At 37.3% G+C, this 64,462-nt stretch overlaps 3 protein-coding genes and 1 long non-coding RNA gene across 4 annotated transcripts; 1 reads left to right on the top strand and 3 right to left on the bottom strand.

The window, feature by feature from the left end:
* The first annotated feature begins 24,133 nt into the window (after nucleotides 1–24,133).
* On the top strand, nucleotides 24,134–26,456 carry LOC113321208. The gene is made up of 5 exons (XR_003346544.1): nucleotides 24,134–24,409; nucleotides 25,068–25,197; nucleotides 25,289–25,696; nucleotides 25,827–26,009; nucleotides 26,120–26,456. It is a non-coding gene; the product is annotated as an uncharacterized LOC113321208 (long non-coding RNA).
* A 656-nt stretch (nucleotides 26,457–27,112) lies between these two features.
* Nucleotides 27,113–29,235, bottom strand: LOC113325029. Its single transcript, XM_026573269.1, has 4 exons — nucleotides 29,002–29,235; nucleotides 28,159–28,938; nucleotides 27,665–27,734; nucleotides 27,113–27,150 (listed from the first exon to the last, which is right to left on the bottom strand). The coding sequence occupies exons 1-4, from the start codon at nucleotides 29,233–29,235 to the stop codon at nucleotides 27,122–27,124; spliced, it is 1,113 nt and encodes a 370-aa protein (XP_026429054.1). The 3' UTR covers nucleotides 27,113–27,121.
* A 1,640-nt stretch (nucleotides 29,236–30,875) lies between these two features.
* Nucleotides 30,876–35,592, bottom strand: LOC113321207 (ATP-dependent RNA helicase DBP2-like). Its single transcript, XM_026569086.1, has 9 exons — nucleotides 33,593–35,592; nucleotides 33,011–33,103; nucleotides 32,761–32,925; nucleotides 32,571–32,651; nucleotides 32,035–32,109; nucleotides 31,713–31,874; nucleotides 31,493–31,573; nucleotides 31,338–31,394; nucleotides 30,876–31,205 (listed from the first exon to the last, which is right to left on the bottom strand). Exons 1-9 carry the CDS (start codon nucleotides 33,893–33,895, stop codon nucleotides 31,182–31,184), a joined length of 1,041 nt encoding a protein of 346 aa, XP_026424871.1. The 5' UTR covers nucleotides 33,896–35,592; the 3' UTR covers nucleotides 30,876–31,181.
* Nucleotides 34,128–35,608, bottom strand: LOC113321206. The gene is made up of 2 exons (XM_026569085.1): nucleotides 35,121–35,608; nucleotides 34,128–34,997 (listed from the first exon to the last, which is right to left on the bottom strand). Exons 1-2 carry the CDS (start codon nucleotides 35,580–35,582, stop codon nucleotides 34,152–34,154), a joined length of 1,308 nt encoding a protein of 435 aa, XP_026424870.1. The 5' UTR covers nucleotides 35,583–35,608; the 3' UTR covers nucleotides 34,128–34,151.
* Nucleotides 35,609–64,462: the final 28,854 nt, after the last annotated feature.

Raw genomic sequence — 64,462 nt, 5'->3', positions numbered from 1 at the left:
TGTATATATTCAGAAAAAAAAAAAAAAGAATATCAGAAAAATACAAAAAAAAAATCAAGTATTTATCAATTCCATCCTCTCTTGTTCCAAAAATAAAAAGAGAGTAGTCAATGTAAATAAGAGTCATTTTTTTGTTTCATTGTAATAAGCAAGGAGGGTGTATGCCATTGATGTACAACGCGAGTAATTGTGAAATACCTCCAACTCATTCACAATTCTCGTAAAGTCCGGACAGCTAGCTATATTTCGACCTTGGTTCTTAGCCTGAGAAACTATCTCTTGGTGATTAGTAGTCATAACATCCGATCTTTCTTTACACATGTGTAGATACACTTTACACTCTTATCACATGTCTTTTTTTGTTATCAGTGCTAGGATTGTGCCTTTGATAGCTAGATTGACATCTCCATTTTGCTGTGAGCTTAAACTGACTTGCACATGTCACATTTGATGGAATCTGAGCTTATATTTTGACCTAGAACTTTGTAGGTACGTTCTAAGCAAACCTTCACGAGACTTCAACTCGTCCACTAGGGACACTTAGTGGTTTAAAAGACTTAGTGCATACGCTAAATGCATTCGAGAGACCAGCGACAGTGGTATAGTTAGGATTTCCTTAGTTTTGTTTTACTTGAGGACAAGTAAAATTCAGGTTTGGGGGTATTTGATGAGTGCCAAATATTGTATATATTTATCCCTTTTTGTTGGCAATTAACTCATCTTTTGTGCATTAATTCTACATTTTATCCCATATTCTGTATTTTCATTGTTTTCAAGAATAAATATTTTTCTTACTTAATCTTGCATTTTTAGGTAATAAATGAAGCTCGGATCAGTCGCGGAGCGAAAAGAACAGAAAAGTAGTGAAAAGCCGGGAAGAATTACGCAAGGAAGCCGCAAAGAATGGAGCGCACGTCCAAAAAGCTAGGAATGGGCTCAAGAAGGAAGAATTGTTCTTGAAGAAGATATGGGCTTGGCATACCCAAGGCCCAAAACCCTTACCCAAACCCATTTTCTATATCCATACCCGCCTCCATTCCCGACCGTCAGATTGGATCGCATCTGCATCCTACGGTCGCTTCTTTGCCTGCGCATCAAACCTCGATACTTCCGCTTAACACTACAACACCTAACTCCATCTGGTGTCGTTAGTTTTGTTGTATCACTTCATCCGACGGTCGCTCCTCGCTTACCTCCGCATCGCCGTCAGATCTACCTACCATCTTCACATCCTACGGCCCAGATCCCATAACATCTTCACTCGCTGCAACTTCCCAACACCCTAACATCCGAGCCATATACCCCTACCAAACACCCCCTTCTCCTTCTTCCATCGACCTCTCCCCCTCCATGCCTGTTGCAGACCACCACCATCTTCTCCACCTGTTCTGCCTTCGCAATCTCCACCTCACCTGCCTCAACTACCCAAACCAACCACACCCATCCTTCTCCCATCAATCCCCTACCACTCTACCTATCTAATTCACTAATTTCTCTTCTCATCCTTCTCTGAAAACCTAGAAGAAAAATTGATGAATTAGGTTGAGTTAGTAGAGTAATTGGAGCGTGAGAAAGCAGCAGTAGAGTTAGAAGAAGATTGGGTTAGCATGCATGCGATCAATTCCAACGAATTAGGTGAGTTTCACCAAACCCTAGTTCTACTGTTTTGGGGGAAAATTGGGGGAAAACCCTAAATGTGTAATTGGGTATAAATTGATGTCTCTAGTGATGTTAAGGGATATCTCTGGACTAGCCAGTGCATCCCCATGAGGGCTGGACTAGCCAGTTCCTCTTGGGTAGATTTTTCTTCCCTGTTTTGTATTTGTAGATTTAATTTTAATTTTCAATTTTAATTCCAAATTCAGTTTTAGTTTGTCTTGTTTCAATTCATGTTTTGCTATCCATGTTTAATTCCATGATTCATTTAATTTATGTTCTTATGATTTCTGTCTGTTTCTAATTTCAGTTTAGTTTTGTGTTTAATGTAGTTCACTTTTAGTGTCAACTGTTAGTTCACTGTAGTGTTTAAGGTTTAGTTCCTCAAATGTTAAGTTTGTTCATTGTGAAGTGATGGAATGTTAGGCTAGAAGCCTTAGAGCATTGTATTGATTGAGAAGTGGGGAGAAACTAGTGCTCACTAGTGACTGTGAGCAAACTGGTTCTCTTTCCACTCTAGTTGTATGCCTAGGCTCTCTTGTTTTGTCAACTGTTAGCTTCTCAAATGTTAGGATTAGTTTACTGTTTTGTGTGATTGTTAGGCTAAAGCCTTTGGAGCATTGAGTTGATTGAGCAGTGGGGAGAAACTAGTGCTCACTAGTGACTGTGAGCAAGCTGGTTCTCTTCCCACTCTAGATGAATGCCTAAAGCCATTGCCTTGGATTTGTTTTTTTTTCTTTCCTTTTTTTACTTCATTGTCAGCTTATCTCCACACTCTTGCCCTTGGCTTAGGCCTTGGTTTATATCTTTGTTACCTTTGTTTCACTGTCACTTTTCCACCATTACTTCACTGCCATCTCTTCTTTTCTCCTTGCCTTGCTACTCAGCTGCCTTGGCCACTGCCCTGCAACCCTGCTGCTGCTGCTGCTTTCCTTCCTCTTGCTACTGCTGCTGCTACTTCTTCTCCTGTTACTGCTCCCAGCTCCTGTTGCCTTCACTTCTCCAGCCTTGTTGTGCTCCTGCCAGGCCCAGCCTTGTTTGCTGCTACTGCTCCAAACACAGCACAAGCCCAGTTCAGTTCACAGCTAAGCCCAAAGGCCTAGCTAAATCAAAACTCAAGTTCAGTTCACCAAAGGCCTAGTTCTCTGTCAAGGGTACTCAAAGCCCATTGACACTCAAGGCCCAGCTCATCATTAGGTTACCAAGCCCAGTTCTCAGTCATTACAAAGGCCCAGGTCACTTTTAAAAGAAAAAGCCTGATTCAATCAAAGCCTGAACTCAATTAAAGGCCCATTCCAATTCAGGTTTAAGGCAAAAGCCTAATTCAGTCCACCAAAGGCCCAGTTCACTGTCAAGGGTACTCAAAGCCCATTGACATTCAAAGCCCATTGACATTCAAAGCCCATTGACATTCAAAGCCCAGTGCACTTCAAAAGCCAAGCCTAGTGCACTTCAAGACCAACTGAGCCCAAGCTCAGTTCACTTCATTATCAAACAAGCCTATAATCCAAAGGTACCCTAAGCCTAAAGCCCAAAAGGCTTCATAGTTAACCAACAACAACTTAGAAGCCCAAAATAGCTAAACACTACAAAACACACCCAGTCTCTGTGGATCGACCCGTACTTGCACGAGCTACAACCGACGACCGTGCACTTGCGGTAATACTGTAGGCCCGTTTTTATTACGCTTAATTTTCACGCTTTCCCGGGTCCACCATGAAGCTAAAAGTCTAGTCCTCTGATTTTTATTGACTTACAGATGTGTTGTTTCTATTGATTGTTATATGTCTTATAATGTTCCAACACCTGTTATTCTATTATTGGTTGGTTTTCATTGTTAGCAGAATCTCTTGTTAGAGATTGGGTTTATGTACTGAGACTTCTTCTTCTTGTTTTGGTTAATGAAAAACTTCTCTTCTTCTCAATAGCCTGATTGCCATCATGGTATCAGAGCTGAGACTTCTTATTTTCTCTGGTTTCGATTCTCAACTGTAATTGCAATCAATATCAACCAATTTCTTATTTCACCTTTTCAAATTTAATCCAATCTCAATCTATTTCTTCATATCTCTTTTCTTTTTCTTCCAATGGAAAACCCAACTTCAAATTTCATTACCAGAGTACCACTTGGTAGGATTTGGGATATGTATAAAATAAGAGCAAAGACAGCCTACAGTGATACCTGCAAGTGCACAGGGTCAAATTGTAGTAATGTGTGCAAGACAGGGTCATTCCACAGGGACTTGGGGTGTATTGAAGCATTCCTAAGCTAGTTAATCTAAATGCAATGAGTGACAATGACACAATGAAGCAAAGAGAGCAAAACAGGGCCTATACAAGGTGAGTTAAAGGTGACAGTGGCATATACAATGGTATGGTAGTGGCAATGTGGTAGTGATAAATCAAGACAGTTGCAAACCAAGGCCTAAGCCAAGGGCAATGGCAGGGGAGCAAAACTACAGATACAAAACAGAGAAACAACACAACTAGGTTATGAATCCACCTTGTGACCTAGCCAGATAGTGTAATTCTATGTTAAATCCCTGTCCCTAATGGAGCTAGGTGAAGGTTCAAGCCTGCCTATGTTCCTGGTCATACATAAATGGAATGGAAAGATAAAAAGCTTGCTCAACTGTTTACTCCTAGCATTGACTGTTTTTTGACAGCACAATCAATCACAAGCACAGTTGAGCACTAATTTCCTCCATTTCTCAATCAATTCTATTTACATGAATTATAACCTAACATTCCACCACTAACAGTGACTTAAGGCATCATCTCAGCCTAGCTATACACATACACATGTGAGCTCACATAACAGCAACAAAAAAAAACATTTACTAAACAGAGAACTACAAACTAACATGTGAACTAGAATGAAATGTGAATTAAAACATAAAACAAACTGAATTGAAACAAGATAAACTAAAAATGAATTTGGAATTAAAATTGAAAATTAAAATTAAATCTACAAATACAAAACATGGAAGAAAAATCTACCCAAGAGGAACTGGCTAGTCCAGCCTTCATGGGGATACACTGGCTAGTCCAGAGATATCCCTTACAACACACCCACAACCCTCAATTTATAGTCCACAACACTCAATTAGGGTTCTACAAGTTTCCCCCAAATCAGTCAAAATTAGGGTTAGATATTTTACCTAATTTGATGTGATAACTCTCAATTCTTCTCGACCCATGCTTACATTTGTACTCCTCTACCTCTCCATAGCCTTGTTGTCGTTATTTGAAGACATGCAATCACTTTCATCAAAATCACTCGACCTCAGTGGCGTGTGGAATTGATGAAGATGATTGAAAATCATCATACGAGTTAGGTGGTGAGAGTGGGCTGTGGTGGTTAGATAATTTGGTGGCGGTTAGGTGGTAGAGATGGTTGTTGCATGGTGATGGTGGTGGTTCTGCACAGGGTATGGTGGAGAGGAAGAAGGTGAAGGTCGATTGTTTTGGGAAGAAGGGGATGTTTGGTTAGGTCATAGGGTTCGGTCGCTATGGTGTGTAGCGGGACAGAAGAATCTGATGATCAGCGTGTGAAAGACGTCGGATACGAAGATGGTTGGTAGATCTAACGGTGGTATGAGAGATGAATCACTTCGACCGTTGGATTGTGAAATACAACAAAGTCAACGGTGCTAGATGATGTTAGGTACTGTAGTGTAAAGCGGGAGTATCTAATTTTGATGCACAGGCATAGGAGCGACCGTTGGATTCAAATACAATCTAATCTGAAGGATTGGAATTTAAGCGCTGTGGTGTTTGTCAGAGACTTCAGATTTTGATGCTCTATGAATGAGCGACCGTAGGATGATGAGTTGGATCCAATCTGACGGCTGAGAATGGAGGCGGTTTTGATTATAGAAAATGGGTTTGGGTAAGGGTTTTGGGCCTTGGGTATGCCAAGCCCATATCTTCTTTAAGAGCAATTCTTCCTTCTTGAGCCCATTTCTAGTCTTTTGGGCTTATGCGCACCATTCTTCGCGGCTTCCTTGCGTAATTTCTTCCGGATTTTCACTACTTTTCTGCTCTTTTCCGCTCCGCAAGTCATCCAAACTTTATTTGGTACCTAAAAATGCAAAATTAATTAAGAAAAATATTTATTCTTGAAAACAATGAAAATACAGAATATGGGATAAAATGTAGAATTAATGCACAACATACGAGTTAAATGCCGACAAAAAGGGATAAATATATACAATATTTGGCACTCATCACCACTCAATATACTCTTTAGTATTATTACTTTAAAACTACGAGATGACAACTTTCTCTTATGGAAATCACTTATGCTCCTTGTTTTTCGAAGATTCAAGATAATGAAATTCTTAGATGGTTATCATGAGTGTCCTCTTAAGTTTACTAACAGAATTAATGCTAAAAACAACAATGAAAACTCTCTTTATATAGATTGGATGGATGAAGATGCAACAATCATTATGTGGATCAACTCAACCATCTCTGACAGTGTTATTGCTTAATTTGCTGGAGCAACCACTTCACATCAATTATGGACAAGTATTGAAAATAGGTTCGCTCGAGTTTCTGCTACTCATGTTATCCAGTTGAGAACAAAACTAATGGGTATTAAGAAAGGTAAATCCACAGTTACTGCTTATACTAGTGAAATAAAACAAATATGTAATCAATTAGTTGCTTCTGGATGATGCATTTCTGATGATGAGATTGTAGTTGTTACTTTATCTGGTCTTAATTATGATTATGATTCATTTGCTACTTCGATTCGAATTCGTAATCCACCAGTCAATAGCATTGAATTGCATAATCTTATGCTTAGTGAAGAAATTGTTTTAAACAATAGAGCTACTAATACTCATGTTGAATCAAAAAATCGTGCATTCTTCACTAATGGTAGGGGTACTGGCAGAGGTTATAACAATGGTTCCAATTATGGAAGAGGGTTTAACTCTGGTAGAGGATCTGGTAGAGGTTTTAACAATGGTTTCAATTATGGAAGAGGGTTTAACCCTGGTAGAGATTTTGGTCCTAACTATAACAATTATGGAAGAAGTTCTACTGGTCTGTTACCAACACCAACAACTACTTCTGTTGGCTCTTTTACTTCTTCTGTCCCACCACCACCTGACATATACTCTGAAGATAAACCAACTTGTCATATATGTAAGAAGTATGGTCATGAAGCTGATGAATGTTGGAATAGAATGAATTTCTCTTATCAAGGAAAAGGTTCTCCAAGAAATTTTCAGCTATGCTCGCTTCTGCAAATATTCTAGGACATAATACCTTGTATATGGACTCTGGAGCAACTCATCACCTCACATCCAATGCCAGTAATTACTTCTGGATTTCCTAGTGGTACTTTTATTACTGCAGCTAATGGTGAAGGTATGCAATTCTTAAATTCTGGCTCTTCTTTAGTTTCTGTTCCTTCTCATGAATTTGTTCTACATAAAAAATTTCATGTTCCTCTTGCTGCCCAGAATCTTATATTTGTTCATAAATTCACCACAGACAATGACTGTTCTCTAACTTTTACTTCCACTGACTTTACTATAAAGGATTTGAAGTCAGGGAAGACTCTTTTTCAAGGGATCAGTAAGAATGCTCTTTACCCCTTTCAATGCAGTAGCTCCTATCCACCAAATAAAGCTCAATGCAGTTTTTCATATCAGCCAGTAGAATTTCATTCATCAAATAAAGCTCTCTCATGTGTCAAAGATTCACCAGCCATTTGGCATAGGAGATTGGCTCACCCTTCCTTGTCTTTTACAAGAATCTCTAAAGAATTACAACTTACGCACCCTTTGAATAATCCACTCTCTTGCATTGACTGCCAATTAGGCAGAAGTCATAAACAATCCTTTACTCTTTCTAGTTTTATTTCTACTGCACCTTTAATTTTACTTCATATGGATGTTTGGGGACCTTCCCCTATTACTTCAATTAATGACTTTAGATATTATGTGAACATCATTGATGATTATTCTAAATTTTTTTGGGTATATCCTCTTATTCTTAAGTCTGATTTTACCTCTGTTTTCAATTGTTTTAAAATCATATGTTGAAAATATGTTCAATTCTACCATCAAGACTATTAGAACAGATGGTGGGGGTGAATTTGTGAACAAAATTCTTAAAGAAATTCTTTCTAAGTGTGGCATTGTTCATGAAATCACCTGTCCTCATACACCTGAGCAAAATAGTGTAGCTGAATCAAAACACATACATATTATTGACATTACTATAAATTTCTTAATACAATCCTCTATATCTTCTGGTTTCATGCTCTTTCCACAGCTAATTTTGTGATTAATAGACTTCCGACCAAATCTTATACTACCTCTAGTCCTTTTCAAAATCTTTTTAAGAAGAAACCTGATTATTCTTTTCTTAAAACCTTTGGTTGCTTGTGCTTTCCTTGGTTGAAGCCATATACTGACCATAAACTTTAACCTAGAAGCTCTCAAGGTGTCTTCCTAGGGTAAAGTTCTTCTCACAAAGGATATAGATGTCTTGATATTCAATCTAAAAAGATATATGTATCTAGACACGTTGTTTTCATGAAGAGTCCTTTCCCTTCTCTAAAACTCAATCTGTTGATCTATCTTCTTTATCTGGCTCATTGAACTTTCCTTCTACTACTATTGACTCTCCTTCTTCTGTCATCACTGAATCTTCTTCTTTATCTACATCAATTACTTCTACTTATACTTCCACCACAGCTCCTACTTCTGTCCCTGCTTCTCACTCTATGCAAACTAGAGGAAAGAGTGGCATTTTTAAACCTAAAGTTATGTTTACCAATAAACATGTTCTTCCAACATCTTATCTTAGCTCCCTATCTATTCAACCTCCCACGTCTTATTCTCAAGCCTCTAAATTAAAAGTCTGGGTTAAATCCATGGGAAAAGAACATGTCGCTTTAAGAAATGCTGGTGCATGGGATTTGGTATCCCCTGATCCTTCACAGAATCTTGTTGGTTGTAAATGGGTCTACAAGATCAAATATAACCCTGATGGCACTATAGAAAGACATAAATATGGATTAGCTGCTAAAGGGTTTAGTCAATTAGAAGGCATCGATTACGCTGACAGGTTTAGTCCTATTGTGAAGCATGTTACCATCAGAGTTTTTTTATCCTTGGCTGTTAATTTTGATTGGAGAGTTAAGCAATTAGACATCAGTAATGCCTTCTTACATGGTGACCTGAAGGAAGACGTTTTTATGACTCAGCCACCTGGATATGTTGACAAAGATAATCCTGACTTTGTTTGTAAACTCAAGAAATTTTTATATGGCCTTAAACAAGATCCCAGATATTGGTATGAGAAGCTCTCGGATTCACTAATTGCTCTGGATTTTGTGCCTTCTTTAGCTGGTTCCTCTCTATTTGTTCAAAAGATGTGTGATCAGATTACAATTATATTGGTTTATGTAGATGATATTATCATCACTGGTTCTTCTTCTTCTCACTGTGATAAAATAATTGCTCATTTATTATCTTAGTTTCCTGTTAAATACTTGGGTGATTTGCATTACTTCTTGGGATTGGAAGTTAAGAGAAATGAAACTGGTTTATTCTTATTACAGACTAAGTATGCTTTGGATCTGTTGACTAAGAAAAATTTGGTGGGCATTAAGCCCTGTAATACTCCATGTCCTACATCTTTTAAGCTCTTGCTAGATGATGGGGAACCACTATCAGATCCCACTGAATACAGGTCAATAGTCGATTCTTTACAATATCTCACCTGGACAAGGCCTGAGATTTGTTTTGCAGTAAACCAAATCTTTCAGTATATGCACTGTCCTACTTCTGTTCACCCAGTTGCAGCCAAAAGAGTTTTAAGGTACATTAAGGGTTCTCTAGATCATGGTCTTTACTTCACCAATGGATTCAATGCTCTTCAAGGGTTTACAGATGCAGATTGGGATGGTAATCCTTCAGATAGGAAATTTATTAGTGGATACTGCATTTTCTTTGGTGATAATCCAGTCAGTTGGTCATCCAAGAAACAACTAACAGTATTCAGGTCTTCCACTGAGGCAGAGTATAGGTCTCTGTCCTCCACAGCAGCTGAAGTCTTATGGATTTGTCACTTGCTCAAGGATATTCATGTTTTCTTATCAGACTCTCCTACCATATCTTGCGACAACAAAAATTCTATTGCCTTTGCTTCAAAACCTGTTTTGCACAGTCGTATGAAATATTTGGCCTTGGATTTTCACTTTGTTCGTGAGACTGTCCAATCAAAATATTCGCAGGTTACTTATATTGTTTCTATAGACCAAGCTGCAGATATCTTCACCAAAGGCCTTTCTGCTCCTAGGTTTGAGTTACTGAAGTCCAAGCTAAAGGTGTTACCACCATTCACCTTGCGTGAGGGTAGTGAAACTAAAAGTCTAGTCTAGTCCTCTGACTTTTATTGACTTACAGATGTGTTGATTGTTATATGTCCTATAATGTTCCAACACCTGTTATTCTATTATTGATTAGTTTTCATTGTTAGCAGAATCTCTTGTTAGAGATTGGTTTATGTACCGAGATTTCTTCTTCTAGTTTTGGTTAATGAAAAACTTCTCTTCTTCTCAATAGCATGATTGCCATTAAGTACATCATGGAATACAGACAGTAAGTACCTTTCTAACTGGTTATTCTCAATTTGTTACAGTTCCTAAGCTAAGTAAAAGCTTTGGTTTACTGGTGGTATGAAACTTCTCTTCAAGTACTGCCCTCACAGTATAAGGTGAACAGTTGATGTCAGAACATTATTAATTAATTAACAAGTAAGATTGACTTCATTTACTAGAACCAACTGAACAGGGCACTCTTGCATGAGACCCCACAAAGAAGTATTAAAACTTGGAAGCTTGTAAGTTTTAGACGGTTGGCTTACTTCCAAAATGTAACTGGTTGTGATTACTGTGGATTTGCCCTTGTAGTGGAGTTAGGAACTGATGTTTGTTGCACCATTTTTATTACAACTCCAATATTTTTTTATACAATGATTGCTGCACCACTTTTATCACTGAAATGTCTTGTTTGTATAACTGCAGTGCAATTTAATCTTCTATTAAGTAGATAATTAGCATTTATACTTTTGAAGGATAAAATGTTGGAGATCAAGATGGAGAAGTATGGTCAACAGTACATTCAAATAGCTTAACTTTAATTTATTTGTTGCACCCAAATGTGCCTTTCATGGCATTGGTTATGGATGGATGCTTTGAGTATATGTTTCTTTTATGATGACTTGGCCTATTGGTTGTTGGTTAGTGTTTCAGATCCAATTACCTGAAAATTCCTATTATTAGAAGTTAGGGTGTTGTTATTATTATAAGGAGAAATTGCGTGCAATCCTTGTTGTATGCTTCTGTTTCATGCCGAAAGAAGCTTGTAATGGAATGGATTGCAGCTAGTGTTATATGTTGTTTTTCCACCTATTGGTTTATATGATAATTAATCGTAAGACTGCATGATAACAACTAGGCAATGTGACTCTTTTTTAAGTTTTTACTGTATTATTTATAATAGTTTGGTGGTTATGACAGAGGAAGCATGGTAACAGTTTTGTAGTTTATGACAGGGGAAGCCCGAAAATATGGAAGGTGTTGATAAATCATTACTTCCTGGTGTTTATAAAGAAATAGGAACAACTCTGCAACATTTCTGATCCAAATGATTTTAGGTTCGTTAAATTTTTTTCATTCCATTGTTCGTACTTCGTGTTATTTATTTTAATTTATTGACAATATAACTTTCTCCTCATAACCGTATTCATGGTGTTTTGGTTCAGTAATTTTCATTTCTTTGAATAGTGTGCAATTGAACTGGTTCTGTGGTGTAATGGTAGCACAACTGATTCTACATCAGAAGATGCATGTTCGATTCACGTCAGGTTCACTAATTTTAGTACATTAATTTTTTGCGATCAACTTTGGTTGTTGATACTAGATTTTGGGATCAATTTTATTTGTTGACACTATATTTTGGGATCAACTTTGGTTGTTTACTCCATACATAATCTGAGCATTTCTGAATTTTTAATTTTAGTATCAACTTCGGTTGTTGACACCATATTTTGGGATCACCTTTGGTTGTTGACCCCATACATAATCTTAAAATTTCTGGATTTTGAATTTTGGTATCAACTTGAGTTGCTGACACCAGATTTTGGGATCAACTTTGGTTGTTGACACCATACATAATCTGAATATTTTGTGAATTTTTAATTTTGGGGATCAATTTCGGTTGACCACATATTATTGTTATTTTTATTATTTTATAAGTTTCGTTTTGGGATCAATTTCCGTTGTTGATACCGTATCGTGATGTCAACTTCTGTTGTTGACACCATATTTTTTTTTTTTTCTGATTTTTTGTTTTGGGGATCAACTTCGGTTGACCACATATTATTGTTATTTTTATTATTTTATAAGTTTCGTTTTGGGATCAACTTCGGTTGTTGATACCGTATCGCGATGTCAACTTCCGTTGTTGACACCATATTATTTTTTTTTATTTTCTGATTTTTTGTTTTGGGATCAACTTTGTTTGTTGACACCACTGGTGGCGACCATGGTGGTAGCGGCGCTGGTGGGATTGGCGGCGGTGGTGGCGACGGTGATAGTAGCGGTGGCGGTTGGTAGGTGGTGATGGAATGGTAGTTGAATATTGATGGTGGTGGTAGATATGTGGTGGTATCAGTGGCGGTGGAATGATGGTGGTGGTGGAATGATGGTGATGGTGGCGGTGATGAAGTGGTAGAGAAATAAATTTGTAGTATTTTGAAATAAATAAAAAGATTATATAGATGAGATGTAATTCTTATCTTTTCACGTGACCCTATAAAAATATACTGTACTACTCAGAAGGGAGAAAATATTGACTTTTGGTCCCTCTCCCATGGATAAAATGGACCATGACAAATTAGGATTTTTTCTTTTGTATTTTTTTCTTCGGATACAATATTTTTTTTGACGGAAAGAGGGGTTTCGGAAAATCCCTAAATTTTTTTATTAAATGACCTCATTAAAATCGAGGTTTGGATTGTTACATGACAGAAGTGGTAGATAAACATACCCTCCTGATTCATCATTATAAATTGTACACTGATATAACCAATACACAATGAGAAACCTGGAAAAGACTAATCTGAATAATGATAATTTGATTATTCTTCGACCATTTAGAGGTTTCTTCTTCGGTAAAATAAAATCCGTCATAGAAATACTTTCCGCAAATCATTGTAATCACGATCCATTTTGATAGACATTGATCATCTTTGTAGAAATCTTGATCATCGTCTCGTCGTAATTGATCGTATTCAAAGATATGCTTGAATCTCTCATCGAATTCCAATACAAGAGCCCAGAGGCTACAATAAAACGCACTAATGGCGATTGGAATTGAATTATTATAAGGCATGAAATAGCCATACTAAGAACCGTAACATAAAAGCAAATTCTAAACCTAAATAATCACAAAATGATTTTTATTGAAAGCAAGAAAAGTTAACTGTACAATTAAAAATTCAAATTTATTTAGAAAATATGATATATCAGATTCAATCGTAGTAAATCTAGGCTTAAAGAAGAAGAAGATTTTGAAAAAACTAGGTTCCGATAATTTTATGGAAAAGAAACAGAAATAAATACTCCTTTTCTGTCTACCAGAAAATAATACTCCTTGCGGTAACAATCTGTTATTAGGATATTTACTGTTACATTCTATAGAATATTTACTGTTACTAGCCAAATCCAAGAAAAAGATATACTAGTGGAAGATCCCAAAACAAACTAAAAACACTGAAAATAACAACAAAAAAAAAAAAAACAGATTCGTTGATTAAATTAGAGATAGAAGGTAGGAAATTATTTTATTATCAAAGCTAGAGATTCTTTGAAATCTTTTCGTTTTCCCATGGTGATTATTCTTTTTAATTAAACTTTTCACGTAACAAAGGATGTACGCAGAGAGGTCAGAGGTGTTTAATACACCGCTTTATCGGGGGTATCAAACTCTGATCGAGGGAAATCAACATGCATTTTTCATCCTTCTCCCACTCTTTTCTGATGTCGTTTCAATTTCCTAAAAGGAGTAGTTCTTATCACTGGTACAACATGCTCGAACATTGTACTCATGCAAAATCCCAAATCCAAAGCCACGCTATAATCGAGACTGAAGATTCCTTTTCATTTTCTTGTCCAATTAGATAAACAAGCTCATTTAGTGGACCCATAAAGAATGCATGCCTGCTTCAAACGAACAAAAATAACTCATCAGCCAGCCTGGACTCCTAGACTAGACACTGACGTGAATGGTACTTTTTTTTTTTTCTTTTTTTTTGTAAAGAAAATTTAATTTTCATAGAATAGTTTGACAAAATAGTTACATGTCCAAATTGACTATAATCTCGAAGATCATACCTTTTGTAAAAATTGTTGGCATTCAACGAATCCATATTGCCCAAAGTTTTGCTCGAACTCCCTTTCTCATAAATTGAATTCTTAAAAAATCCCTTTTTTGCGCCATCATTTGCAACATTTTTGGTCATGCCTTCTTTCCATCATCCTCCTGGAAGATTATAGATATCTTTTCTGCCTCCACAGAAAGTGCTGGCATTGTTGAGAACTTCATAATCCGGACCTTCCATACTCTCCCTGCTGAAACCATAATTACTATCCATGTCTTCTCTTCTATTATAGTTAGTACAGTCTTCATTTTTTTGAGAGAAACCAGAAGCAGAACTAGTTCTATAGCTAGACCTGTCTATTTTTATCTATTGTTTCAAGCCAGTTCTTCATATTTCTCTCTTCTTTATCAGACCAAGACCAATCATCCCCAAAAAGCAACCTAAGTCTAAACATTCCCATAAGAACATCATTAACTTCTAGAGTATTACATAAATTTACTTCAAAAGATTTAAATTTTTCATAGCTACTACTGAAATTCTTATCTAACAGATACTTCTTCAAATCCACCTTTCCTTCCAACTGAGTAGAGTCACCAGAGGACTCTTTCACCTGCCACTGCGACATTTTTACAATTTATCATTGACAACCACTGCATCACAGATATCAAGGTCTTCTTCATATCTTTGTTATCTACTCCTTTATGTGCACTGATGCACCTTGCTCTAGCAAATCTTCCCGCGTGATATGTTGCAAACATAATTAAGTAATCATTAGTGTCGTTCTTGTTGTTGAACACAGACAAATAAGCTTTTCTTTGTTTTGTTTCTTCAACCCATGTCTTATTAGGAATCTCCGATTTCTTCATTGCTAAAATATGAGTCATTATTTGAAATGTTGTGTGCTTGTCGTTTGGTTTGCTTCCATTGAAAACAGTTTCACACCTGGTTTTCCAAACAAACCACATAACAATAGCACAAATGTTCTCCCAGTTAACATCATCATGTTAGACACATTTTTGTGTCTAAGTTGTCCTCAATTTTCTGCATTGTTGGTACTCAATTTCGTACTTATTTTGGTGTTTTGTGTGTTTGTAGGTATTTTTGGAAATAAACATTTTTTTGGAAAAATCGGCTCGAAAAGCTGTCTAAAGCACCAGGAGGACATGTGTTATTTGCACTCTCACATTTGGATAAGGGGTACTCAATTGCACCTCTTTCGATAAGGGCCACCTTATTTACTATTCACACCCCCAGGGCGTCAATTGCTATTTGCACCCCCCATCTCTGTTAGGGGAAGGTCGTCCCCTTCATTTGAGTTTCCAGTTTGGCGGGAAACTGTGTTCATCAATGGCAGAAGTTAGGGTTCGCGTTTTGGGCAGGGTAGAAAAAGACTCAATGGCCGAGATTGATTGGGAGGACTTGATTGAGCATAACAAGCGTGGTAAGGTTGCTGGAATTGATCAGATTTTCCTATAGAAGGAATTATTGTACTCAATCCTAATAACTACCTTAAGAAATTTACACCAAATATATTTTCAATTTAATCTCCAAATACTCAATTTCCATCTTAAAACCAACTTCTTCAAACTCCTTTTTGCAAATCAATTTACAAACTCGTTTAGCATCCCTTTTGATATTCCTCTTAAACAAGTAAATCCAACCACTTCCAAAGAATTTAGTGTGCATGGATCATATTTTGGTGGAGGAACCAATATCAGTAATGTCCCAGATAAAAAGAAATCGAAAGCTCGACTTAGAAAGACCACAACCAATAAAAAAATTCTCAAACAAGTATACTGCCATCATGGAAATAATTCCGAACGAGTTATGTGGGAATTAAACTTTTTGAATATCTTGAAGAATCTCGAATATCAAGTGCACCTCGTTAACTACAACAAAACGAAATTATGCAAGATTTGATATCCAGAACACAATAATTTAAATCCTCTGGAGAGATCTCATGTTTTAATCCCAACTTATTTTCTTTCCCATAATCCCGTAACAATGTTTGCATTTTTCTTTATTCAAGCCAAACAAGTTATTAAGTGCCACATCATTCATAAGATAGGCCATTAGATGTATTGGATCACACGGTTAACAAATTTTGTTAAAAGATTTTGTCAAAATCGTTTGTCAAGGCATTCCGACCCATTAAACAACAAACCATTTCGTTGAAGTTGGGTGCAAACAAACCTTCTCTATCACACAACATCCCTGGTACAAATACTAATTATGTATGTTCTTAGCTTTAAGTTATGGAGGTTAGATTTTGAACGCGCGATTAGGGGTCAAAAAAAAACAATTGGGGGATATGCATTAACTTATAAACCCTAATCATTCATAAATAGATTAGTATAGTACCTAATCCCACGTACAACAAATGGCATCGTTCGACTCCGAGGAAGATTTAGCAATCACCCAAGCATGGTATGCCTAAACTCGTCCTTCAACTATAGATAACAGCACGCGGGATTCCATGTGGTTGAAGATTTTTAACAAATTTATTCCTGATTATGGTAACCCGAATGGAAAAACTGCTCAAAAAATCGAGCAACGACACGACATCAACCTAAATGCGGTGGTTGAGTATCTAAAAATGAAACACCGGATCGATAAATGCTTTGGTCAATCTCTTTACATCCTCCACTTCATGAAGTTTTATCTTTGCACTAGGGAGTGACAAACAAAATCTTTCGGATCTCGGTGGTTATGATGGCCGAACGAAACCTCACAATCCCATTCATTGTTCTTGTCATTTAAACGGAATACAAGCTTAAAGGGGCAATTATCCTTCCTCGTATGAGTCTTGCATACTCTATTTGTCTTCGTTGGATATACATAATCCTTTCTCTTGTGTCTATTATTCTCCTTTTATTGCCCACTTCTCTCGCAAACCATCTCAAAACGGCTTTTTGAACCTTTGGTATTCCTCATAAACACACACATATTCTTAAGAGCAATCTATTTATCCCAAGAAATTGCTTCCTTTGGATCTTTTATTCCCCACATAAGGACAAAAATGGGAGATTATAAGGTTCATTACAAGCAATCCATTGGTTATATTCAAGATACTAGGTGAAAAGAAATCTTTGGTAACATACCAGAGGCATTTTATAGTATTCTGACGTATCCCGACCGAGCAGTTTTTCATTTGTTGGATCAATATATCTCACAACCTAAGGATCGAAGGAAAATAAAATACATTAGTTCCAAAAACTAAAAATTCAATACTATGCTAGTATGCAGTTCTGGAATGCTCGATAATAGTCCCGGCATAGTCGAACTGCACCGGAACTGAAAACCAATTTTGAGACGCTTCCGGCATTCTCAATATATTTCAAATCAACGTCGGAAATACTGGTTCCGGCATGCTCGTAATCTAATTGACCACGCCGGTAGGAGGTTCCGGCGTGGCACATACTTAATGTACCATGCCGGTATTTGGATGAAAACATTCCTTCCTGTATGTTTTTTTGTAGGTACCGTCATGGTAACATTAAAACTGAACTGCGCTGGCAGGTGTTCTGGCATGCTTGTGTACCGACGTGGAACCATAGATAATTTTACATGCCGGTATTTAGCTTCGGAATACACTGCTTCCTGTACGTTTTTCATGCAGTAACGACATGGTAACCTTACAATTCAACCATGCCGGTAGCATATTCCGTAGAATATTCTGTGGTAGGTAAAAAATAAGTTTTCTACCGGCATAGTAATTTGGTTGCATATGCCGGTTTTAGTTTCAAAATGGGGAATATCAAGGTTCCGACATGGTATTCATACTTTGAACCATGCCGGTACCGAGCTGTTACAACATCAGCAATTGTGGATTCTAAGAAAAAAAATCAAATTTTCAACCTATTCGCAGCTTTACCTGAGTATTTGGAGTGCTTATATGTTGAGCTAGTTTACTCTCTTGGGTTGGTTCTTCACGAAACACTTCATGCTCATAAAATTCATGTTCCAAAGGTGTTGGTTTCACAAAAACTTGCAATTGTGAGTTGTTGTCATTGGCTGAAGATTCAAGATATGCTCCTTGTTGTAGTTGAACTAAAGATTCAGTATCAACAATTCTCTCTTCACAATCATCCTCCATTTTCACCAAAATAATTTCCCTCTCAAATTTTCTTTCCCTCCTTCTACTCTCACCCAAACACAAATAAAAACACACGCTAATCATTTATCAAAAATCTTAGATTTTACTAATTATTATTAATCACTAATCCTGATTAGTGAGGGGTAGATTAGAAATTACATAAAATACTTAGATAAGGGGTGACCTTGATTTGATATTTGGATCCTGTTTTTTTCTTTTTCCTATATCCCCCGATTGTTTTTTATATCCCCCAATCGTGCTTTCTAGAGTTTACTTGTTAAGTAAGTCAGTTTTGAATATTTATGGGAATCTTAACAAAATGTCACACTTTGGTTTTCCGGTTTAATATAGTGCCACCGATTTTTTTTCGAAATATAGAAAGTACCACAATTGTTATAAATTTCATTAAGGCCCACATGAATTAGTCAATCTCGTTGGAACCGGTCAATATCTCAGTAGAAGAGGTTAAAAATAGTTGAAATTGCTTTATTATCCTTACAAATATAACTCTAAAGCTCTGCACCTCCTTATATAGAAAAATCCCTCCTACTGTATTGGGTTCTTAACAATCCCTACATTTCTTAAGATGATTCGAAATTTTTGTTGAGTTCTAAAACCATTATAGCGGTGGTACTTTCTTTAATATGAAATTGAAAATGTGGCAGTTTATTAAAATCCAAGTATTTTTTTAATTTTGTGCTTTAGTTTCTGTTTTTATTTAAGTAATGTTGTACTTTTTTTTATTTTTTTATTTAAGTGTAGTCCTAACGCAACTTCCATATTTCAAGTAATAATAATTTATATATATATTTGGTGTTCCGAAGACTTGAATTTCATTTTGAATATAACGACTACAACTATTTTGTAACCATTACTTTAAAATTAGCATACTATAAATCGAGTTGCTCTACACCAAACTACACACACCAAAATTACAACATTTATTATTTATATCTCCTCTTAAGATTTCTGAGAATATATCTTTATAGGTAGGGACTTGTATTTACAAGGAGAAGATGTAGAAATTACCATTTCTTGGGTTAATGTTGTACTTCAACATGATGAAGTACACCACAATGTTCCGGATGTTACTTCTTTTTGAAGTAGGTGTGCAATAATTATACAACTCAATAGTTTGTTAATGTTCATCGAAGAATTATGGATGTCATACTAAACGGCGTTGGTGTCATTGAAAAGGCGGTAAGTTTATGTTGGTAATCAAAAATAATTTTATATAAGTCGAGGTTTATAAATGTCAGTTGAACCAGTGTGCGTGTTCTTATTTTTCTTTACTTGATCTTAAGTTATTGTTCTTCCACCTAATCAAAACTAATTCATATTTTTATCTTACTCAAGAGGAATTTAGAAGAATATATTTCATCCGGAAAACTAGTAAAGCATTCAGACATTATTAATGCCACTTAATCATGAAGGACGCATTTCGCTGAGCTTACCCCAGAACATACACTCGGTAATACTCCAAAGATAGATCCAGCGATTAACACAACTGATGGGTTAGAATTATGTAATTTGCTTAGATTTTAACACCTTTTCAAACAATGTATCATCTCTTAATTAACATTTTAAGAGTACATAAAGAAATATATTACATTCAAATATAATTATCCATTGGGATATTAGTGTATAAGACTTGATTTCCGAAGTTCATAGCATCCATCATGCTTAAATTCCTTGTCTGTCCCTTCATGATATTCTAATCCAACTACAATTTTCTGGAAAACAAGTTAGATATGTTTAGCTAAAACTTCTAAGTAAAACACTAATCATCCGATTCGTTCCGAAACTCACCCGTTACTCATCACCATCCAAATAATGTTAATATTGACTTCAACCTGAAGTGCGATAAAATATCCATCCCCGTGTTAACGTAACTGAACATTTTTTTAAGATATTATTTAGTTCCACCCATTTCGTTATTGGTTATCGTATTAAAAATTTCAAAAACATTGATCCAAAAAAGGTTGCATGGTTATCGGGAGAAGATGGATCAGTTGTAACCGTTATCCATGCTTACACAAGACTAGCATCTATTTTATTGGTGAATCACTGCATTTTTTTAAGAACAAATGAAATATAATATTTAGAAAATTTAGAGAATTATTCAATATATATAATGAGTAATTAACAAAATTTCTTGAATTTAAAAACTAGTCGTTACACAGTAAAAATAGTCGAATCCAGAAAATAGTAATTACACGGTAAAAGTAGTCGATTTAAAATAATAGAATTTTTTGATTCCTTCTAAATTTCAAAACCAAATAAAAACAGTAGGTTTTTTGAAGTATCTACATTATAAAATTTAAAATCTACGATATGGAACAATATATTGTGATAAAAAAAAGATTATATTCCATTTGGTTTTTTCTTTGATGACTTGGATCTGATGTTTCATAAGAGCTTCTCCAATTGAATGTTTGTGGGGATAAATATCTATATCCACATAGAATACACATTAATTTCCTTTAAAATCCTTCTCCAACCCTAACTTGTTAAATGAATGTGGAGTGACGTGGCTTAAATTTGGGAAGAGATTGTCTAGGTGAATGTCTAGTTTTAGACATCCACATTTACGATGTATTCCTATCCTAGTCATTTTTATGTTAGTGAAATAAGTTATGAAATAAAAATAGAATGATTATTAACCACTTATTAAATGACACTTAAGAAACAAAAAGATTAAAAGTGATTTGGGTTGGAGATGAATTTTTTTAGGTCTCAATATTTAGGAATTTATATCTATATAGGGGGAACTTAGACTAAAAGAAAGTTAAGATAATATTGACATATATAAAATAAGAACATCAACCATTGGATAAGATCTAAGCAGAACTATGTTCATATGTTATCATGCTTTGATGGGGATCTTGACTATTTAGTAAAAAAAGGTTGAGATCTTGCGCACCATAGATATCTCTATTTCCTTAATGCTCAACAATGTCGGAAAAATTTCCAACATACATTCATTTCCACCATTCCATATACTCTCAATCATATACCTCTCTGTAAGTTAAGGTATACGTTGAGTGGTGTACAAGTACACGGTTTCGATGTCTACCAGTGTGTCAGGCGGATCTCTAGGTATAACTGTGATTTCAGCAACTTGTTTGAGATACTATTCTCCAAAATACAGGGCGTTTTCTCCAAATTGATCAAAAAATAATCTGCATATTTCGAGGATGTCTTTTACATATGCCACCTCTTCCGTATTTTCTCATCGGTGGTTTAACCACGATGTCCATGTTGTTTTAAAGATATGGTACTTTCTGTTTGGTTACGAACTACAACTGTTGAATAGACACATGTATCATGTTATTTACCCCTTCCTTTCAGTCTTTGTGATTCATCCAATTAATCGACCCGTCGGCCATGAATCAAAACCTTCTTCGCTCGGTTATCTTATGTTGGCTGTAGACATTAAAAATACTCCTAAAAACAAGATTCAGAAACCACGAACATTTGAAGATTATTGACAACAAAAGTTCAACAACCGGTGGAAAATGACTCAAATCATTAAAGATGCCTGACCTCGTGTGGAAGCAAAATAAGTTTCATAATCCATCGACAAATCTGACGGGGATAGGGAATAAAGAAGGTTGGGAGTGAAAGAAATAAGAAGTGAAGGTGAAATAAAAGAATCGTATTTCTCCTGGTTTTCACATAGAATACAAAAACTCAGTTTCCATGTGGTCAAGGTCAACGCTTTGACCTATACAGAAATTGTTTGAAAGGAAACTCTGTTTCTATATGAGTTTCAGTATTCCACAGTTTAGACAGAGACTCAGTTTCTGTTTTTTTAAGCAAAAAACATGAGAGTTGTAGTGGTTGCAATAATCTTATTTTTTTATCGGCATATAATAAAGCAATAGCCAAGCAAAATGGCGGAACATATTCCTTGGCCTTAGAAGTAACTAGCTATAACAATAAATACCAATCAATAATAAAATCATAAGATATCAATCAATAAATGATTTGGATGATAACCAATAAATAAATCTCAATAGGATTAGAAGTATCTGTAATTTGTTATAATCAATTTCTATGTAGTTTCTTTATAATCACGGAGAACAACAGTTTTCTCTTAACTTCTTGCTCGTTGTCAACATTCAAAAATTAATGTTACACGAGGTAACATATTTGATTTTTTTTTCGAACATCATTTTACTCAAGGCCGGCCTTGAGGTTATAACAAGTTATTTGAGAAGATGAAAATATTTCTCTGCTTTATTAAGGTGAAAGTAGCACGTCATTTTACTCAAGGACGGTGTTGAGATTTACAACAAGTTTTTTGAGAAGGAGAAAATACTGTCTCTATTTTATTAAGGTGAAAGTAGTTGAAAATTCTCTGACTATCTTAAATCCTCTATACAATTATGTTTATTCCCACATAAAATTTTCTTATCAAACCCATTCCTCTTCTAGTGTTCTATGTGTTATCAAACTGGTCATGTATCGAACCGGAAAAGTTACCTGGTCAGGGTCTAATGGGTCAATCAACGGTTAAACCGGGTTCACTGAATCATATATATAACATATTTTGAATTAACATGTTAAAGTTAACTCTGAAATAAACACACAAGAATTCTTCAACCAAATATCTAAAATTTAGACAAAAATCCAAACTATAAAAACAAACATCACAACCAGTAAATAAAATGAAAATTTGGCACCCAAAAAATCATAATAAACAAAAATAACTAGTAAAATATATTATCATACACAAAAATATTAATATATAGATGCCGCATAGAAAATTCGTTATACAAAAAGATTTGTTAATGCTTCGTGGTTTAAAGGTTTAAATCCAAAGGACGCTTGGATCTGTGGTTAGACCCACACAAGAAATTTTTGAAACAAAGTAAAGAAAGTGTACTGCTGGGAAGCACGAATACGACACGACATGGATACAGGGATTAACAAAAATCCAAAATCATCATGACACAGACACGTCTATATATATATATTAATAAAATGGTTTATATATACTAAGATCATAGTGTTATAGTATATCAAATACATTAATCACGCAAGTACATGAAAAAAACTCAATTTTATGCCGTTAGGTTAGTTCACATATAAAAAAATTAACTATTATACTGATTTTCTTGACAAACTAGGTCACCAAACTACTAAAATGGAGTATAGATTTTTTTCACGTGTGTCGTATCGGTGTCCCACGTGTGTCGTGCGTCCGTCGCGCGTCTGACACGAACACGATGCCAATACCGGTGTGTCCGTGCTTCACTGGTGTACTGTGACTCGGACAATTAGAGTAGATTCGACCCAGCAATGTTCACTGGGCTAACCTTCCGGGCCGTGCCATTACCTCTCCTCTTCTTTATTTAATTCACAACAACAATTCTCTTTCCTTGTACCCAGACACAGTTCATCGTACCTCCTCATGAAAATCTTCTTCTCAAAACACCATTCCTGAACAAAATCTTCTCATCAACTTTCCTCCTCATCAAAATCTTCTTCATCAAACAAAATCTTGTTATCAACTTTCCTCCTCATCAAAATCTTCTTATTACACCATGAACATACTTAACGAGATACTAACAAGAGATCAACATAGAATGCACATAGTTGGAGATGAAACCTGGTACAGAGCTAATTTGGGAGGAAGAACTTGTGTAGTTGTAATGATAAAACAGTGAAAAATCCAAGAGAAGATGATAGAAGTAGTAGCGTAATTGTTCATCTCAACATTTTGTTATTCTTAGGTTATGATGTGGAAGATAACAGGGTCTATGAATGCTATGACATAAATCTTTTTGAGTTAGAGAGTAATGTAGCTTTGGTTCAGGGGAATCTTCCATCCTCTGTGCTAATTGAGATCTTAATGTAAGTTCTCGTTCTTTATTTATCTTTCCCTAAATCTTTTACTTCTGATTACTTCTAATACTATAAGGTTTATTCTTATTGATCTTTTTTTTTTTGTAGACAATTTCTAGAAGGTTTAACTGCGTTAGGCATCGCGATGAAGCTCATGGAAATTTGATTTTAGAGAATATTGGAATCCAAGTGAATCCTCATAACCCTCCAGCCCATGCCCTTCCCAAAATCAACAACCTAACGTATATGGTCATTAACATGGACATGGGAACAACTTCCGGTACAATCTAGATCCTCTCTATAATAGAGATCTCGCTATTAATAGAAGACAACTTTCAAAATCACCTCATCAACTCATTGTGAAGTTAAAGGGAAACACAAGAAGAATGGGTAATTTTCTGTTTCTTAAAGTGCTAGCCATTTTTATTCGATTTTTTTTATATATATTATTGATACTCACATTGTCACGTCCGGCTACGATGGGGACTGTGCGCATACTTATACGTCAACTCTTAATGGATTTGTTGAAGCAGATTTTAGCTGTCTTTTCGTAATTATCCTTAAGTGTGCATTCCTTAAATTACTATCATCGTACCCTTCTTTACTCCGAAAATTGATGACAATTGACAAAGGAATTTATATCCTAGAAAGATTTTACAAAAATGTTAACTTAATTAGCGATAAAGTAAAATTTGCAAATATAGTAGATCCTGAACATATCGACGAAATGATATTTTGGATCAAAGAGCTCGGCCTATTACACATTAGTTGTCTGTTAATGATAAATAGCTTGCGTACTGTTAATTTAATTATGTTTGATGATTTGCACTTTAACCTTTGAATAATTCTAGCTTTTGTTCCAATGCAAACTATGGATATGCAGATTTACTCATCATATGGTAAAGATTTGAGAGATAAAAGAAACAGAAGATTGAACAAAGAAATGTCTTTTTTGTATGATAGTTATGTCCTTTCATCATGATTTGCACTTTCACTATCCTTTCATTGGCAGTTAAACTAAGTTGTTATTTCATATTATTTCTTACAGCTGATAGAGACAATCTCATTACTGATTTGAGATCTTATGCGAATATTGTTGAAGAGTATTTAAAAAGGGATGGCAGCTTCAAATGCGTGGAAGCGGAAGATCTAATTCATAAAATCCGGAATGATTATCGGTTAACTCCATTTTTTTTTTGATTCTTGTTATAATTCTCTGTTTCTAAATTAATTTAAAACTAATTACTTTATGTGTTTTATTGTTATTAGGGGACTTGAGATAGCATATCTAACAGAGGAGCAGTGGGTGAAATTGTCGGATCGACTCAGGATATTTATTTTTTGTCCCCGCATTTGATTTTGGATCACCCAAAATTCTGGAATTCTGAAAAATGTTTGAGGTTTTTATCAACTTTAGACAATTTTATTTGTATGCTTTACACCGATCCTAAAAGAGCAGAGGGGGACAATTTCAAAAATCCAATCCGAAACTTCATCCGTGACTTGAAGAAGCTAAATGTTCGCAATCGTGATTGGTTTTTTTATCTTCACACAACAATTCAAGCAAATGCATGCCGACAATGGTTCTTTGCAGAAGATTTGGATAGTCCGATTGCTGTAATAAAAACCAGCCGCAGTACACACACCCACTATGACACATATTCAGATGATGAAAAGGTAAAAGTTTAGACTTCATACTACTTGAGTGATACCATTTTCTTCTTCATTTTTTATGAGGTGATAAAGTATTACTAGCGTTAATGGTCAGTTGTTAAATCTGTTAATTCGATCTCTTGTTCTTATGTAGAAACAAATTGGTGAGCCCAACTGCTATGGTTATTTTTATGATAGATTTCCTCACCTCGTGATGCACTCTTACAATTGTTTGCGACTACATTACGTTGAATTAAAGCGTCAGCTGCATGCAAAAAAGGGCATGTCATTTGACGACTACTTCAGCCCTTATCTATCAATGTTTTACAATCCATAGGTATGAACGGTTTGTCAATTGCCCCCATGTTTTGTTTGAAATTTTTTATCTAATTATTTTTGTATATGCAATTTCTTGAAATCTCAGAAAAACAAATTATTCTTGTGTAGGTGATGGTTATGCTATCTGAAGGAGGTGAAGGTGGAGGAGTATTTTGTTTGCTTGTCAACGAGAATTATGGGTGGATTGTTGTCAAAGTGAGTCAGTCATGTTAAGCTGTTAACGTTTGAGTGTCAGTTGAGTTGGAGGAGATTAGTCTAGTTGTTTTGACTGGAGATTTCGCTCTGGTCTAGTTGGGTTCGTGGGGTTAAGGCTGCAGTAAATACCCCCTGAACTATGAGAGAGGGCTAAGTTAATTTCTACATTTCATGATGGATGGTATGGTGCTATTCAGGGTTCCGATTAATGATACAGAAATTATGTTGAGTGCCTTAATTAATTAAATTGTCTATCACAACTAGATATTTCTTCACTTTCACCTCCCTATGCGTCTCCTTTAATGTTCTCTTGAAATCAAATAGGATTGTAATGGGATTTTTGTTCTTTATGCAAGCAGCAACGACAAGTCATAAGTGCCGACTGTCAGCTGAAGAGCTAGATTTTTGTTGTCGTCGGACAGATTAGAAATCTCATTACATACCATCCTTTTTTATCGGGTAAAAAACAGATATAGGCCTGTTTTTTTCCAGGGTTATAATCATAGGCCCGTTTTTTTAAAATTTACAAATCTAGGCCGATTTTGACCGTTTTATTGAAAAAACGGCCAACGGTGGTTATCCACCTTTTTTACACCGTTAGTATAAGATAAAAAGACTTATAAGTCCTTCAATTCTGTGGGTTCATAAGATAAAAAGATTTATAAGTCCTTCAACTCTTTGGGTTTATTGTTAACTTTTTATAAATACCCCGCCAAGAATATCACACGACTTCCAGAGAAGATGAGAAGACACTCCCCATCATGGAAAAATCTTATAGATTGCGGACTGAATTGAGTAGATAAAAAGCAGTTGCGTACCGCAATCAGTCCATGTACACAGTAATAATTTGAGAATCATCTTGTTTTCTTCTTAAGGACTCCAATTTCTTTGTGTTTCGATGTGAAAAAGCTTTGGTCAAAGATATATTTCTCCAGAAGTTACACCTTGACAAGGGAGTTCATCCAACTTATTCGGAAAACCTGAAGCAACCTTAATAATTAAAAAATAAAATAAAGGTTTGACGAGCCTATTAAATCGTGAGAGGGGAGTTGGCTAAAGTGTGATGGGCCATTAGGTCATTGTTCCCCAAAAATTTCTTAATCTGTTATATACCTGCATCTCAATGTTCATATTACTAAGGCCTGACAGATTGTCTAGAAACTTAGAGAAAGCGACATATAGATTTATGGCAAGGATGTAGGATTCAAAGGGATGCTCTCATAATCCAGGCCTAAACGCCCAAACATAACATCTTTTTTCTGAGACGTCAATGTGTCTGACCCCTGATTTATCCTTTAAATTGGCAACAAGGTATCCAGAAAGGAAGAGACCATGGACTAAAACAAGAATCTTTAAGACACGCAACTATATTTCGGAAATCTAGGCACTCAAAGACTAACCAACAGACAAAAAAAAACATCAATAAGTCAGTTAAGCTACAAATTTTGCTTGCCTTACCAGTTAATGATTCGATTAGAGATATAAGACGTTCTTCAATTTCTTCTTTACAATGCATAGTGCTCAGAATCTGAGAAAGTAACCAAAGTAAATCTTGTGAATACTAGATATATTTCTTATAAAGATTAAAAACATTTACATCATAAGTTGCAGGAAAAACAATCTTATACAAGATCATACATGTTTCCAGTTAGTACTTATAAAACTTCCAGCAGCATAAGCCACAAAATCATATGCATACCAAAATCCTAGAATGCTAGTTTAAACCCTTCCACAAATCATTTTCTCTAACTAAAGGAAGGTGATGGATAATAATTCCATTTGCCATATATTTTTGGCTAGTGTTACTAACCTTGCAATGTCCATGCTTCGCAATGCAATTACATTGTTCAGAACCTTCTAATTACCATAACGTAATAGGCAGAATTATTCACAACCTAATTATTTATACTTAAAAGAATTCTTCAGACATGTATTAAATTTAAGAGACTTACCATATCCATGGAAGCAGGGAATATTGCAATGCCCAATCCCAAATCATCATTCTCAAACTTGTCAGAAGCAGCAAGACAATCTTTCACTATATCAAGTGCCACAATCGCAGATCCATAAATATAATCACCCAATTTCTTCCCGTCCTGTAAAATTTTAATCATTGCCTCGATTCCTCCAGCATTGACAAAATGCACTTTGTTGTCCGGATATTCTAATAGAAAAAATAAACAACCAAACAAAGTCCAAGGCAGGTCTTCTTCTTCTTTTCTTTTTTGTTTTTCTGTTTTTTCTTCTTCAGGACTCATAATAAGAGATGAAAGAGCATCTACAACAGCAGGTAGGGTGTCCCTTCCCAATAGAAGTCTATTTTCCGTATAATTCATCAAAAGAGTATGTAAAAAACCCACATCACACACTTTTGCATCCCATTTGGTACCTCTTATTGCTGCTGATACCCAAATAATCAGTTCCCTGAAACTGCTCGCGGTTTTTGCTACAGCTGCTCTTCCTTGAAAAATCATCGGCGCAATAGTTTGTACTGCTCGTAAATCATCGTCTTCAGAAAACTTACCAAGAGTAGAAACAAATACTTCCAAGGCTTCCATTTCAACTAGAGATTTAACCAATTTGCCAACTTGTATCTCTTGACTAGGAACTTGAAATGCCACATGAGTTAGCTCTTCGAAAGTAATAAGAATACAACTAGCTAAACGCTTCCCGCATTTATCATATTTCAATAAATCAATCATCAACGGAACAACCTTCTTAAGATCTAAAACCTGAGGAAAAAATTGACGAACATTACTATAAATTAATTTGAGATTTCTAAAACCTCTGATTACCTTAATAAGTTTCTTTTCACAATCAGCGAATTCACCCTCCTCCTTATTATGAGCTGCTGCTTCGCTGTAAGCAGCGTATAGTTGTATGAAGGATGCCTCAAGTTCATCTGGTGTTTTAGCAATAGCAGGACATCTGATTCTGCGTGGTTTCCTCTCTCTAGATCGATCATCTGATTTAACCCCAGGCATAAGGAGAGATGATGAATCGCCACTGCCGGACGTTGACTTACCCATCTTTAGTGCACAATCTGAGACCGTAACCCTAGAATTATAAGTTATTATATAAGTTAGGTGTATCCAATACCTTCGCCTGTCGGTGAGACGGAGATTATATGTTCGCTCAATTTTGAGGTGTATATTAAACCTGTGCTTGATTATAATTTGCTCTATACCCGTTACGTTTGAACACCACTAAACCTAACTATTTTGTTTGTTTGTTTTTTTTAGTTTGCTCGTATGATTGTGGACACTCTTAGACCTTTATTTGTTGTAATTTTCATATGTCAGTGTAATTAAGACCCTTTTCCTAAAATTCATGCCTAATAATCAAGCTTAGATCATGTATTTTAAATTTAGATAAACATAAACAATGACTGGGTATCATCCCGGCCTACGGCTGCGGATCAATCTCTTTGAATGGTTTTAGTTGTATGATTTGTAATTACGTTTATTCTTCTGTAACTTCTAATATTATTCGATATAATATACTTAAACATATTAAAAAGAAATACAATCAACACAAATGCAGAGATTAATTACTCGAGCAATTAATGGATTTGAGTCACCTGACAATAAATTTATTTTTGTTGTTGTTGAATATCATATTTGATCAAAAGGTATGTTTAAATAAATTTAAAAATCTAAGAAATATCTTACATCAAGCGATAGAGCCTAAAAATTAGCCTGGGCCTACGACCCTGCTTTTTAATTAGTCGTGTCATATCAGTCTTGCCCTTTAGGAATCTATTAAAGTTACAAAACTACACAATTAATAATTGTATATGGATGGGTTGGAATCTGGTACCCATGAAAAACCACCTCCAACCCATCAAAGGAGCGGACGATCACTTGTGAAGCTCACCGCAACATTGAGATACGAAAACATGACTAGCAACTTCAACCAATTGTATCGAAGAACTCTATCACCAACTGAAATCCTATGGACACTGTTGTGTTCATCAAAAGTACAACTTTTTGTGTGGAAAGCACTGACCGGAGGCCTTTCGACCTTCGACACCAACACCCGCACTCGCTGCAACTCCGATTCGAAGACTGCTATTCTACTCCAGTATCATGATATTTTAGATTCATGGCTTACCAATCTAATTGTTGTAATTGATGAATATCGGGGTATTATATACCCTACTGTAATAGTTCCTTGATAGTTTAATAAATTTCATGCTTCAAAAAGAAAATCTAGGATAGGTAACCTAAGGGTTAGAATTAAATTAGAAACACCATAACCAACCCGCTCCCAGATGGGTTCCGTCAGGTACGGGTAATTTCGGGAGGATATGGGTTGGGTTGGTGGGTTGAGTCGGTTTTGTGCCGCCCTAATTCGAACATAGGTCTTGAAACGTGAACTGAACGAGGGTCCATTTTTTGCTGTACGGCAAAAGAGAACGTGCAACCGATTAGAGTGCTCATGGATCTGGTTTTGTTAGGTGTGGGTAGACTACCAAGTTCCACTGAATCTGTGTGCATCTTTTAATTAAACCGTGATAATAGTGCACGTAATTAAATTACTTGCTCAATCATCTTACATAATGTCAGTAATTAGATTACTTTATATCAAAACTTAGGAAAACAGGCGCTCTATCCACTGAGCTAGAAGCACCCTCTTGCCAAATATGTAGAGCATTTACAGACAAAAATTGTTTCCCAGATGTTTGAGCAAAACCTTCATAACACAGGAAAGCAAAATGACTCTTCCCACTATGTACAGAGACAGTAAACTTGCACAGTGTTTCCAGAGAATTTGTTTTTTAGCAAAATAAAGCCGGAAGAATACAATTAAGAGAACACAAAATATCATCCACAACAAATAAATATGTTCATCGTCTGAATAACTCACTATTACATCGACCTAATTATCATTCATCCATTTGGCTGTTTTGGCAACCCAGGCATCCATTTTGTCTCCTTCTCATGTTTTCCCATGGTATAATCTGAATCATAATTTAATGCAAGTCCTCCATATTAACCTGTAGAATCAAAAGACTAATTTAATCAAATACAGAACAGCTTAAACCTATAAAAACCACCATGCACTAAAAATATATATTAAAAAAAAATTGCACTAACAACAGAGCGTGAGTATGAGCAACGTTGCCAACCTTCTCACTCTCCTGAACCTTTCCAACCTTCACTTGCACTGGGTCACTAAGGTACTTCTGTAACGCATAAGCTCATTAGCACAAACGATTGACTTCTGAAGAAAATCATTGTATACATGGTGATATGATCACAAGGGTAATATCCAAAACTTTACCTGCGCAAGGGCTTCAATTTCTACTGGCATTGTTGCACTAAACAGCAACGTTTGGCGTTTTATGGGAACATTCCGCATCACCTGAAAGCCAATAAAATAACCAATAAATAGTATGTCCGCTTACACACACGCACATGCACGTTTCAACACTGAAATTGCTAGACATGTGACAACCAGAAACCCAGCAACAATAAAAGAAGGGATTTCGAGCATGAAGCACCTCTCTTATCTGCGGCTCAAACCCCATGTCCAACAGTATGTCAGCCTCATCCATAACAACAAATGAGATCCTAGAGAGGCAGGTGTTCCCTTGTTGCAAATGGTCAATAAGTCTTTCAGGTGTGGCAACCACAATATTTACTCCCGCTCGCAACTCAGACTTCTGTCATGGTATGCACCATTAAGGAAAATGGAGAAAATATAAGTAGCACTGATATGCTACGGCTACATTAAGTTTGAGATTTCCTTATACTTCAGTTAAATCAAAAAATTCAAAATGATGACAATCATGTAACACGAACTCCTAAACTACAAAAAATTACCTGCTCTGCCATATTTGTTCCACCCACAACAGTAGCAGTTCTGAAGGACTCCAGAGATCTACTGAAGGCCTTAACCTGAGAAAATATTGAACAACCATAGAGCAAGAACGAATCAGACAAGTAACTAAAGAAGGTAAGATGACCTCAAAATAGTTAAATTGAACAAAATTTGGTGGACAAGAAATTACCGTTTACCTAGTGAGACAAGAAAGTGCCATACACAAAAATAATGGCTTTTTAGTGCCATAAACATAAAAACAGAACTGTAAGGCTTTTTTCAAAGTGCAAAAGTGAAATTTCAGAGAAGTTGTGTTCCGGCCCAAGAATAATGTCCTTAATTTGGTTATTATAGGTTGAAAAATTAAAATAGTAACAATATCAAGCAGAGGTCACAATTCGAAGAGTAAAAGACAATTCACAGACTTTAGCAACACTGCATACGATATACAAATAATCTGATTGTGTAATACACAGAAGACAAAAGGACCAGTTGGGAAAGCATTTCTAATCTTGTGGTAGATAATCAGTAACCTCACCTCTTTCTCTATCTGTTGGGCATGTTCTCTCGTAGGTGCCAACACTAACGCAAGAGGACCATCACCTCGCCGAACAGAATGCTGCAGAGTGAAAACAATATATGTGTAAATAATGCCAATATAATAAACAATATAATAATGCCAAAAATGACAAAAGTTCAATCTAAGGTGGGAAGCTAAAAATGAAAACCTGAATCATTGGAATAGCGAAAGCAGCAGTTTTACCACTCCCAGTCTCTGCACAACACAAAAGATCCCTTCCATTAAGAGCAACTGGCATAGCTTGGGCCTGGATAGATGTCGGTGTAGAGTACTTGTGGAACGATATATCTTTCATGATACTTTCATGCAGACACTGAAAACAAATTACACATAGTTATAGCAACGTGAATCCTGGTTATAGATTCGTTCGTAGTTTCTTGAAAAGAAAACAATGTTACCATATTCGTAAAAGATTCAATTGGAGCAGGTGCAGGAGCAGAATCCAGTGCAGCAGTAACATTAACATTTAGCCGCAAACGAGCCTTTTCAGTCTGTAGAAGAATATAGCATATCAATTTCTAGTAAAATAGATTAGAAATCACATAAGTGAACTATATTGCAGAATTTTCCCTAGCTAGAAATTCGTTTTGATTACAGTAGGTCATTATCGGGGAATATTAAGAAAGGGAATTGCAACATTGTTATTAATATTCACTGTAACTAGATTCATTGAACAAAACGTCATCGACCAAACATGTTATTAGTAATTAAGGACCACATACATGGTCCCATTACTGCCTGCGGAAAAGGACAACTGGTTCTTCATCGCTTCAGTTTATTCACACTTCTAGAACTCCTTTACCTCTTAAAAAGTCACCGCTACATACTACAACGAACTTAGCAGTGATCTGTACAAACTTGAGGCAGTTTATATATTTGCACCATGCAAACATTCACCAGATATCACGCACATTTAGGGAATTAATATTAATGAATGTCTAGAGAAGAACAAAAAGATACATGATAAGAAAATTACTCACTTTTTGGCGGTGTCTGAATTGGTGGTCTCGAACAGGCCAGAGGCTTTCTGCAAAAGATCTAAATAAGGAAACAAAAGCTAATCCCGAATATAAGGAAACCGAACTTAACTCCGAAACCACACCATCTTTGGCCTTTTTTGTTGACGTCTTCTTTTTCCAATCATAAGAATATAGACAGACTTTGTTTATATCTAATCTGTCCATAGTTGGGTAGGATTCTATAATAATCCGGTCTTCTCCTGCAACACCATGGAAGTAAGGGAATCTACCATGCCTGTCGCCCCACTGAAAAGGTAAGTTCATCGTAATTTCAGTCCACTTTCTGTAGCTACCAGTAGAAGTATCATCACCGCAAATCCATAGCTTCACAACCTTATCAGTCCAGCGTTGTAGTAAAGATATATGTCCACCCACTTCTATTAAACTCTGATAAGGACCACAATGGCCTCCGGGTGGATTCTTACATTTGTCTTTGATATGCTGAGGAACCGTAATCACTTTGAATTTCTCCTGCCCAACGTCAAATGCGTTTAAATTTTCAGGGATTCCCACGAAACCACTACCCCAGTAAATGAAACCATTTGAGCAAATTGACTACAGGATAGTGCGTAAATGGAACCTTCTCATCAATGTTTCTCCAAGTGTTCTCCCCTACGGTCAAGACCTCACAAATGCCTGTCCAGTGAAATTTGTCATCTTCACTGTCGATGCCAGAAAAACCTGTCGCTTGTCCATGTAGACACCAAGCGCATACAACTTTGTGCTGTTTGGTGGCAGGATCAAATCCAAAGAAGTAAGTTGGTAACCATACAGCACGAGCATATTCTTCAACGAAATTGTACTTTTTGTTTTGACGAAGCGAAGAAACGATCCATGGCGTTCGTTCTCTAGTGCTTGGATTTAATATGCAAACGGCAGCTGAACGACGGTTAACAAAGCAAATCAAACCATTAACAGGTGGTAGAATCTTAGTATAATGAAATGGCTTTTGCTCTGATTTTCGAACAGTAGTTCTAATGGCCGGCGATGTTCCACTTTCAAATAAATTGCCTAGCAACAAAGACTGTTGATACTTACACTCCCGGGCACCCGCATACCCCCTTGTATTCCTGCGCGCAGGGTATCTTCCAGAGCGATTAACGGTATAACGAGGAACAACAAGAAAGAGATCTGGACAATGTTGCTTTGACTGAGAGAAGTGTAAATCAATCAAGCCTTGATCTTGGCAAATTGAGAACTGCCAATGTTTGCTTACACACTTGAATCGCATGAGTGATTTGACAGGGAGCCTACTCAATATCCCACGCATTATTCTATAGTGATCGAAAATACTGCTGCTGCTCAGAACCTTGTTGCCACTACTGCACTTGGCCATTGGCTTCCAATTGTTATCCATCTTCATCTTCTTATTATTCTCACTATGTCTAATAATTTCATTTTCCTCACTATTGCTGAGGCTACTACTACTACCAATATTCTCCACACTGCACTTGGCCATTGGCTTCCAATTGTTACCCATCTTCATCTCCATCTTCTTATTATTCTCACTATGTCTAACAATTTCGTTTTCCTCGCTATTGCTGAGGCTACTACTACTACCAATATTCTCCGCACTGCACTTGGCCATCGGCTTCCAATTGTTATTCATCTCCATCTTCTTAATAATATCATTTTCCTCTCTATTGCTGAGGCTACTACTACCAATATTCTCCACACTACACTTGGCCATTGGCTTCCAATTGTTCTCCATCTTCATCTTCTTATTATCCTCACTCTGTCTGATAATTTTATGTTCCTCACTATTGCTGCTGCAACTACCATCAATAATAACTTCTGAATTGCCATTACCACTACTACTATTCACCTGTTTACTCTCTCTGGTACGCCTCTTTCTTATTTTCTCATTAAAAGCTTTATTACTTAGACTCAATTTTAAAGGATTCACATTAGTTCTTAATCTCCTGCCGTACCTCTTAGCTTTATCACCCATTATCAACTCTCCAAGTCGGTGTCAAAATAAATTAGAATATACTAACTGAAACTCAAAGGCGATACTTACCAAAGGAGACGCCTAGGGTTTATACGGAAAAGCTGATGATGAATGAGGAAATTGCAGAAGAAGACCAAAGTTCCCTAATATAAATAGCAGCATGTACATATCCTTCTTCGGATGATGATGCGATAAACGCGGATCTATTAAACATTAGAGAGAATTTTAGAAACGAACATCACGATTAATGGTTCCTCATCCATGCGGCGGGGTTATAATTGTAAAACCTATTCTTTTGGACTCGGAAAGTACGAGTTATGGACCAAAGAAAACTGTAGAAGAAAAAGCACGAGTATTCAGGAGCCCAGTTAGCATTTCGGCGAGTATTCGTAAAAGTTGAAATTCGCTTAAAAAATCCTGTTAACAATTCGTGATTTGACAATAATACGGAACTGCATGCGCACATGTACAATTCATTTCACATATTTGAGTCCGGCATTGAAAATTTGGCGTAAGTTAAATGATAAAAGTAGGCCTTCTATGTACAATTTGTGGTCTAACTACTAATACTAAGAAATATATGCTAATTAAGTACCAAAGAGACAATTAGCTCAATGGTTTGTAGTGTGGTAAAGGACAGTAACCCTTGTGTGTTTTCTCCTGACTCACCATAGTCATCTGCATCTGAGTGAAATTACCTGACTTGAGTCAAATCTGACTCAAAAATATGTGAATCAGTGGTTTGGTCCCATGAGTCAGGGGTATTTTGTTACCTGGAACAATCTCAATGAAGTCTTCAAGTCGTTAACCTACAGGGTCTCGTTAGAAACCGAAGGTTAAAGGAGAATCGACTCTAGCAAATATAACTAGTATCACACAGAAGGTGTGGGGATTAGGTTTCCCAGTTGTTAGAGTTATCCTTTATATAGTCTCTCAAATCAGGGTTTGCAATCTAAGTTACCTTGGTAACAAAGCATCCAATATTCACCGTTAGCACTAGTCCAGAAGGGGCAATAAATGACGATCAAAGTCTGTTATAAAACATGAATTATCACAGTTTTCATCTGTCATTCGAACCGTTATTTATCTTGTGTGATTTTTCATAAATGACAAATGGATAATGTTATTAAATACGACGACTAAATTTTGTGATTTAAAATCACATATAGAATCTATTATTAAGTACCACGGTTATCGTATGTAACATATAATAACGGTTGATTATTATCATAAAAAAATCACGGTTACTATATGTAAAATATAATAACGGTTGAAATATGCCATTTAAAAACCACGGAAGATGTATGTTAAATAAAATAATAATTCACACCTGTTATAATTCGAGGTATTTTTATTAAATAAATTTTTTAATTCTAACGAGAAAGTTGTCATTTTTCTGGATACCGATTCAGATATCGGAATTCAGATTTTCTGAATCTGAAATTCGTTCAGAAATATGAAATCTGTTCATAATTATATTTGTGTGTCAGAAATACATCCACATTAAAAAACAAAATAGACGTTAAAAAATTGGCTTTATTAATTATTTTTTAAAATAAAATGGAATATTCCAACATAAATTAGAAGACATATCCTAACAACTCCAAGTTACATGCTAAAACTCAAAAAAGTAATCAATCTACTTTCACTGCCGCTCTAACTTGATAGCTCTGCTATGGGAATCACATAAGCCTTTGGCCACCTAATAAAAGTACCAATAGGAACATCCCGAAGTACAACATCATCTCTGTCGCACAACATTGCACTTGGCTCAATGATTCCTTGAAGCATGCAGTCGTAATCGTCATCAATCAGCACCTTAGTATCGACATATGCAACTGCAACCGGCTTTTCCCTTAAGTTTCTCAAAAAGAAAAGACCAAACGACGAGGTTATCACTGGCATGCCAATATCCTGTATATTTAACAAACAAGACCAAGTAAGTTTAAGAAATCATGATAGAAACATTGTATGCATCTGACCACACATTACTAAGTGCTATTAGAAGTCACCTGCTGGTAAGAGCTATTAGAGATCTGATCATGTACTCCAGTGTCGTTTTTCTGGCTTTCAGCATCCAACTGTGCTTTCAAAGCTTCGGTTTTCTGCTTCTCTTTCAGCAACTTGGCCTTCATAAACTCACCAGCAAGAAACTGAGATTTAGAAACACCAGCACCCATTCCGCGTATATATCCCTTTCCATCAGCACCAAATATCTAGCCATATTTAAGAAGCAAATTCAAATTCCATGAAACTCAGTTAAAAAAAATAACGTAACGCAAGGGCATTTTTTAGACTACTGTACAGCTGGAAAGTCAACGACAATTCACAAGGCGGAAATAACAATACACATATAGAGGGAAACTTCAGTTATTAACAAATTTTTCATATACAGTCTAGCACTTATGTCTTCAAACATATAAAAAATAATGAAATATGCATAATGGAGTTGGGGATGGCCACTTGAAGCAGCAATTACTATTAAAACATAAAATAAGAAAGTTCTACAAGTTCTACGGATGCAACAGTATTACAGTATGGCAATGTGATTGTAAGAGATTGAAAACAATTGCAAACCAAATCAGTAAGCATTACTGTAGAGAGCAACTTAACCACTATCACCACTAACCTTGGTAACAGCATCGGTTCCCAAACACTTTTGTGCTGAAGGATCTTTATCATATTCCTCCTGCACCAATGCCTACACATCAACATAAGCCAACTAAAGTCAACTGATATCATAAATATCAATAAATAATATTAGACAAAAACATGAGAACTTACTAATTTTGAAGCTGCCAGTGATTTAGAAGATGAGGGATTATCATCTGGGGTGACTTTATGTGTCTTCAGAAACACGTCTGGCCTATATATCTCACCAGTAGGACTTTCTTTTTCCTGTGAAAACACAATTCATCAAATACTTGCACAATTTTTCATCAAAAGACGACATCTACAAGACATAATAAAGATGAGGTTTACTGACAAGATAAGTGCATCAAAATTCCATTAGCTGCTTAGATAAGTAATTATTCTATAACATCACGTCTTACAATCTAACCAGATGGGTTTCTTCAGTTAATGCACTTTAAAAACCAAATGAATTAAAACTAGTAAGTGACCCTTTCAGTAAGAAGCAAAAATGCACGGAATGAACAAGACCCAACGGAACTAGCAAAAACAAGGACTCTTGGCATACAAAAAACTTCTTATGCTATCCCAATTAATGAAATAAAATAAGAAAAATAGCTTAAAATGCAATATAGTGTTAAGAATTTACCATTTCAAGCCACCTGCTAGCTACACCTTTCCTACCACCTGTATATTGAGCCTTCACTTGTGACCGTGCTTTGGCTCCTTGTTCAGATTTTTCCTGAAATTTTTCAGAAGTGTTGTTGTCAATGAACTTCTCCCAATCTTCTTTGTTATAGTAAGTTGGCACCTTCCTTTTCTTTTCTTGAATAGTTGTAGCACCATTGACCTTTCTCCATTGATTTGATTTTTCAGTTCTCCAAGCACTGTTTGCTTTGGTTAACACATATTTCTTATGAATATCGGTTACCTGGTATGTACACTGTAATTGAAAAAAAAGAGGATACACTCAGTTAGAACTATGATATCGAAAAAATGCAGTGCAAGCCTTCTTCAGAACTAGGTAAGGTTATAGAAATCCATGAAAATATAGAATGACATATGAACATAAGCTTGGGACAAATAAAGCCAACTGGACTCACTTTAACAGAGTTCCAAATGTCTTCTTTGTACTCATCAGGAATCTCTTTCCAGTTCTTATACCCTAATTTTATACGTGACCTGGTAATATCTCCGATCCAAGATGCAAATTGTCCTGACCCATTCCATTGCCCGTGCTCATTGAAGAATACTGGCAAACGCTCATCTAGGTTGGAAAAACCAAAATTACCGTAAGTAATAAACCATCAGTGATTTAGAAAAAAATGTATTCAAGGAACAAAACTAGGGACATCAAAGAAAATATATCTAACATTAACCTTAAAGTTTTCAGGAATATTTTCAATTTGTAGTTGATATAACTTAAAAAGTAAGGAAATCAATGAAAAGATATCCGGCATTACCATTAGAGTTTTCGGGAATGTTCTCAATTTCATTATCTTGAGAAGTAAGAGCATAGTCAGTTTCTTGCGGTTCATCATGACTTGATGAAGACAATATGGGGCTGCGTCTATAAGAATCAGGAGACCAGTTAAATGCGGGGCTGCTTTCCCCCGAATAAAGAGTGGTCATACTTCCTCCAGTCATCTGAAACATCAACAAACCTATTGAATAGGCAGACAGAGCTATATGAAAACAAAGAAATAAAAGAAAAGAAAAAGGAGACTGAATTGGCAAGAGATGATATTTTAGTCAGCTGGAACAACAGAATGTAACATAACACATGATAATCTAGTGGAATTGTAGCAGTCAGTTTATAGTTTAAACCAAAGTTTATAGCTTAAACCTTTATATCATACTAATTTTTCATTTGGACTCAAAGATTTTAAACACACAAACACCCAAAATCAGATCAACATACACGAAATTCTGATCTTGAGATCCGTAAGATATATTGCACACCACAGACTAAATACCACTTGATTCAATCAAAGTTGGCCTAATATGAAACTCTCATAAGTTGGTTAGATAATGAACTGATTTTTTATTTGTTCAGAGGATGACTACCCTTTCATATTCATAAATAAACAACTACTCTACCAACAGTGTAATAGTTCTAGTGAACTGATTTATTCTTTGGACCCAAAGGTTACAAACACGCAAACATCCAGTATATACGATAATCAAACCCAAATACCACTATAACAATCCAGTATACCCAAAGGTTACAAACACACAAACATCCAATATACTGATTTATTCTTTGGACCCAAAGGTTACAAATCTATAACAATCCTGTGTAACCTAGGCTCAGATTCAATCAAAGTTGTTGTGAATCTTTTCAATCAAAAGTCAAAAGTTATTAAGCTAGAGACAAACATAAGATTACATTATTATTATTAAACTATAACAATCCTATAACCTAGGTTCAGATTCAATCAAAGATAATCTAATATGTAACCCGTGAGTCTTTTCAAACATGGTAATTTAGTAAGATTGTATTGTACAAAACTAGATGAATCCTATGTAACCCCAATTTCAGATTCAATCAAAGAGTCTAATATGAACTCATGCATCTTCCAAATCAAAAAATAAAAAATTATTTAGCTATAAAAAAGATATACCTTGATGTTTTTGATATCTGATAATTCCCCAAAAAAGATATATCTTTGAACATCTCTTAATTGATTTTAGGGTTGAGATTTATAGCCATCACAAAAAAACACCAAGCGGGAATAATCCCCGCCCAAAAGAATTTTGTTTTGATTTTCATACCGCTCAAAAATTGTTTGGGCTCAAATCGAAAGTTTTTTGACCGAGATTATTACCGCTTGATATTCTTCTTCCATTACTTCTCAATATAATCAACACCATCATCCTACGGCGATGCAGAAATATTTCCAAAATTATAGAACAAAACTGCAATGAATAAACCCTAATTTTCAGCCAAAATATCAGATGAGTAGAAATCTTCGGTACAGACAGAGATGGGAATGAAATATGCTAGATCTGTTTTCTTCTCTGGAGGAGAAAACTAAGTTTAGAATATCACACGTCTGTTTCTTTTTTCTCTTATTTTTCAGTTGGGCATACTTTTAGTTGGGTGTCAACGGCACGAGTAAAGACTTTGGTCTTTTATTTTTAATTAGTGATCCTTGACTAGGGTTGACTTTTACCAATAAAAAACAAAAAAAATTATTAAATTAATTATGAAGCATATCAAAATTATAATACAACATAAAATTGATTAAAATTATATATTAAAATTACATAAATATTTTCAGTCACTGGGATAATTTTCGGTCTCGCTCATGACTTTTAATTACATGATATTTTTCAATCGTTGAATAATTGCGGAGCTTCGCACATATTATCATTGAAATTTATCTCGTATTACATGATTATAATTAAAACTTATTACTTAAATTTAATAAATTTTTTTAATTTTTTTATTAAATTATTTCAATATTTTTGATCAAAAGTTGATCAAGATTGAGCAAATTTGAATAAAAATTGAAGAAGAATAATCTAAATTTCACTATTTATCAAAGTTAAAAAAATCTATCCACATCAAATATTTAAAATCATTTAAACGTCACCAGTTAGACCAGCAATAACATTCTGAGCATATTTGCATCAAAATCCATTAAACAATCAAAACTCGACACGTAAATCATAATACATCAGAAACAATATATCTATCTTTTGAAGAAAATTGGATCGCGTTGGACGAGTTCAAGTAAAATTGAAGAAATTGGAACATCATCCTTCCGAATTGAGACGGTTTCGAGTTGAGGCAGTTTGCATCAGAGTTGTGTAATTATACTAAAAAATAATAATTATAAACTTGGCGAATTCGAGGAAAATCAACAGTTCTAAGAAGAAATAACTTATGACGACAGATAAACCCAAGATTAATTAACATTATTCAATTTCGACATTTCAATTGTAACAATCTTGAGTAAAATGGAAAAAAAATATTGACAATCGAGTCGGACCGAGTTCGAGAAAAAATAAAGAAACCGGAACTTCATCCTTTCGAATTGAGTAGATTTGCGTCAAAATATAGTTACATAATCAAGACTCGACTATTCGGTTGAGAATTTGACCGAGTTGAACGAGTTCGAGCAAAACAGAAGAAACTAGAACTTCATCCTTTCAAACTGAGGTGATCTGCGTCAATATTTGGTTACATAATCAAGAATCGATAATTTGGTTGAAAATTTGACCGTACTAGAACGAGTTCGAGCAACACTGAAGAAACCGGAACTTCATCATTTAGAATTCAGAATATTTGCGTCAAAACTTAGTTACATAATCAAGAATCGACAATTCGGTTGAAAATTTGACCGAGTTGGAACGAGTTCGAGCAAAACCGAAGAAATCGAAACTTCATCCCTTCGAATTGAGTAGATTTGTGTAAAAGTTAGTTACATAATCAAGAATCGACAATTCGGTTGAAAATTTGACCGAGTTGGAACGAGTTTGAGCAAAACCGAAGAAACCGGAACTTCAGCATTTCCAATTCAGAAGATTTGCGTCAAAACTTAGTTATATAATAAAGAATCGACAATTCGGTTGAAAATTTGACCGAGTTGGAACGAGTTCGAGCAAAACCGAAGAAATCGAAACTTCATTATTTCGAATTCAGAAGATTTGCGTCAAAACTTAGTTACATAATCAAGAATCAAAAATTCGATTAAAAATTTGACCGAGTTGAAAATTTGCATGAGAATTGTGTAATTGTAATAAAAAACCCTTTATTAATTGCAATTTAGATATAATATGTATTTTTTGAATATAATAAATAAATATAACAAATAAAAAGGATTAAACTCAATATTTTTATCATAATTGATTGAATACCTAAAGAATTAATTTCAACTTAGACCCAAGGTAAAAAAATCAAGAAGTACATTACAAATAAAATTCGAAGTAACAATTTTATCATAATGAAAAAATCCACTCAAAATCCAGTACTGACAAATTTTATCGCGAGCCATTGTTGGGACGCTTACTGGTGTTTAACTTTCGCCTCCCCTAATTTTCCTGTAACATCATAATTAATAATCAGTACGACAAATCGATAAAATAAAGCAACAGTTTAATTCAAAAAACTTAAACTTACAAATGCATCTTCCGAATTACTGTTGTCATGTAAGTTTGCTGTCGTTAGGGAAGATTCTTTAGCTACGCCAGTAAAGACAAAAGGATCCTCAAAAGCATTCACATAAGGACCTCGTCGTTTTGGAGATTCTAAAACAATATGCCACTTCCTATCAGGCCTACTCTCATCCTTGCAATAAAAAACAGAAGTAGCTTGAGAAGAATGAATAAATGGCTCATCGGTGTCTTTTGTGTTTTCCATAAACCTTTCGAAGTTTACATAAATCGGTCTTCTAACCGGATCCACATACCATCCATTCACCTTGTCTTGGACACGAACCCAATCACAATAAAAAACAGTTTGCTTGAAGGTGGTGTAATCCAGTTCTAGAATTTGTTTGACAATTCCGAAATATGGAACTTCTTCGTCCACCGTGTTCTGATCTCTGGTACTTGCTCTGAATGTGGTTGTGGCATTCATTGACACTCCACTATTCTGGGTGGACATACCTTTTTCTGCATCAGCTGTATAAAAGATATATCCATTTACTGCATATGCATTATGTGATACTGCATATCTAGATGGACCATCAACGAGCCGCTTAAAATCTGTCATGTCTTTTCCCTGAAATTGTTGCGTTAGCCATTTCATGTATTCATCAGGGTTCCTTGAATTCCTTCTTCCTCTAACATGTAATCTGTCATACTTCCTGTAATCAACATATACGATTACCACCATACTCTACAAATTTGTTTGTTCATTCAACCCTAACTAGTTCAAGTCTCAACAAGGAAGTAAGTTACTTTACTAAGAAATGATAAGAAAGTCTGAAAGTACTACTTACTTTTCCCATTCAGTATTTTCTTGAGAATGCATCAAAACCCATCTGCGTGCTTGTTCGTACTGTGGGTTAGGTATATGATATCTTTTTCCTTCAGACATATTTGGCGGGTATGGACCTTCTTGAATGTCATCGTCATTAGATATCCTTCCCTTTTTCTTGTAGCACTTCTCCCTACCATTCAGAATGTACTCCATACAATGTCTCAATGCGTCATCTAATACATATTGTTCTGTAATAGATCCCTCTATATAGTTTTTGTTGCGACCAAAAACTTTGAATATTCTTATCATCCTGTAGTGTAATCACAACAACAATAATAAGTCAATTTACCTCCATGAAAAACTAAACCAAAAAAATTACTCAATCAACTGAATTACCTTTCAAAAGGATACATCCATCGAGTTGTAACAGGACCCAATGTTTCTGCCTCTTCTGCCAAATGTACGACGACATGTATCATTGAAACAAAAAAAGCCGGCGGGAAATACATTTCAAAAACACATATAGACTCCAAGAGACGTTGGTGCATGATGCGAAGCTCAGCAATATCAATAACCTTAGAACAAACAACTTTAAAGAATAATGACACCTGTCGAATGGCCTCAATCAATGGATGATGCCCTTTGAAACAATACATCAGAAAAACAGGTAGAAAACCCTGCATTAGGATGTGGTAGTCATGAGACTTCATGCTTTTTAACTGAAAGTCACGCAAACATACTTTTCCTTTCCAGTTCCCGCAGTAACCAATAGGAACCTTCAGGTTACTAAGAGACATGCACACTAGTTTCCTCTCTTCTATAGACAAACGATAAGGTGCTGGCGGCATTTCTGGAGGCTTGCCGGGTCCTCTCTCCTTCAACCATAAATTCCTCTTTATCTTAAGGATTTGCAGATCCTTGCGTGCCGGAATCCCATCCTTAGTCTTATCCTTATTGTCCATTATAGTTCCAAAAAAAATCTCAACAAAATTTTTCTCAATGTGCATTACATCCAAATTGTGTCGAACCAGCAGATCCTAGATAAACTAGGACAGTTAGTAACAACATCCATACATCAATAGTTGGAAGAAAAAAAATGACACCAAAACAAAATCAAAAGAAGTAACTTAAAAAATATCAAAGGTGAATGGTTCGTATGCCAGTTCAAAAAGCATGTGTATTGTGCCGCAATAATATACAAAGTAGGAACATTAAATAATAAGACTGTTAAATTAGTTACCTCCTAGTAAGGAAAATCAAATAAGATTGATCTTTTTGACCACGGAGTGCTTGTATCAACTGATCGCTTCTTCATATTTGGCGGAATACTTGTATCAACCGTCCGTTTCCTCTTACCTGTTGCTCGACAAGATTCAGTGCGTACACGACTCATAGTTTTCAACAGTTGGACACCCGTCAAACGCCTTTTCCCAGTAGAATTTGATGTTTTTCCATTCTACTTGTGAACTTCCCAAATTCTGTTCGCACACTATTCATCTTCGTCAACAATTGGGGTCCGGTCAAACGGGATGGAGCATCTCCATGTTCTTCGGTTCCATCAAATTTTGCTTTTGCATTTCTGAAGGGATGGTCAGCTGGTAAGAATCTTCTATGACCCATGTAGCTGAATTTACGTCCATTCTTTAGCCGGATTGCATATGTCTTTTCACCACATACAGGACAACCAAATCTTCCCGATGTTCTACAACCAGAAACATGTCCATAGGCCGGAAAGTCATGCACACACCACATTAAGATTGCTTTCAACGTAAAGTTACTCTTTGTATGAGCATCATATGTCAACTTTCCAACAGACCATAACTCTTTCAACTCGTCGACTAACGGCTGCAAATAAACATCAATGTTATGGCCTGGTTCAGTTGGACCAGGAATCAGTAGTATCAACATTGAAAATTCTTTAGCCATGCAGTGTGATGGGGGAAGGTTCAACGGTACAAGCATAACGGGCCAACATCTATGGGGATAGTTCATTCCGAAAGGGTTAAATCCGTCGGTTGCCAGTCCTAAACGCACATTTCTCTTCTCTGCAGAAAACTCAGGCCACTTGCTATCTATAAACTTCCAACAAGGAGAGTCCACGGGATGCCGCATGTGTGTGCTTCTTTCCTCTATATTACCATGGCAATTCAACAGCTCTGCTATCCATGGTATACTAAACATGCGCTGCAACCTTTCAGCAACTGAGAAATATCTTAGTTTTTTCATTGGCACTCTTTTGGCATGTGTTTTCTTCGTATCAACTGGTTTCCATCTACTTGCTTTACAATTAGGACATTCATCCATGTCAGCATATTCCTTCCGGTAAAGAATGCAATCATTCGGGCAAGCATGTATAATTTCACACTTCAATCGAAAAGGTTCAATCATAGCCTTCGTTTTATTGGCTGTTTCCTATAATGTATTCCCAGTAGGTAGAATCGTCTTCATAAATTGCAACAACTCAGTCAAGAATCCATCAGAACAATTATGTCTTGCTTTCATACTTAGCAATTCAATTGTTGCAGACAACTTCGTATGTTGCCCATCACAAGAAGGATATAGGGGTTGTATCGAATCTTCAATCCTCTTCTTGTAATTTATATCAGCACCTTGATCACCTTCAACATTAGCACCACTCTCTTGATTAACATCATTGGAACACTCTTCCATATCATTATCGAGGTAAATACGTCGTTGTAGGTCACTGAACATGTCGACCAGTCTCCGACCAGAATCTTCACAATGAACAACATTATTAGAAGATAAATTAGGAGCTGGATTAACATTGACAACATTTGGACGCAGCTGTTCTCCGTGATGTATCCAAATTCTGTATGGCTTATGGATACCAGATTTTTGCAAATGCAAATGTATTTCCTCGAGAGAAAATTGTTTTTTTGCTGAAAAGAGCTTACATTTCGAGCATGGACAAAGGTATAATTTATCTTCCCCTCCAGTATCTTTTGCGAACCTAATAAAGGATTTAATTCCTTCCAAAAATTGAGTTGAATGTCGTGGAGCATCCATCCATTGTTTGCTTGGAGGTGTAATAGACATCACTTCAACTAAGACTAAATGACATAAATAAAAATCAACATGATGCTAGTCAATAATCTGTAAGACAAGGATCAAATCAAATAAAAATTTGGTTATAAATTCCGCATTAAGAACACCATGGATTTCGAATGCAGTTACTAATTCCATATACATGAGACGAACTAACAAGCCACAAAAATGTTCCAATTAACTACCACTTTCTGTAAGTTGATACTCTTAACCAAAACATTAGAATAAACAGTATCAAAACAGTAGACGGAAATATGAAAAATTTCAAAACAGCTAAAGTTGCTGTGGATGTGACACTTCTATATATATAAAAAAAGCAAACAAAGAATGAACAAAACATAGCCTGGTGCATATCCACTAAGTCAAGTACATATTAATTCTGTTTACATTGTTTACATGAATTTACTGTTTAATGCAAACTTCTATGGCCATTTAGAGTGATTGAACTTCTATGAGCATTTGAATCCATCTAACTGAAAATTTCATATAAACTATGGGTAATTAGGCAATACCCTGCTGATTTCTAGATCAAACTTTTGTCAACTGATACACAGTTACTGCCAGAAATGAGGGAGGCACTAAACCTATCAAATTATCAAAAGTGTGAAAATGTCTTGGTTAAAATGAGGCCGATATTACTGTGTGCCCAGGAGACTTTCTGTAAGCATCACAGACAACTTCTCTTACAACACAACACATTTGATTATTATAGATCTTTCAGCGCCATCATTCACCCACATTTTAAGAAGATTTTGCTTAGTTTTTAACACTGCAGAGGATGGAGCAGGGGAGAGTATATGTGTGAGTTGAGCTGCAATGTTCAGTGACTGAAACTTAAATGCAGGGGCGGAGGCAATGTAGTGCAAGGGTGTGCAAATACAACAAATCCTTTTTTTGCTAGTCTTTTTTTTGTACTGTATGTATATTTTTCTTGCACCCCCTCTCTTAAGAACCTAGCTTCGCCCCTTCTTAAATGGGTAATGCAATGTTTGAGATGAACTTGATATTGCAGTGACAGTATCAGCTCCATCACTCAACCACAACACTGTAATCCTTAAACTATTCGGTTTTATAATACAACAAATCACTATTATAAATGTATAAGCATGTTAAATTAGTAAAAGTAACCCCAAAAAAGTGCAGATTATCATTGAAAGTGAGATCAGATCATTAAATTTGACAATTTATGAACAACCATATTTATTGATATATCAAATAGAAAAAACCAAACAATACATTGCAATTCAGTAAAAATTACACAAGATCAGCATAATTCAACCCATTAAATCATGTTTAATTGGTTCTAAAAACCAAACCCATATTAAATTCGATCAAATCAACATGAATAGACTCCCCCCTAAACCAATTTTCTCATAAAAAAGCCAGTCCTGTGAGGGTTTACCTATACAAAATCAGTGTTCATAATATAGATTTGAAAACCACTTTCAAGCAATAAAACTAATCAAAATCATTCCTTCCCAATTTCTACCTTAACCAATTTATGGAGTTGTATGATGTTTCACAATAGTTTACCCAAGATTGTATCTAAGTCTCCATCTAATGCCAACCACTAGCAAACACTAAGCTATCCAGAACTGAGTCCCAATCTGTAAAATTCTAAAAATTGGAAAAAATGGCTTTGATGACTGATGGGATAGTTGAAAAAAAAAGTGATGTTTCCATTCTAAAGCTAATTTGAGTGACCAGGGAGTTAGAACACGAGTGAGGGGCATTACGATCACCTGATGGCTTGTTTTAATTGGAGTTTCTATCATGCACCAAAGTAATTATTTGTAAGAGATTATCAAGTTCATAAACTCCAAGTACATGATTACATCTTACAATTGAAAAATCATAAAAAAAAATTTGTCACAGATCTACCAATCCCAACAAACTTCCAGTTGTAGGATGTCAATAACTCGTAAAGCTAAAACGTAAATTAGTAGGATTCTTAGGATAGATTTAAAAGCCCAATTTTCTGATTAACCAGACATAATCTTAAGAAAAAAAAAACAAAAAAAAAAACAGAATCAAAGATGAAAAGGGATTTGAAACTTACTTTAATTTGATATCTTCTTCTTCTCCGATCTCCTCTTAAGTTTGTCTAGCAAAATAACAGAGAGAAGGGTTTGAAGAAGTGAATTCAGAAACCAATTTCATTCAATCAAACTAATCAAAATCATTCCTTCCCAATTTCTACCTTAACCAATTTATCAAATCAAAATCTTTGGATGTGTAAATTGAGTCACCAAAATCAACTTTTTAGGGACCAAAGCAAAACCCAGATACAAAAATGACAAGGATTTGAAACTTACTCGATACCGTCTTCTTCTTCTTCTTCTTCTTCTTCTTCTTTTTCTGAGTTAGAGCTTCGGTAGTTAGGTATTCGGAGGGAAAAACAGACGGCGGTGAAGAGATAACTCGGAACTTACCTTTTTTTTTCTTTTTTTTTCCTAATAAGAAGGGTGTTAACTCTTTTTCTAGTAAGGAACTGCTACGGCTCCATAGACTTATGGCAAGTAAGCCGGTGTCTATGCTAAGCCATTGGTTAGCTATTTTTGTGGTGCGTAACGGAATATTACTAGGGGCGTATTTAAACATTGATAATTGACAGATTTATTATGTGATATAATGGTCCGTAAAAAATCACGGACATACAAATTTATCACATTTTAAAATAACAATTTTTTTGTGTTGAATGATGGGTCCCACTATTTTCATATCATATGACATTATTTGTTTGTGATATCCCAATCACGCAATTAATCTGTCATTTAAAAACGTCATTTATGGCCCCTTCTGGACTAGTGACATGAGATGAAACATAACATGGCTGTCGGTTTTATAATTCACATGAAAACTTTGAAATAGTAAAATAACGTATTTTGTCTAGGAAAGACTTACTCGGTTTTTTGGATCTGGTAAAGAAAAACGAGTCAGGTGCAAGCCCGACTTTCGTGGGAAACACCGCCGATTTTGGAAAGTACCCAGTCGTCCCTGAGTCACTTGATAAGAGTCGTCGAACGCTGAGCGGATCGTTTTCTTTTAACCTATGGGAAGTCCCCAGTCGCCCCTTGCTATGTCAAGACTGATAATCGGGTCTTCTGGTAACTAAGTCGTCGATCCCTGAGCGGATCGCCTGCTTCTACCGTCTTGATGTCTGGGTCAAAACATGAGATCGATGGTCGAAAATTGACATCGTAACCGAAATATCAATCTCCCACTGTGGTCGCCAATTGTTTGTGGGTGAAAATGGTTTTTGTTGATTTCGGTAATTTCGGGTGTGTGGGTGAGAAACGAATTTAAATCCTAAACAATGTACTGCAAGGGAGTACTTTAGATTCGAGAGATCGATCTGTACAAGTAGGCGTAAACCAAGAAATGGTCGTTCCAGAATTGCTTCGGTCACAAAGTGAAGGATAATGGGTTGGTCTTGGGCAGGGAAGCAAGGAAAGTGATGAGACCAGAATAGTTGATTCTGGAAGAGTAGTTGTTTTCTATGACTTGTATCAGAAAGTGGGAAGCTAACATATGGAAATCTAGCAAATGTCTGAGTGATGTATGCTCCTGACTGAACTTGTTGTTCGGTGGAAATAGATAAGACCTATTTATACAAGTCGAAGTGAAACACACTTTGGTCTCATTACGGAATGGAAAAAATGGGTGAGTAAATGGGAGGAGGTGGTACTCGTTAACGCAGGTAATTGATGTTCCATAAAAGAGAGCGTTTCACCATTACTCCCTGTGTTTACTAACCGCCTCATCCTTATGACATTTCCTTATGACGGGTGTAGTGTACGCCGCACGCTGTAAACCGCCAAACCAATACCCAAAGAGGATCCCCCAGTTTGTGATATGTGTTGATGTCTCGAATGTTTTCGTGGAAAACATGTAGCATATTTTGTCTCCTGGCAAGTTGATCTCGGGAGACTTGCTGGCTTGGTGACCTTCGACGTTCGAGATTTTGCATTTTAATAGGAAAGGTAGTCGATGATCGTCGCACGCTTTCGGTTTTGGTAGCCGCATGGGGAAGGACAGTATGTTGGCGCGACAAGGTTGGCATTCCATTGGCATGGCATGCCTTCGCGCGTCTTTGCATGGCCAAATTAGGGTTTTGGGTCAAAGTTTACCATGTGTTGTCTGGTAACTTGGACGGCTAGGATTTGCTCCTGGGATTGAAAGGCGACCGTTGATTGTCGCATGCCTTTGTTTTGGTAGCCGCATAGAGAAGGCCAGCATGGTGGCGCGGCAAGGTTGGAATGCTATTGGCATGGCTTGCCTTGGCGTGGCCAAACTAGGGTTTTGGGTCAAAGGTTACCATGCGTTGTCTGGTAACCTTGGACGGCTAGGATTTGCTCATGGGATTGAAGGGCTACCGTTGATTGTGGCACACCTTTGTTTTGATAGTCGCATATGGAAGGCCAGCATGGTGGCGCGACAAGGTTGGCATGCCTTGGCACGGTTTGGCATGGCCAAACTAGGGAATTGGGTCAAAGGTTACCATGCATTGTCTGTTTACCTTGGATGGCTAGGATTTTCTCCTGGGATTGAAGGGCAACCGTTGATTGTCGCATGCCTTTGTTTTGGTAGCCGCATAGGGAAGGCCGGCATGGTATAGTGGGGTCACGGATTTGGAATGCCAGGAGCGCGTGGTGTGGCTAGCATGGATAGGGCCATAAAAAGGTGCGGTTGGCTTGACATGGTGGGGACAAGGGATTGGCATGCCGTTGGCACATGGTGCGGCTAGTATGGATAGGGCCATGTCAAGGTGCGGTTGGCTTGGAATGGTGGGGCCAAGGGCTTGGCATGTCGTTGGCACATGGTGCGGCTGGCATGGTTGGCATGCATTGGCGCGGTTATTTGGATGTCATGGTTTCCTATTGGCACAACGGTGCGACTGGCATGGTTAGCATGCCTTGGCGCGGAGATGTGGCTGGCATTGTTTTCCATTGGCACAGTTGTGCGGCTGGCATAGTTGGAATGCCTTGGCATGAAGGTGTAGCTGGCATGGTTTGCCATTGGCACAGTGGTGTGGTTGTCATGGTTTTCATGCCTTGGCGCGGAGATGTGTCTGGCATGGTTTTCCATTGGCACAGTGGCGCGGCTGGCATGGTTGGCATGCCTTTCCGCGGAGATATGGGTGGCATGGTTTGCCATTGGCTTAGTAGCGCGGCTGGCATGGTTGGCATGCCTTGGCACGAAGAAGTGGCTGGAATGGTTTGCCATTGGCACAATGGTGCGGGTGGCATGGTTGGCATGCGTTGGCGCGGAGATGTGGCTGGCATTGTTTTCCATTGGCACAGTTGCGCGGCTGGCATAGTTTGCATGCCTTGGCATGAAGATGTGGCTGGTATGGTTTGCCATTGGCACAGTGGTGTGGTTGGCATGGTTTGCATGCCTTGGCGCGGAGATGTGGATGGCATGGTTTTCCATTGGCACAGTGGCGCGGTTGGCATGGTTGGCATGCCTTTCCGCGGAGATATGGGTGGCATGGTTTTCCATTGGCTTAGTAGCGCGACTGGCATGGTTGGCATGCCTTGGCACGAAGAAGTGGCTGGAATGGTTTTCCATTGGCACAATGGTGCGGGTGGCATGGTTGGCATGCGTTGGCGCGAAGATGTGGCTGGCATGGTTTTCCATTGGCACAGTGGTGCGGCTGGCATGGTTGGCATTCCTTAGCGCGGAGATGTGGTTGGCATGGTTTGCCATTGGCACAGTGGTACGGCTGGCATGGTTGGCATGCCTTGGCGCGGTTATGTGGTTGGCATGGTTTTCAATTAGCACAGTGGTGCGGCTGGCATGGTTGGCATGCCTTGGCGCGGTAGCATGAGAATTAGGGTCTTTCGCAGATGATGCTAATCAATGTTAAGGGTTCTGCCGTGGAACATGTCACAAAAAAAAGGTACCCTGGTAATTCTTACGTAAGCATGCTGATCGATTCAATAAATGTGCTAATGGCCATGATAACGTCATGTCAGATTACAGTTTTATGATTTTAACCCTAGGCTAAAAACCACCATCAATAGTTTGGAAACAGGTGAAGGACCTATTTATACAAGTCATTGAGCGCAAAACCCTCATCTCGTAGGAAGTGGAGGAAGTTGAGTGATGGAGTAGTGGGGTCGTGTGGGTAATTGTTACATGATCAAGTCTTGGCCCACTTCCCTCATCATCTTAACCGTCCATGCCTCCGGACACGTTCTTGTAATGGGCGTGTTGCATGCCGCATGTTGTAAACTGCCAGAACAATACCCTAGTAAGTATCCCCAGTTTGTGACATGTTTGATGTCTCGAGTGAGTAGGTCGAGTCGTGGGACCCGCCGCAAGATATAACATACGGTGTTATTATGTCAAATAACTAAGTTATTAAGGAATTGATATTCATGAAATATCGTGTATGCTCCACGCACTTAATGCATCGAAAACAATCAATATGCATGAAGCATCGCTGTTTTAAAGCTTAACTGAGTAAGTCGCGGATTAAGCATCTTAAAATAGTTGCATGCCCAACCATCTTCGAGTGATCTTTTGGAGGCCATGGGCGGGCTATCCCTTGGCCGATCACTCCTTGTGGTAGAGTGACGAACGGTGATCACCAAGTTGCCTCATTGGCCGTTTAACCCTTAGCCTAGGCTGTCCGACCAAGCTGGCAAAGTTGGACGGACGAGATTACCGAAAGCACTTCCTTTACTCACCCATTTACTAAGTTATTAAGAAATTTGAAATAACTTAGTTATTTCATGAATATCAATTCCTTAATAACTTAGTTATTTGACCTAATAGCACCGTATGATATTTCTTGCGGAGGGTCCCACGACTCGACCCACTCACTCGAGACATCAAACATGTCAAAAACTGGGGGATACTTACCAGAGTATTGGTATGGAGGTTTACAACGTATGGCGTGCAACATGCCCATTACAAGAACGTTTCATGAGGCATGGACGGTTAAGATGATGAGGGAAGTGGGCCAAAACGTGATCATGTAACAATCACCCACACGTCCCCACTACTCCATCACTCAACTTCCTCCACTTCCTACGAGATGAGGGTTTTGCGCTCAATGAATTGTATAAATAGGTCCTTCACCTATTTCCAAACAACACAGGAAAAACCAAGTGTTGTCATTCGTATCCAAAAACACCCAGAAATGATAGCTTACATTATTGCAAGCCAGTTCATCATTCTGATACAAGTCATAAATATCCAACACCTTCATAATCTCAACACCTTCTTCGCTTCCCTCCCTAAGATCAACCCCTTTTCCTTCACTTTGTGACCGAAGCAAGTCTGGAACGACCATTTTTTGGTTTAGGCCAGAATTCTATAGATTGATCTCTCGAATCAAAAGTACTCTCGTGCAGTGCATTTTTTTAGGGTTTAGATTCGTTTCTCATCCACACACACCCAAATTTACCAAAACTAGCAGAAACAGTTTTCACCCATAAACAATTGGCGAGCACAGTGGGAGATTAATCTCTCTGTTGTGATGTTAATTTCTTCAGTACCCAATTCAATTTTACCGATTTTAAAATGGTGGATCTTAGGTCTGGAGCAGCAACCAATTCCGATGGAACTAGCTCTGAAAACACTTTTGGTGTTGATATCCAAGTCAGTGGTGTAACCGTGCAGCCTGTCGATAAGATCACACTAGTAGAAAAGTGACATTTAGTAACAGTTCAAGCTTTCATAAGGTAACAGTTCGTAAATTACCTGTTACTAAATACTAGGTTTTTAAATAATGGTAACAGTTTTTGTAAGAACTGTTACATAATGTTTTCTAGGTTGTATATTGTAACAGTTTTTATAATAAGTGTTACTATATACCCATGATACTGTAACAGATTTAATATGTTACCATAGTTGACATTATCGTGACATTTATTTAGACAAACTGTTACTATATACCCATGATACTGTAACACATTTAATATGTCACTGTAGTTGAAATTATCGTAACATTTTTTATACCAACCGTTACCATATACCAATGTTACTGTAACAGATTTAATATGTCACTATAGTTGACCTTATCATGACATTTCTATAAAACAACTGTTACTATTTATCTACATAACTAGTTATCTGGAATCCATTTCAAAAGGATTACCTACCTCTAGACCGACACAAGTGTAATAGGTTTCAATTTTGTTGATTCAATTTTGTGCACTAGATCTAGCCATCGTTCATGGATGGTTATCTCAGGTTTAATAGAAACTCAAATCTAATAAAAATAATAAACAAGTGGTATGATATGTAGAAATACCACAATATAATGTCTTGTAGGTGGGCGGTGACAACGAAGGTGGTGGTAACGAAGGTTGTGGTGGAGGTCGATGGTTTATTGTTTAATGAGGATAAATATTTTATATGGATAACATTAACCAAAAATAAAGCATGGAATAGTGGTTCAAGAGTTATAGTCAGGTGTAATAGGTCTCAAGGTCGAATCCTGTGAAGAGTAATTTTATAAAATTTATATTTCAAGATCAAGAAGCCCAACTTATGGTTGTGGAATGGTGGCCCGATGGTGGCGGGCATGGTGGTGATGATTGCAGCGGTACTGGTGTTGGAGGTGGTGGCGTCGCTAGTGGTGGAGGTGGTGGTAGTTTCACTATAAATTTTTACCTTTATGATGTTTTTTATGACAGTTTTCATAAAAACTGTTACAGTTACTCAAACAATAGCAACAGTTTTATGAAAAACAGTTACCGCAACAATTATTCAGTAACACATATTGAATAAACTGTTACCAAAAACTACTAACAGTGACAGTTTTAGAATTTATGAGTCATTTTTCCATAGTCATTCTGTAACAGGTTTTGTAAACTTTCCGTAACAGGGGATTTAGTAACACCGCAGAAAAAACTAAAACTGTTACAGAAATAATACAGTAACAGTTTTTAACTGTTACCGAACATTATTTTTTTACTAGTGTCAGTGCATCTCGTGGAATCACGTCCTCTACCACCACCACCAGCGGAGCAGGAGACATTCCATTGGGCGTGACACCTCCTATCACCAGAACTAGATCAGCTGCAAACCCAGGCATTTCTTCAAGTGTAACGCCTCCAACCGTCACCAGAGCAATCGTCACTCCTCCGCCAGGACGAGTGGATGGAGGATCCAGATGAGGACGACCCCCTATTACCATGATGTATTTGATGGAAAGACAATAAGTTCTTGTTAGGGACCAAACGGGCATGGCTACGACTCAGAATGAGATACTAACTTTTCTAAAGACATTAACCAAGCGATTGCCACAAGAATCACGACAGCCACTGGAGCCCACAAAGAACGCATTCAATACACCCGGAGCAAGCACTTCAGCGGCGCGGGCCTATGTGGACGAAGAAGCTCGTGTTGTTCCTAAACGTACAAGGGAAAGGGAACAGTCATCCAACTTCATTACGCGTGAGGACCTGGAGCGACCCTACAAAGCCAGAAAAAAGGAAATCCAATGGACATGCACCAGCACCAAACCTCTGTACCCTCAAGACGTGCAGCGGATTCCCTTTCCAATGAAGATACCCCTTTTCCCAACGGTATATCTGATGGTGTAACCGGAAGAATCCCAACATTGATCGAGTTAGTAGGGTGAAGGAGATTCACACGAAGAACATGGACCTGATCAAAGAAACAATAAACGGCATACTCGATCTCCTCATCAAGATGACATCAGATATGAGTGTTTCTTCTGTCACAGAGATTTCTACACTGGGGACTGATCCTCGCAACGATCCTCCTCAAGTCAATAGTTTCCCTATGAACCAGAGGCCGGTAGATCAGGAAGCGACTTCTGTAGTGGAAATTTTATGCGAACTTTTACACCTATCGAAGAATTAGCTAGCGGAGACGTTTGCTGCAATAAATCAGATAGCCCTAGGAAGCCTCGAAAACACCAGAGATGTCTGTGAATAATGTCACATTTACAAAAGAAGACATGATGGCGGAATAAGGTCATAATCGGGCCCTACATGTTACTGCACGCATCAAGGATTTAAATTTCAAAAGGGCCCTCATCGACACGGGAGCACTTCGAATGTGATTACTTTCAAGACACTCAGAGAGGCCAAGATTAGCACAAGCAAGATCGTGCGAAAGCCTACCACGATGACAAACTTCGAGGAAAACCAAACCAGCACGTACGGATATGTCAATATGAATTTATCTGTAGGGCCTATCAAATCAAAGGTGAAATTCACAGTCATAGAAAAGGAGACGCGACTACTACTTAGAAGAACGCAACAGATTCTCTCGATATCCGGATGGAATAACCGCCTTTTATGCGACACCACAAAAGTTGTATGGAGCAATTCATAAATGCCTCAAAGGGTCCACATCGAGAAAGACGAAGTGAAGATTCACGTAGCCGTTGTTCCAGTATGGAGGTAGTCGACAGCAAACAACACCAATGGAGTCCTAGAAATACACCTGCAGAGATCGCACAAGAAAAGATCCAGAACATGGCGTAATTCTGAGGATCTGTACATCTACAATAACAAAGGAGGATTGGCGCATCTTTAAATTATCATAAAGGGTTCACCCATTATGTCAACCCAAACAATAGAAATCCCAGGACATCTTCAGATCTACTAGAGCCGACGCCTTAAGGGATCAGCCTCAAGAAGATAACGATGTTCGTGCATCATTTCGAGAAAGAATCCGGATGAATCACTCTGTCATATGATGGTGCATGTCTATCGTGCTATGTTGGAGAATCTGCGCTTTTGGTCATCCTCTGGACTTCGTGAAGCTGTTAAACGCTCATCTACAGAAGCATCTTCCCTGCTAGAAAGAACTAGGAATTCCAGTAATTAAGAGTCTCATGATGTTCGTGGAAGCATACATCACACCAACAGGCAATACAACCTTAATTCTTCCGTAAGCAGTTTCGCTGAAGCAGCAAGAGGAAAGCCACCGAGATATAACATCCTGCGCGTCCAAAATCGCTAACTCCAACCCCAGTACCACATGCACGACTGCCACAATGATGAAATAACGTCCAATATATTCAGGCTCGACGGAAGCAACATCAATGAGAGACGCTTCCAGAATTTCGTCTCTCGTAGGAGAAGTAGTTGCGTTACCAAAGGAGATTGCACCTGGGACTTAAGAGGTACATACAGACTCTCCATATCAAGAGCTTCATCATATTTGCAGAACCTATTAGTTAAGTCATTCGCATGAAGGAACTTCCCTACTCCTCACACACACGATCCAAAGATAATAATGGAAAAGGAGTATGACCGGGGACTGCTTAGCACTACACATCTCAAAGATGGTGAATCTAAAGAGATGCAAGCACGCTATCATTATGATTCCAAGATTTCTGAGGATATACTCAAGAGAGCATACGTATTTTCAAAGACCAGTGATATTCCTGGACCTTTATGAAACGCAACGCAGACGAAAGGACGACCTCATGAACCTAGCGTGACAACTTCTATCAAGTCGAAGGATCAGTGGATGCTCGTGGGCAGGGGACTGTCTCCCTATTTTTCATTCCATGAGGCAACATCAAGGGAGCTACCGGTTCCATCATTAGCTTCTCCCTTTAATAACGAGACAAGATGTACCACTATATGAAGACTGCCAAGTTCGTCCCCGTAGCTATCACGCCTCTTCCTACCAGTCTCTTCTGATGACAGTTGCTGCTAAGAATCGATTTTCGTTCGTCAATACCCATGCCCGAGCTTCACCATAGAAACAACCACTACGTACAGAGGTAATCCGAACTTTTGCATATTTTATTCTCCCATGGAGAAGTAATAGAGTCACGGAGGAGATATGGCGATATCTTTATTATGGTAAACCCACCGACCATACAAGATAGACCATATAAATCAATATTGGGGACTGAGGCTCAGCATGAAATTCCTTCGCCGTCAGTCAAGGAATTCTTCAACACAAGAGAGATGGTCAATCAAGGAGCATGTAATTATCAAGGGAAAATTAAACTGAAGAAGAAGCCTCTTCAATACGCTCGTCAGAAGAATCCTTTTCAATGCTCTCTTCATAGAAAGCCGCTTCAATGCTCGCCAGAGGAAGCCTCTTCAACGGTCTCTCCATAAGAATCCTTTTCAATGCTCTCTTCAAAGGAAGCCGCTTCAACGCTCGCTAGAAGAATCCGCTTCAACGCTCTCTCCGGGATCCTCTTCGACGTTCGCTTCAGAAGCTGCTTCAACACTCTCTCCAGGATCCTGTTCGATGTTCGCTCAAGAAGCCACTTCAATGCTCTCTCCAGAAGACGCTTCAACACGCCTTCCGGAAGCTATATCAACGTTCTCTTTTGGAGATGCTTCAACATTTTTTTAGAAATTGCATCAGCATCCTTTTAAGGATATTCCTCATGATAGGGCTCGTCCACATCGGAGTCGACGATTATGACGTAAACCGACATCATGCTAGGGGAACGCTTACCTGGACGCCTCTTGAACGTGACATGTTCCAAGGACAGGACGACCCATCTCTCCTGGTAACATCTAACTTTGTCTCATAAGTTTTATTTTGTTTGTCACCATCTAATGCCTACCCCGTAATAGTGCAACCATTACTTTCTAGGAAGGGGACTTAATGTTGATGGTGGATTTTAGTTCAGGGCTAAAGTTGTAAAACCAAATTTAATATGCTGACATCCTGCAAAGGATAAAGCCATTTGATAATCGATGAGCGTAGAAAACCTCTCCGCTTTATTTATTTGAAGCAATTCAATAAATATACAAAAATTCACCTAGAATGGTGCATGTAGAAACAATCCCAAATATTCCGTGAATTTATAACATTATTAATTAGTGCATGATTTGCCTAGTATTTCCTGTGCTGTTCTAAGCATAACTCTCATTATTGGCGCAACATGACGACTTAGTGTTTACTCTCAGTAAAGTAACATGAATCTCCAAGTGTCAATATTGAGATATGCACGAAATACCCGTACATGCTACACCATTCTCTAACAAAGAAAATCTCGTACCGGCGTGCATTAATTAGCCCGATCGGGCTTATTTAATTTCCTAAGGAAAATCTGGACCGTCTGTATCAGTCTCAGAAACGATCACGGCCAAGCGCCGCATGATTTAACCAACCTAGCCAAACCCTAGCAGGAGTAGGAAATCACCGTGATTTTCACTGGCGGGTCCGCCTATGCCCTAGCCGGTCGAACACCACGATATACCCTTAACGTCTGTCAAACACCGGCCCCAAAGAGGGATGGCCGCGTTGCTTTGGGGAAGGCTCAAACGAGCAAGACCGCTCACAACAGTCTTAAAATCGTCATGACCGTCCAACTTCACCATCCAGGTTGGACGGATTATATCATCCCACCATTGATCAGTGAAGCGTTAATGTACACATTAGCGGGCCCACTTCTCACCCACTTGATCGGTTTTATCACGACCTATCCCTAGAGCAATGAACGCTTGCTCGAAGTGTGGCTGATGTGATGCTTAAAGGGTCGCGGAAATCCCACTAGCGTCTTAAATCGATCACAACCATCCAACTTCTCCAACATGTTTGGATGGCTTAGATCACGCCTAGGACCATCAGGCAAGAACACATAAGTTCACCATCGGCCCAATATGGGACCCACATGGTCGGTATCCCAAAGGAGGAGCACAGCCTTCCAAATCGTTTGGACAAAGTTGCGCACGCGTGACTGATCCAAAACCCTAATTAGGGTTTGCGGAATTACATATATGTCGCAGTTTTATCATGACCATCCATCTTCGCCAGCTCGGATGGATGGTATAGATATAAATTGATGAGGTCCATAGAGCATCAACATGATCACCGTGGGCCCACCTGCGCATGTAAACGGTCGGCCAAGGTAGACCATGGCCAGGTGCCTCGAAACGCGTTCCCAAAGATGGCATGTCGTGTCCCCCTAAAATCCTTTGCGGCAAAGGATTTCTTTTGCAAATCGATCACGACCACTCACCTTTGCTAGAAAAATTTAGTGGTCTAGATCGCACCTCCGCAAGACATAGTGGCATGGACTTGTACACCGACAAGCCGTCTACGCGCGTGCCTGGTCGGTCCCACCAAAAACTTTGTACATGCTTGATTTCGGTCAAGCTAAAGAGTGATGCTTGCGCACCTCTTTAAAACCCTAAAATCCATCAACGGTCGCAAACATGTGCCACATATCATCTCGTCCGTCCAACTTTCCCAGCTTGGTCGGACAGCCTAGGCTAAGAGTTAAACGGCCAATGAGGCAACTTGGTGATCACCGTTCGTCACTCTACCACAAGGAGTGATCGTCCAAGGGATAGCCCGCCCATGGCCTCCAAACGATCACTCGAAGATGGTTGGGCATGCAGCTATTTTAAGATGCTTAATCCGCGACTTACTCAGTTAAGCTTTAAAACAGCGATGCTTCATGCATATTGATTATTTTCGATGCATTAAGTGCATGGAGCATACACGATATTTCATGAATATCAATTCCTTAATAACTTAGTTATTTGACCTAATAACACCGTATGTTATATCTTGCGGCGGGTCCCACGACTCGACCCACTCACTCGAGACATCAAACATGTCACAAATTGGGGATACTTACTAGGGTATTGTTCTGGCGGTCTACAACATGCGGCATGCAACACGCCTATTACAAGAACGTGTCCGGAGGCATGTCTGGCAAAGCTATCAAATAACGGTTAACACCTCCTCCCATTTACTCACCCATTTTTTCCATTCCTTAATGAGACCAATTACGTTTCATTTCGACTTGTATAAATAGGTCTTACCTATTTTCACCGAACAACAAGTTCAGTCAGGAGCATACAACACTCAGAAAACATTTGCTATCTTTCTATCTGTTAGCTTCCCACTTTCTGATACAAGTCGTAGAAAACAACTATTCTTCCTGAATCAACTATTCTGGTCTCAACACTTTCCTTGCTTCCCTCCCCAAAACCAACCCATTCTCCTTCACTTTGTGACCGAAGCAAGTCTGGAACGGCCATTTCTTGGTTTACACCAGACTTGTACAGATTGATCTCTCGAATCTAAAGTACTCCTTTGCAGTACATTTTTTAGGGTTTAAATTCGTTTCTCACCCACACACCCGAAATTACCGAAATCAGCAGCAACCATTTTCACTCTCAAACGCAAATACCACAGAAAAAACCAAGTGTTGTCATTCGTATCCAGAGAACACCCAGAACTGATAGCTTACATTATTGCAAGCCACTTCATCATTCTGATACAATTCATAAACATCCAACACCTTCATAATTTCAACACCTTCTTCGCTTCCCTCCCTAATATCAACCCCATATCCTCCACTTTGTGACCGAAGCAAGTCTGGAACAACCATTTCTTGGTTTAGGCCAGAATTGTATAGATTGATCTATCGAATCAAAAGCACTCCCGTGCAATGCATTTTTTTAGTGTTTAGATTCGTTTCTCATCCACACACACCCAGATTTACCAAAACTAGCAGAAACAGTTTTCACCCATAAACAGGTACGTGTACCGGTGTGGATACACAAACTAAATTCCATAACACATAAGTTTTCTGGTACGTGTACCAGTACGGATACCAGACTAGTTCCATGACCACAGTTCATTTTCGGTTTGCATATGGCTATGCGTACCGATCCAGTTCACTGCTCACGATTTAACAGATTTCTACAGGAAGTGCATATGGATATGCATTCCACAAATATCTTTTTTTGACATATAACTACTCCGCTACGTGTACGATGACATATGTACAACTTCATACTTATAACAGTTTTCTCAGTTTATAAGACCGATAACACTGTCTTATATCCGAATCTACAGTAGTTCTACATGGCTCTCTAAATCGATTCGAAACATTCCCTAATAGCATCAATGACACATATCACTTTTCCAGGCTATTTAAAATGATGAAACTTGAATCATGATTTTGATTGCGAATAATAAATTATCCTTAATTGAAATTCATCAAGTATGAACAAATGTTCATTAAGCTTAGTCATTATATGTCGAAGATTAATTACCAAGATAAACTTGACTCGAAATTATTGTATATGCATGATAGTATACTTAGTTATGCGACATCGTCTCATAGATAGAAAGATGAATATAACTTGAGAAATATGTGGTTCAGTCTTCACTAACTTTTTGTTGAAAAAGTTCTTCCAAAAGCTTCGGATGATCTTCGCCTTCAAACGGTAGAACACAATGATGGCGCCGCGATGTCCGTTTCTCAACTACACTTCTATCCTAGTCCGAGACTTAACTAATTGTAGACTAGAAATAAAGATATAATTTTGACAACTAAATTTGACAACAAGCTTGAGATAGAAACACTTGTGAGTTCGACCGATAAATGCTCTAACATATGTGTTTGTGTGCTAGCAACTCACGGAAAAAAAAGAAAATTCATTCAAAATATTTATATTTTTCCATCAAAAAAATTTATTTATATTTGATAAAATGTACCAAAATTAAATACTCGTTAAAATACCCGAACAAAAAAGAAAAAAAAAAGCTTCATTAATATTCTTAGGCTCAGTTTGAGACGGGTAGCATGCATAATTGCATATATTTTGGAGCTTCCCTCTTGTCTTAGCAGTTGAGTCTGTCCCTCTAATAATATTATTGGTATCATGATCCCTATGGACCCATTAATTTCGAGCAGGTGTATGTTCTATAGGGACACCCTTGTAAAGGTTTTTATCCTTGTAATTAAAGCTATCAATGTCCGAAACCGTTTGAACAACTTGTTCTGACGTTGGTGCATCTTGACTTTATCAATCATCTCCATAGGAGGAAACTCAGCAGGAGGGTTATCATGATGAGAATTGATCAAATTAAACAATTGATAATTACATTTGTTCATTCCACTATTATAATGGTTTTGAGATTATATACTCGGAAACCACGACTATCAGATGCATATCCAAGGAAGATTCCTTTGTCACTTTTGGAATTAAATTTCTCATTTTGTTCTCGATTTTTAAGAATATGGCACTTAAGTCTAAACAAAAGAAGATAACTCAAGTTAGGTTTCTTACCATACCATAGGGTTCGTGACAATAGATAAACACAGTTGATCAAATAACATGCCGTAAAGACATCTTCTCCCCAAAGCTTAAGAGGTAAGTTCTTGTTATGGAGCATCGCCCGAGCCATTTCTTGGATATTTATGTTCTTCCTTTATGCAAATACATTATCTTGTGGGGTAATTGATGGTGAATATCGTTGAATAATATACCAAATGTGTCATAGAACTCAAATACCTTGGTATCTTTAAATT

Source organism: Papaver somniferum, chromosome 11, assembly GCF_003573695.1.
Source record: "Papaver somniferum cultivar HN1 chromosome 11, ASM357369v1, whole genome shotgun sequence".
Taxonomy (NCBI): domain Eukaryota; kingdom Viridiplantae; phylum Streptophyta; class Magnoliopsida; order Ranunculales; family Papaveraceae; genus Papaver; species Papaver somniferum.
This window is presented reverse-complemented; position numbering and strand designations above follow the sequence as displayed.

Coding starts and splice junctions, on each gene's coding strand:
- LOC113321207 (XM_026569086.1), bottom strand. CDS start 33,895: ATGAACTTACCTTTTCAGTGGGGCGACAGGCATGGTAGATTCCCTTAC. Junction 32,926..33,010: donor TTGAATCTTTTACGAATATG/GTAACATTGTTT, acceptor ATTTGTTTTCAG/TGTCTGCATGAAAGTATCAT. Junction 31,574..31,712: donor TTGAGCCGCAGATAAGAGAG/GTGCTTCATGCT, acceptor ATTGGCTTTCAG/GTGATGCGGAATGTTCCCAT.
- LOC113325029 (XM_026573269.1), bottom strand. CDS start 29,235: ATGGGTAAGTCAACGTCCGGCAGTGGCGATTCATCATCTCTCCTTATG. Junction 28,939..29,001: donor GTGAAAAGAAACTTATTAAG/GTAATCAGAGGT, acceptor TTTTTTCCTCAG/GTTTTAGATCTTAAGAAGGT. Junction 27,151..27,664: donor TCTAATCGAATCATTAACTG/GTAAGGCAAGCA, acceptor TCCCTTGTCAAG/GTGTAACTTCTGGAGAAATA.
- LOC113321206 (XM_026569085.1), bottom strand. CDS start 35,582: ATGGGTGATAAAGCTAAGAGGTACGGCAGGAGATTAAGAACTAATGTG. Junction 34,998..35,120: donor GTGAGAATAATAAGAAGATG/GAGATGAAGATG, acceptor GAGAATAATAAG/AAGATGAAGATGGATAACAA.